The 71494-nt window shown below is 41.9% G+C and overlaps 4 protein-coding genes across 10 annotated transcripts; 3 read left to right on the top strand and 1 right to left on the bottom strand.

Annotated features, from left to right (window-relative positions):
- Positions 1-378: 378 nt before the first annotated feature.
- On the top strand, positions 379-5993 carry rx2 (retinal homeobox gene 2; the record flags this gene model as incomplete). Its single annotated transcript, XM_080836351.1, has 3 exons — positions 379-670; positions 5012-5277; positions 5511-5993. The coding sequence occupies 3 exons, from the start codon at positions 379-381 to the stop codon at positions 5991-5993; spliced, it is 1041 nt and encodes a 346-aa protein (XP_080692477.1).
- Positions 5994-25772: 19779 nt separating this feature from the next.
- Positions 25773-29396, top strand: calr3b (calreticulin 3b). Its single transcript, XM_080837815.1, has 9 exons — positions 25773-25944; positions 26880-26981; positions 27106-27309; positions 27556-27650; positions 27742-27951; positions 28114-28227; positions 28323-28466; positions 28567-28659; positions 28789-29396. The coding sequence occupies exons 1-9, from the start codon at positions 25854-25856 to the stop codon at positions 28984-28986; spliced, it is 1251 nt and encodes a 416-aa protein (XP_080693941.1). The 5' UTR covers positions 25773-25853; the 3' UTR covers positions 28987-29396.
- Positions 29397-31807: 2411 nt separating this feature from the next.
- Positions 31808-61433, top strand: eps15l1b (epidermal growth factor receptor pathway substrate 15-like 1b). Of its 7 annotated transcripts, none has more exons than XR_013968621.1 (25): positions 31808-31835; positions 32514-32555; positions 32697-32786; positions 33174-33221; positions 33826-33921; positions 34105-34173; positions 34427-34552; positions 34671-34730; positions 35428-35703; positions 38226-38383; positions 38868-39024; positions 40017-40079; positions 40912-41003; positions 41729-41801; positions 42141-42302; positions 42711-42908; positions 46204-46380; positions 47108-47222; positions 48224-48318; positions 48518-48578; positions 50887-50969; positions 51376-51466; positions 52722-52743; positions 56945-57039; positions 59577-59586. XR_013968621.1 is itself a non-coding variant. In XM_080837124.1 (25 exons), the coding sequence occupies exons 1-25, from the start codon at positions 31809-31811 to the stop codon at positions 59644-59646; spliced, it is 2541 nt and encodes an 846-aa protein (XP_080693250.1). In that variant the 5' UTR covers position 31808; the 3' UTR covers positions 59647-61433. The 7 variants fall into 7 exon arrangements, 6 of the variants coding, with proteins under 6 accessions (XP_080693250.1, XP_080693253.1, XP_080693251.1 ...); XM_080837124.1 differs by lacking the exon at positions 52722-52743 and adding an exon at positions 58366-58382 and having other exon boundaries at positions 59577-61433; XM_080837127.1 differs by having other exon boundaries at positions 56945-56988; positions 59577-59630.
- Positions 61434-64428: 2995 nt separating this feature from the next.
- Positions 64429-66754, bottom strand: klf2b (Kruppel like factor 2b). Its single transcript, XM_080836911.1, has 3 exons — positions 66496-66754; positions 65410-66352; positions 64429-65216 (listed from the first exon to the last, which is right to left on the bottom strand). The coding sequence occupies exons 1-3, from the start codon at positions 66571-66573 to the stop codon at positions 65041-65043; spliced, it is 1197 nt and encodes a 398-aa protein (XP_080693037.1). The 5' UTR covers positions 66574-66754; the 3' UTR covers positions 64429-65040.
- Positions 66755-71494: the final 4740 nt, after the last annotated feature.

The following is a 71494-nucleotide window of genomic DNA, read 5'->3' as shown; positions in this document are numbered from 1 at the left end:
GTTGAACATTAACTCTTTAGTTTGGTTTTTAGTATCAAATTTTAAGGAATAATTTATAGAAAGTCATATATATATATAAATATTAATCTGCCAATTACACTACAAAATAAGTCCTTTAAAATGTCCAGAGGTAATTCTTAGCCTTGAAAGTTAGTCCGACCATCATTAATGATAATAATCTAGAATCACATTCTTAATTTTCAGGTTGTCCAGGCAAAGTTTTGTAGTTTTCCATTTATTTTTTGCCACTTCGGGCCAAAATCTATCCGGGCCATCTGGACACATGTGAAGACGCCCAACTCTCTCAGCTGCCTTCCTCTGCTTGAGGTCCCACCGCCGGCACCACCGAGGAGGGGCCCCTGGACGCAAAGCGTTTGGATGCATCTCTCACTGGACGCCACAACGATCATGGTGGATGATGGTTGCCTCACGTCAGACAACTACCAGGACTTTGTGAAGGTTGGCGGCTCTAGCGTGGGAGGTCGAGTGCACAGTATTGACGTTATCCTGGGGTTCAGTAAAGATCAGGACCCCTTGCTCAACCCAGTCGGTGCCAACAGCGCCCAGAAAATGGACCCAGAGGCCATGCTGCAAGGCAAGCAGGTCCCCCCTGAGTCGTACGGACACCTGCCTGGACTAACGGAGGGCCAGCAGCACGCATCTTATCAGGGTGAGTCCTCAGCAGGCAACACTGTCTCACTACTCAAGTGTTGGATGTTATTAAGTTATTAATCGCTCACTTTTCTGATTAGTTATGAGTTGCTTTTTTCCTTGGTAAGGTTGAAGGTTAATCACAAAAGTATATTAACTATCCCACTCCCACGTTTTTCAGATATCAATTCCATGGCAGCGCTTACAGGTCCATTGTAATGCGTTGTAGTGTGCTTGTATGCAGCTAATTTATAGGTCACTGGTTTTGTTTTAATTGACGGTTTTAAGCAGGGATTAAAAACGAAATATTTTTCATTTCGTTTCGTTCTGACCAGAAACGTTATTTTTCTGTTCCGTTCCAGTGTTCCTATGCTTCTCTTCATGTTATTAACCGGTTAGAACCTTATAAAAGAACGGTTAATAACGTTCTTTTCAAAAATGTCATGGGGGGGTGCGCGTGCCTAATGTTTGTCATTATGCGGGGGGGGGGGGGGGGCGCGTGCTTAATGTTTGTCATTATTCGGGTGCGTGCGTGAAGCCTATAGGGCTATAATGGGCACTTTTCCAACGTTGTGGAAACGGAGTTTGCCTACAACTTATAATAAATAATGAAACAACATTATATCACCTTGCAGTTCAATTTTATTTGTTTCCAGTCGGCAACATGAAATTAGGCTGCAGGACCATTTAAACGCAAACATGTCTTTCGAACTGAAGTCCGTTAAAAAAAAAGAAAGCAAGAAATGCAGCAGCTTAGACCCATGGCTATTCAAAACAAAATGACAACAAACTCAGCCGGTCACATTTAGGCCTACATTCAAATTCGGAAAGCATCTCCAACAAAACGTTCTCCATTACGCGCAAAATAAACACAACTCATGTCCATAGCTAGAGGCCTATGCCTACTCTCTTCTATTAACTCGAGAGTTAGCCTATTTGAAATGGACCACAGATAGCTTACATACCAAATTGCTTATTCAGTTTAAGGAAAAGTATGTCCTCCAAAACATTCTCCTTCAGATTGCTGCGCAAAGGAGACAGGATATATTTGAGAGGCGAAAAGGCACGCTCTACACTGACCTAGGTAACGGGCACAGGCAGCACAATCATTGCAGATCTGTTAGGCTACTGGCAGCTCGCTAGTGTCAACAGTAGTTTCACTTCAGCCAGGCGGTCTGGGTAACATTTAGCGGGCAGGTAGCCAAGCCCATCACTTCCGGAATAAAACTTTATTTCAATATTTATTTTAACAATTATTTTATTCCCACAATATTTCAAGAAAGGTTATTTGGAACGAAAAATAACGTTATTAACCGGTTATTTAAAATTGAAAATATTGTTTTCACTCCGGAACAGCTGAAATTGTTTTTGTTCCGGTTTTCGATTACGTTCATCACAAAATTTCGTTCTTTACCGGTTTTCGTTTTCGTTCTTTGAACCGTTTCTAATCCCTGGTTTTAAGTGCTTATTTTCCCATTGAAAATGAACAGGGGCATGTTACATGGATTCACTGGTTTGCCGAGGTACTGCATTTTGTTGGATTCAATGTTCTTAGATTGCCACAGGGTGGTGGAACATGGCTGTCTTTTCATAAACATAAAATAGGCGTCCACTGAAGTCACGAGGTAACAACTCAGTAACTGCTAAAGTAAGCCAGTTGAATATATAGTAAGCCAGTTGAATATATAGCACAAGCTGAGGATTTGTTGACCCACCACTAGCAAAGAGAGCTATTCATATGATATGATATGGAAAATCAGTGGTCATTAGTGGGTCAGTAAGAGGTGCGAACACGCATTAAAAATGCCCAATGTGACTCCTATAAACAAAAGCACACATTTGGTTTGTTCACAATGACCATGGAGAAGACGGTACACTCACTCTTCTTGGCTGCTGACCTGCATTGCCCTGGTTGTAATGTAAACTTTTGTCTGATGAAAGTGTATGGACAGTGAGGAAGAACGTTGCCTTTTTGGACTTCAATTCAATCCAATTGAGCATGCTGTTTATGGCTAGTAAGTGTGATTGTTTCCTCACAAATGTTGCAGGAACAAGGTTTGATAGTGGCGGGTGCTATGCTGTTGATTGATCCATAGATAGGTTAGGCAAAGTAGATAGCTAATCTTGGCTCTGCAACTCATATGACACACAGGCTACACGCAGGCTAAAGTTAGAAAAACCTTTTTCACAGACCGATGGCAGAGGCTACAATCTAAGGTGCCAACCTGCACATTAGGAGCTGTTAGTGGTTCTGTGTCTTCCTCAAGGACACGTCAACACTTGGTGAGGTGCAGTCGGGATCAAACTAGCAACCTTCTGATTGCTGAACGATTCCTCTACATCCTGAACCACTATAGCCACAAAGGCCTTTTCCTTTCCTTTTCTTAAAATTCACAGTGACTTTGTGTAGGGGGCAGAGAGGTCCATGATGACATTCCAGATTGATGGCCCATTAACCAACGCCTCATACCCTATGCTGTAGGCTGATGCACACCTCCCCATTAATGACCACTACTGTGATTGGTATGCTTGCCCAATGATTGGGGGTGTGTTGATAAAACCTCTGCTAACCGAGATTGACAGGTCAACAACCAATCACACTGCTAAGAATTGCTGACCTCTGTTTACTATGAAACTATCTACTTTGGGGGATAGTTAGCTTGCTAACGTAAGCTAACAAGCTAACGGTAGATAGTTGGCTAGCAGATCCTGTAACTCTGTAAGCAAGAATCTAAGCAAAAAAAAACGTTTCTATACACAGCTGTTTACGGAGTTTGATCCGCCATCTTTGTTTTAGTTTTTTTTTCAACTAGCGTTACAAGAGAATGTGTTCATGTCTATAAGTATAAATGCGTATAAAACATATATAAAAAGGTCAAGGCATGTCAAACTACTTCAGAGGTGCCTTTAAATGTTACCATGCTTCCATGGCTGACACTTGATCAAATAGCTCCATGTAGGTCTTTCCACCACTGAGGTCCCACTAATGAAGAGTCCTGATCTTGTTTTGTTTGCATCCATGTAATTGCATTGGTTGCGGTTGGCAATGGTCGACTGCTGCTGAGGCTGAATCACATTTTCTTGGACGTGGAAGTGCATCTGAAGTTTACATAAGTAGCCTAGGATTAAAGCACTGAGGGCTCTTTCCTTGCAATACATAATGATCATCCAATCTGAATTGCATGGCAATTAAACATCAATATCGAGTTCATTTGAGTCCGCATGTTTTGTATGGAGACTTTGGTTGAAATCGTTGTGCACCCTGGTAGTTGTGTATATGACACCCAACAAAAGTATTACAATTGTTGTTGGTTGTTCTCCCCTATTTGATCAATCTGCCACTGAATATTTATATAAACCCAAATATTATGCAAAGCCCTGATTTAGCATGCTGAACAGCTCTAAGGATTCTCCATTTTTATTATCGATTCAGGCTATTTGGTACTATCGGGGTTATTTAAGTACCCCACTGGAAGCCTGAGGTAGGGGGAATCTATCAAATAGCACACCTCAAACTTTGTACAGTACTAATGCAATTAGTCAAATCAGTCACACTACGAGATGTTACCAATTAAACCATGCCAAACCACTCGCACACTCACTCACACCTGCAACAATCACACACACACACACACACACACACACAAACACACACACACACAAACACACACACACACAAACACACCCAAATGCAACAACAACCATGATTCTAATGTTTTGATCACCCTCTGTGCGCTGATTTAATGGCCATTAACTCTGCTCTAATTAGATCAATATAGCTCATTCATTCTGCCATAGCAACACTTGCAGATCAGAGGGCTTCTCTGTGTTTCTCAGAAAAGGGGATCTTTCCCTGCATCACCTGCTGTCAGGACAGGGACATCTCCATCTCTTTCCCTCTGTATCTGTATCTCTCTCTCTCTGTCTCTCTCTCTCTCTCCCTCCCTCTCTCTCTCTGCCTGAGACTCTTAGCAGGATTACAGTCAAGGGTGCCTGAGATTTATAGAAGACGGCACAGATCTGTGCAGGTTGCATCTGTTGCTCCGCTAAGCAACAGGGCTTTCAGCGTGACATGGCTGCTGCCATACAAATTCATGTCATTCCATACAATAACTTTCTGTCTGAAGCTGGCTTCACAGCTCAACACTATCTATTCTGTACAAGGAGATAACTGTGCTAAAATGCAGCATGAATATGATCCTCTGGTCTATGAAGTAAAAAACAGCGCAACATTTTAGGATTTGAGATCCTTGAAGTGGTCTTCCCTTTCCTTCTTTTGTTCTCTCTCACACACACACACACACACACACACACATACATATTCACATATGAATTTCTATGTTTTCCATTTTCACCAAAGACTCCGGACTCTTCTCCAGTAATGGCAGTAACAGTAAGTGCGATGCGGAGCTCGACGACCTTCAGAAAGGCGTGGACACCGACAGCAGGTCCCCAGAGCCACACGAGGAGGACACGCCCAAAAAGAAGCACCGCCGCAACCGTACCACCTTCACCACCTACCAGCTCCACGAGCTTGAGCGTGCCTTTGAGAAGTCCCACTACCCTGACGTGTACAGTCGTGAAGAGCTCGCCATGAAGGTCAACCTGCCTGAAGTCCGAGTTCAGGTCAGTGTTGGTGCAGCCAAGATGTTTTGGAAACTCTAGTACGGATCTGATGTTTACAGACTACTCTAGATATATCTGGATTCTCCTTTGATGCTCTTATTTAATGAAATTCTCTCTGTGTTTTGAAACATGTAGAACTATAATATCTAAATGTATTTGATGTATTTAAAATGTTTTTATTTACTGAAGTTCTCTCTCTCTCTCACACACACACACACACACGCACATATTAGGTTTGGTTCCAGAACCGCCGTGCAAAATGGCGACGCCAGGAGAAGATGGACACCAGCACCATGAAGCTGCACGACTCACCCATGCTCTCCTTCAACCGGCCACCCATGCCCACCAACATGGGGCCCATGACCAACTCCCTGCCCCTGGACCCGTGGCTCACCTCACCCCTGGCCAGCGCCACCCCCATGCACAGCATCTCAGGCTTCATGGGCCCCACGCAGAGCCTGCAGCCTGGGTACCCCTCGCACCCCGGCTACCTCAACACCTCCCCGGGCATGGTGCAGAGCATGCAGAGCATGCAGAACATGCAGACCATGCAGAGCATGCAGAGCATGCAGCCTCCGCCCTACCAGTGTTCTCCCTCGTTCAATGACAAGTATCCACTGGAGGACGTGAACCAGCGCAGTTCTAGTATTGCTGCACTCAGGATGAAGGCCAAGGAGCACATCCAGTCTATGGACAAAACCTGGATGCCCATGTGACTGGAATAGTGGAGGACAGGGAGACAGTAATGCATAAGAGTGCAGCTTCTGTGTAGCTGTTCAATTTGTGTTTTTTTTGGGTGATTTGTTTGTTTGTTTGTTTATTTTTTTATGTAAGTGTATGTACATTGTGGCAGCCCATGAAAATCTGTTTTCGATTTCTTTTGTCAGCACTGAATTGTTCTCTGTCAGTCTGGGAGAGTGGAGCTGCTGTGTAGTGCCAGTACAGTGGTTTTTTTCCTTCTTTTTTTTTTCTTTGAACATCTCAAGACTTTTATCTTTGGTGACTGTTAGGACTTTTCCGAGACTTTTGTGAAATTTCACAGTTTGATGACCAAAGCAAACCTCACAAGATGAGGTGTTTGTAGAACTGCTTGTGCAGATGAATGCCTGCAAGGACATTGTGTGACAGTTTTATAAGCTGCTAGGTTTTGATTGGTGACTGCAATATGAGGCATTATGACATCAGTGTTTCATGGAACAGTGGGCTCTTTTTCTTCTTCCCAGCCTTGAACTACATCAATGACAACACCACTGTCAAACCTGGATGCTTTCCAACCTTGAACTACATCAATGACAACACCACTGTCAAACCTGGATGCTTCCCAACCTTGCCCACTCTAACCTAATGTCTGCTTAAGGACTGGTCACAATAACTTTCTCACTTACACAAGTCACAAATAGAAAAGGATTTATCAGACCTCTGTTAAGGTGCAGAACTAGTTCCTAGGCAAGCAGGAGGAGGTTAATCTTAACACTCCTAACCTGCACACTACAAATGAAGAGCAGAGGCTTCAACTGATTTTTGAACAGAATTTTGTTTAGGTGCTGAACTAAGCCCTACGCAGACATGATGGAGGTAATTCTGAGCTCAATCCAAAGCCCTTTTAAAATCATCTTAGTTCTCCCTTTCAAGAAAAGGATCTTCTAGGAATCAGGTGTTGCAGTCTGTCCGTGGTTATTCAATTAGTGGAGACATGGAGCTCTAAGTATCCATCTAACTGCTTTTAGTTTGTAATCTTCATCCATACTTAGCGGACAGCTGGCCAACTGAGTCAGCAAACATGTGCTTGCACACACAGTCAGGGTAGGACAGGATAGCATCAAACCTACAAAAAGGTAAACTTTTCACAATGTGAAGTAATATATCATTTGGTGAGAGGTTTACTGAGCTCCTTCCTGTATGCAGGGAAAATGGTCCTTTTGGAAACTGAAAGTGCAGTACAAATACTGTATATATAAATACATATACATTGTATATACAGTATAAAACATGATTTCATTATTCGGTGCTCTGATATGATCTGTCTGAGGCAGCACGGATCATATGATCAGATCCAGGTTGATGTTTTGAAACACAAGTGCATCTTACCATAGTACTCTTTCTTGTGATTATGAACACATTGAAAAGGGCACTTTGTTGATCATTTATAAAAGTAGTGCAGTCCAGGAGCAATTGTTGTGTCATAAAGGATATTTGTTATTACTGAATGTAAGATTTTTACTGATTTTCTATCAATGGAAAACAAACATTTGCTACATGTTTTTAAGAACTCATACATATCATAGATTGTATCCATGTTGTATTTTGCTGAAATACTGTGATATAAGGAAATAATCACATTCTGACTGTCCCAGGTGTGTTGTGACAGTCACAATATTATAGAATGTTGGTGTAGTTTTAACATTTTACCTCACTCTCAATATGAAAGTCAGGGTAGCTCTCAGTCTAAGTACTGATATGCAAGTCACACATGGGGCTACACTTCCCTGGTTAAGTGAAAAAATAGTCAGTTGTAAATAGTTTTTAGAGTCTTTCTTTTTAAATAATGGATGTGAGCGTGAGTATAGTTATTTTCTATTTCATTCTTCATGTAACGGGTTAAAGGTCTGAATGGGTTTTGTCTAAACATGCTATTTTGGAACACTTTAATGTTATGTTAGTAATGATCCATGAAAAGCCAAAGAATATAGTTTTCTTACATATATATAATATATATATATATATATATATATATATATATATATATATATATATATATATATATATATATATATAATATAATTATGGGAAATATTGAGGAGATTTAGCAATGCACTATGAGAATGTTGTATGGTCAAGAACAGGATACAAACTAACAACAGTGTGGCATGTCTATGCAGTCTTTTGAGTACTTACCCCTTTCTCTTAAATGTGTTTTTGTTGAATGTGTTATCTGTAGAATATGAACAATGTACATGTGAATATTTTGCACTAACAATTGCAAGACAATAAAAAAAGTCAAATTATTTATACAGCTTTGATCTCATATGCTGTACCTGCTTACACAGCATTCATCATACCCCTTTTGTGGAAATATGTCCTTTATTATTCCAAATGATTTCAACAAACAACTAGTAAAAGCTGGCAATCTAAGGTTGTGTGGAAGAGATCAATTGTCACTCATGCAATCATTTCCATAGCACTGTACAACATGTTTTTACCTAAATGTCTGGGGTGGGTCTGAATCAATCAATTTCCCAGTCTTTAGCTGGATTGGCATGGAATGGCCCATTATTCCACAATGAGTTACAAAAAGCCATGCCATCATGAGCTATAGTGCTCTGACCTACCACCTAACAAAGAGGCACAAGACTGAGGCAATTCTCTTCTTACTGTGTAATGTTACTTAACTAAGACTCAGAAAACACAGGCGGTGGCATATAGTATTTTTGGAGAAGCAAGCTCTTGCTCATTCTTCAGTGTAATACATAATAGATTCCTCAATGTCTGTCAGATAAATCTACTATGGACTGTTTTCAACAGCCTCCTCATTATTTGTTCATTGGGAATATGAGCCACGTTCATTGATACAAATCTTGTTAACTGAAGGTAAACTTCCTTTGTTTCTAGTGAATGAACAATTATTACATATAAACCCTCCCCTGTGAAAAAACCCTCTTTTGGTTTTACTTCTGGGGTGCCCTTCCTGAGGGTCCAACACTAACTACTAACACAGTGTTTTTGTCTGCAGGAGCACAGTGGCTCACAGCCAGACTGTTAGAAAGATGAGGCTCCAATCAATCAAATCTCTTTTGGCTGGGCTTTCTTAGCACTTCCCTCCCATTACCCCTCCCACTGCTGATCCCCATTTTCCAGTACCGCTTAATTATCCCTGGAAGCAAATAATTCCTCAGTAGCAAACTGCTTGAGTCCCCAACAGGTGAAGCACAGCCTGCTTTCCCTCACAAGACAATATCCATCACAGGCACCACAGATTTCTCCCAATGAAATAAGTCCTGAATTAACCAGTATTGACAAATGAAAAATGTGTATCCTTGAGGAGGAGGGGAAAAAGATGCTGTATGATCCGCCTATGAAAAACTGGGCTAGTATTAATGTGCATGAACTCAAAGAGCATGCCTATCAGTCAGTGCTTGCTAAACCTGGTGTTGTGCCGTTAACTGCCTAATGTGCAACTGCAGCACAGGAAAAGTTCTGGAGTATGATGTCTATAACCCCTCAAACAATCACCCCATTTCCAGACCTCCCCTTCAGAGTTCATATCCTTCAGTGCATGGCGTGACATCTCCAACAGTACAATTCTAAGCACAACCTTTTGTAAGCTTTTCTGACCTTTTGCAGAACCAGAGTATAGAAACTGCTCTAGTAAGAGTTATAGGCTGCTGCTGCTCACAACTTTATATTTCTGATGACTAAGGAACAGCCCGTGTCTGAGTTGATCTCAATAGAATGGTCCAATTTAGTCACCATATATCACATTGAAAAACAACAGGAGTTGTACCAAAGTGTTTGCCAGTTGAGATGAATCATTGACAATACAAATAATCTAGATCAAAATTCCTCATAGTAAAGCGCATACTTTGACGGCCAATAGCATCTCCAAAACAGATGTTACACCAATGTTTTTAGTGGCATCTAGTGGTAAGGTTACTGTATTGCAACCAGTTGAATACCTTCCCAGTTACAAGCGTGTGCAAGTAGCCTACAGCTACTGCGTCCGCCAGAGGCCATTACAAAGCAAAAAGCCCTATCTCAAAGTTTTAGTTGGTCCGTTTTGGGCTAATGTAGAAACATGGCGATGCATCATGGCGGACTTCATGGAAGAGGACCCGACTGGGTAGATACTGTAGTATTTTATATCGGGTAAACATAGTAGATCAATTCAGTGTGAGAGGCGGTCACACTTGATGTTATACCAGAAGCCGAAAGTGAATCCAATTCTGATTGGCCACGGCAGCCCTCGCCACACACACAATTATAGGAGAAGTAGATGCCTTTAAAACAGATGGCTCTATGGACCACCTCCATCTACACATCCAGTCTCCTGACTCTTGTTTATAAGACTAGACATTTTAAAAAGACAGCTTGAAACCTATATTTTTTTTACAAAAGCATTAAATTATCTCTGTACTGGTAATACATCATTGCACTTAAGTGACTTACATTATTAATTTTACCTTGGGTCATCGAGGGGTCAAAACTTTAGGCATTTAGCCTTTATGTCTTTTCTTGATGAAAGTAGCTTGGCAAAGTCATTGTTCCACAACACAGTTGAGAGTGTCTTTAGTAACAGGTTAGTTTTGCTGGTGACTAACAAACATTAAACAGAAACTTTAAGTACCCATACAGTTTAATCAACACATGAATATGTCATATAATCTCACTGTGCGCGCTGTATTTGGAACAGTAACTGTTATTATTGCTGCTTCAAGCGATGAATCCAAAAATCCTGACAATACGCAACTATCATGTTTATTTCATTGTGCCTCAATTCAGGACATCACCTTTCTAAAATGTTTACCCTGCAGCAACGTAATGTGTCTGCAGCAACACCTGTTGTGTAGGAGAAGACTGCAGCGAATTAAACTCTAGCTAAAGTATAAAAGGTAATGGTGCTGCGATGACACCACAGTTTGCGTGCGACGCACTCATACGGCAAGCATACTGGTGCCTTTAGCCCCTCTGCAGGCAGGGGTTCCATGATGGCATAATTTTAATTTTGTAATTGGTGCGGCTTTGATTGCCACTCCGTGAACAGGCACAGTGTCCAGCCTGCTGGTTAGTTGCTTGATGAGGCAGCTCTGTCAATGACAATGAGGAAGAAAGACAGCGGAATTAATGGGGTGTGATTTGTCCAGGTCCATTCCCTTCCCTTCCCTTCCCTTCCCTTCACTTCCCCTCCCTTCCCCATCACATCACGGGAGGTCATCTGGGTTGCCGGCCCTTTGTGGCCTCATCAGGCAGATTAAGGAGGAAAAAGAACATGTCAGGCGTCGCTGGTCCTAAGTGGACAAGACCAGCAGGCAGGGTCAGAGACAGGCCTCAGTGACAGAGCCTATTCTCCAATTCCTGTGGATGCGGACGTGCACTTGCACTCCTACACCCAAGGACACCAGAAGTACAACATGAATCCTCTCAGAATTCCAAGAGGGAGTTTTATGGTTAACTGATAGTGAGTTGATTAAAGTTGTAATTGAATAATCTACCAAAAGACCTTGATTAAATTCCATTTGTGGGACATACAGAGATATTTGGATAAATACACTGATTTATTTCTTAAAAATAATATGAAATACTTTTTTTGTTTTTTTAAGTTTGGGGTTGTTAGATATTCTACTCAAAAGTTTCAAAATCAACATCAGTAGAATGTCATAGATTCAACATGCATCCGCTGACCACTTTAACAAGATATTCGATTATAGTATCAGAAGGGAATGGAACTTCAGAATGAAATGGTATAATGATTTGTAATGGAAACAATATTTATTTATATTAAGTCACTTGGCAGATGCTTCCATTCAAAGTAAATTACAAATGAGGTATAAAACAAGCAATAAGCTATATCAAGGAGAAGACATTGAAAACAAAGTGACATGTGAACATTTTTTTGTGGAACGTAAGTGTTGTAAGTGCTATGCACTGGAATGGTATAGAGAATGTTGTGTATATTTCATCATATATCATCTGTGTGCTCTGTGGTAGTTAGAGTGTCTTTGTTATGGAGAGAATAAACTTGTCTGCCGTTCTTTCTCTTTTGTGTTTCCTACTGAATGTGCTTCAAAATAAAGAAACAGCAGATCACCAACCCTGCTAGGACCCGGGATCGTTGCTGCAGCTCCTCCAGGACCGGGTGTACCTGTATGCCCACGGAGGAAGGGGGAATCACTGGTAGCTTTAAAACCAGCCTAATGTCATCACGGCTGAACCAGGAGCCGACTTCATGGTAGTCTCTTGGCGGTCTTGCTGTCTTCTGTCATAAAGCACTGGGTGCGCCAAGCCGACCTGAAGGAGAACGAAGAAGAGGATGTGTCTCCACAAGCCACCTCCACCACCACTGGCACCACTCCCAAGGGACTGAAGCAGGGACAATTAACACACAAGAGGTGTTATTGCCCTGGGGAAACAGGTCATGTCGCACACCAGTGCCTGCACCCCAAACACTGTTAAACTGAAGAGGGATGGCACAGTGGGGGGACTACCTCTTCCTCCCTCACACACAAACAGCTGGTGGTTCTGCTGGCTAGTTCGAGTGCATAGACTTGTATTCAGATCCTGATCTGGAGGACACCTCCTGCCAGGCCCTAGTGGACTCAGGGTCCACCATCTCCTTGGTCCATCCCAAATCCTGCCCAGAACATGTGAGCTGAGACCGCAGGGCTGGAAGGCAACCATGCTCCGCATAGCCACAGTCACAGGAGATGCAGGCGCAAGGGGAAGAAGATGCTGCAGGTGACGGTTGCTGGTAAAATGGTCAACCATCAACCATTCTGGCTGGCCAAAATCTAGGTCCCATATATCATTGAGCTGGATCTTTAGGCCAAAGGGAGGCCACGGTCACATGATTTTCCAGGAGCCAAGTTACTTCTGGCACTCCACGACGCTGGCAGACGAGAACCTACAGGGCATAGGCTTGTCACACCACCATCGGCCCACTGCATCCCCACAGTTGCCGCTGGAGTTGTTGCCAGCTGAGGGGAGCTGCTACACAACTGCGGCCAGACCAGGGGCCAACCACCCCGCCATTATTTTCAACAGGTAAGACCATACAAGCCTATGATGACCTATACCAATAGCTGCAGGAAATGGCATTACAAGCGCACTGTTGCACAAGCGGTAAAACAGGGCGGTTAAGGTGTGGTCAAAGGCACTAAGTTATAAGTTATGTGGCTTTTTTCCAGGGAGGTATTCTGGGAACAAACTAGGCTATTTTGTGCAGTCATTGCATCCAGAACCCCAGCAAAACTGAACAGGTGAGGTCACTAACAACTTCTTTTGTGTTAGCGTCAATAAGTAGTGTGGTAACAGTTTATAGTAAATGGGGTAACTAATATTTTGGGGGGTAAGGCCACCAACAGCACTACAGGATTTAAAGAACATAATAATGTCCGCCATTCTAAATAAAACCAGCATCAGGCGACTAGAAAAGACAGACTATAAATTGTTATTCTGCAGAAGCCTTCCAAACCAAATTATGTGACCAAAAATCTCACCATATTACCGCAAATATAACTATATGTTTACAATGTACATGCTGTATGCAGAAATGACTGATGTGACCCAAGCCAGAGCCTGTCTGGCCTATGCATTGCTAAGCTTAGAGTTAGGATTGGTATTTCTATCAAGCGCACCTCATTGAACAATTATTTTTCAATATGCAACAGTTTGCCACTTTTTTAGGAGTGTTACATCCCTCAACATTTTCTTTGGCCTGTGTATACTATCATGTGTGTTTTGCAGACAGCCCAGCAGGCGGCTTAATCGACTTAAAAAGTCACCGGCGTAACTCATGCTTGGTCCTGGAAGTCTGAAACTCCATGATGGCAGGAATTCAATAGGCCGAACCTCTGCTTGGCCAAACTGGTTACCCAGGTAGGTAACATCGGCCTTGCCAAACTCACATTTGGCCAAGTTTAAGGTCAGAGAGGCATCACAGAGCTGATTAAACACGGTGTCAAGTGATTCAAAGTGACTGGGCCAGGATGACGAATGAAGAACAATGTCATCCAGGTAAACCTTACAGTTCTTTACACCAGCCAAAACTTTACTCACCAGGCGTTGGAAGCTGGCAGGAACATAACGAAGCCCAAACGTCATGACTGAATACTGCATAATGGAGTCTGAAGGTCATAGACAAATTGACCGGAATATGCATGTTGATACATGCACTATGACTGTTTCTAAGCTCTAAAACCTTTACTTTTCGAGATATTCAAGAAAAAACTGTTATTTTTTATTCGCGGAGGGCGCAAAAAGTATTCCACTAGCAGGCTCAAGTTGATTATGTATTATGAGCGGCACAACTTTTCTCAAGGGTTTCTGGCTAATTTGACCCTGAGGAACAAAACTAGGGTGCTGTCGCACATACTTCATACTCAACCTATGGGCTGCTACTGGAGTATAAAGCAGTCAGGGGTAACAAATGCAGACTTCAGCTGCACGAGGTGTCAGCGGGTCTTGTCAGTAGCCCTTAAGCAAGTCAAGCTTAGTGACAAAACGTGCTGTCCTGACTCTATCCACACAGTCTTCCTCGCAAGGAAGTGGGAAAGAGTCTGGCTTGGTCACAGCATTAACCTTACGGTAATCGGTACAGAAACAAAATGTTCCATCTGGCTTCGGAATCAAAATACAAGGGAAGCTCCAGGTACTGGAACTCGGCTCAGCTAAGCAGTGATCCACAAGGTACTCCACTTCCGTGGCAGCCATAACGGCTCTTTTTGTCGGATTAAGCCGGTAGGCATTGGATGTCTGCAAAACACGGTGACACATGATAGTATACTCAGGCCACAGAAAAAGTTCAGGGTTGAATCAACAACCTCTTTAATGATATCTTCAAATTCATTTTTATGGAATGTGGTCATGTGAAAGACAGATAAACACACCTGTTGTCCCACTAGCCATCCAGACTATGCACTGTGATTTCTGTGGTTCGGGTCGGAACACCCCGCAAAAATGTAAGACAAGCCTTCACAGCCAACAATCTCCCCAAAAGATTCACTTCACATGTCAACAAGCTTTTATCAGTCCCAACTGGACTGTTGGTAGTGTTTGCAAGGTGTATGCACCCCAGATAGCTTTCCAGTTTTAGACCAGAACTTCATAATGCTTCTTTACCATCCAGTTATTATGCAAACTATGGGAGTGATGTAAAATCACACCTCACACACTCTAAGACCCTGTAGCACCCCATAGGAATGTCATTTTTCCAATCTTTGGCTCCACCTCCTGGTAACACACAGACAGCAGAGGTCTCAAATTTAACAAACAAGTTTATTTTCATCCAATGTTTAATTTATATTTGCTGTATGTTCATTTATTTGAAAATAACTGAAATTACCCCTACCAAAGCCTGACCCATTCAATTCATGGACCCAAACCTAAGATTAGATTAAGGGTTAGCATTTCTAGTAAGCACAGCTCATAGAACAATGATATTTGGCATAAAACATCCAATTATGATGTATGAAGTAAATGAAGAATGGGAACAATGAGAAATCATGCCTGTAGTGGCTCCTAGGTTTATTTACATTACAACAAGTTTGGGACAAGGCATATCTGTTATCAAAAGCTTTGACATATCCAACTTCCTTCAGTTGAAACCAATACGTTCAATAGGGCTGTACTTCAATATATCTTCAATGATAGCGTCTTGGTTTACCATTGACCATGTATACTATGTCTACATATAAGTGTGTTCGTGTCCTTGTTCAAGGAGTAATGCTTGACTTGCGTCGCCTCAATATGGTTTGGCAATTAAAAAACCTACAAGTATTACAAACTTCTAATGACTTTCTTGTTCAATGTGTAGCCATAATATCACACTGTATACCCCATATACATTTAAAGTATACTCATTGAGCATTTTGGCAATCCTCATGCTTTTGAACATAAAAAATAATCATCTGGGCCGAGAAGTGCTTTTTTATTATCTTTCATATCGCTGTGTGGGGAATTGGCAAATTGGCGCCCCCTGCAGCTGCAGGCACCCCTGCTTGCTAAGAAGGTGCCTGCACAGATCCTGGGTGAAGGGGAAGGGGAGAGGGCGCGGCAGACAGTTCACTTCTCGGTCTTCCAAATGGAACGGACAGGGGGGGGGGGCTCCACTGTGTAGAGTAATACTCTAATGCAACTAGTGGGCTAAAGTCAGTCACACATTGTCTGGGAATTCCCTGCCCCTTCACTGCATTCCATTTGTTCAGTTGGTCTGGCCAACTCTCAACGGCGCTCCACTTCAGCCACCTGATTGGACAGTCCTTTAACCAATCAGACCAACGATACTATACAACGATACAACGATCGGTAATAAAACAAACACATATTTTTTCTGTATGAATTGTTCCAGGGCAAGTTTCTGTTCTGTTTTCAAAGAAAACTTGCCTTATCGAAGTTTTGCGGTGCTTCAGCGGCCACCATGTCCAATGTTTAAAAACTCTCCGTGCAGTAGATTTTGTAACATAGCCGTGGTAAGTTTAAATCCGCCAATGGCGCGCCAGGAAGCCAAAAGCCAGTTTGTGATTGGCTCCAAGGATTCTGGAAATCTTGAAATGAACGGGTATGCAAACTTGGCCAGACCCAGTTCTGAGGCAAAATCAATTTGGCCGGAAGAAGTGGGGCGGGACTTCCCAGACTAAGTCACACATCGACTTTCTTCCAAATAACGCACATTCATAACATTATCGTTACAGGCCTATAATTCCTACATGTCCTACAGGTTCTACAGGTTTTTCTCGCCCGTGGCGTAATTCCATGTAGAACCGCCACTGGCCAAAAGTGCTGTACCCATACATTGTGATGTAGCCAACCCACAACTCTAGTTTTGTTAAATTAATTGCTCACAATATGAGATCAGCCAGATTAATTAAAATGAAAATTAAGAAGGGAGATTATTGATGAGAGTGGAAACAAGACATCCAATCCTTAAAGTCCTTTGTATCAATGCTACAATTGGATTCATTTCATGAGAATTTGAGTGGATGAATGTAAGGTGGGCCTTTCCTGAATGTTAAAGGCACCCAGTGCAACTTTATATAAACATTCAATGAAAAATAAACATTCAATTTCTAGTCTTTTTTACACGTAGTAAGTTTCAATAACTCCATACCATTACATATTGACATTCAAGGAGCAAAGATGAGACGTCGTTGTGTGGTGAGAACTGATAGAAAATTGTAAACAACAACAATCGCCGGTGGGGAGAGGCCATTTTCCCATTGACTGGAATCCTGCTTTATTTATTGTAGGTTACAAAAAATAAAGAAAATGGCGGCAATTGTTGTTGTTATCGATTTTCTATCAGTTCTCACCACACAACGAAGTCTAATCTTTGCTCCTTGAATGTCGATATGTAATGGTATGGAGTTATTGAAACTTACTACGTGTAAAAAAGACTAGAAATTGAATGTTTATTTTTAAGCCTCGAGAGTTGCACTGGGTGCCTTTAACATATCTCAACTGGTCAGACTGGCTTGATGCCAGACCTATCTTGTGTGTTCACTTTGGGGTGCAAACGTAGTACAACCTAGTTGAATCACTTTCAACGCCATTTTAACCATTGCTTATTAGCATTTTGAGTAATTATGGAAGATGTACAGACCACAGGGAATGCTGTTATATATACAGTATATATACATATACACACATGTACATATAGGCTATTGCCATGGTAAAACAAGCGACTCTTAGATTGAAATGCAAAATGGTTGGCCTATGTAATGGCATCAAATGGATGATGAACGCATGATGTATGGACACAATATTGACTCGGGCCTCCTAGCACATAACACTATCTGTTTGATTTGGTTTATTTTCTGTTTAGTCAAAACATTTAGATCATATAAACTTTGCTGTGTGACATCTAATAATCTGATATTTTTGGAACAATTATAATCAGATTCACCATGAACTCCATCAAGGTAGGTTTACATGTACATGTATCTGGAAAAAAAGAGAAAGGTGGCAGCGGTATTGAGTCCCTTTCAGTATGCTAATCTTGGTATTATTGATCTTTACTGTGTTGGATGACCCCCAAATAATAATAATTATTATTATTGGAATAATGATAATACCATCAACTATTTAATTTGTTGTTATGATTTGTTTACTTGTCTATTTGTCACAGTTCCATTCCACAGCCTACCAAAAGTTGAGATTAGTTATATGATGAACAACAGTAAATATATACTATTGCTCCACAAGAACTTCTTTTTGTTTAAAGAACTCAGGACTATATTTTTCCCAGTTTCAAATGGGCTTTTCCTTAATGCATTGATTTTTTAAGCTAAAATTGATTAAAAAGGTAACTTGAGTTAAAATAAGGTGTGTATCTAGGACATCTGATTAACCCTCCCATTGGGTGTAACCCTATTGTGACTCGAAAGTACTTTCAAATACTGCAAAATGATAGAAATCGGTGATTTAATTATCACTTTTTGTGTACCTGCTATAAAAAAGGAACTTTTAGTGTTGAACATATGCTACATACATGAGCAGCTCTATGTCACTCAGGGTGCTGTTAACTAGTCAGCACTTTTTCTCATACTTGCTAGAATGTCCATTACAAGAAAGCTAAATTAAAATGCTAGTTTATATACAATACACCATATCTATTTCTGACTAATCTTTTGATGTTTTTTATATGATGAGACCTCAACCCTTCGCATTTGGACCTAGCCTTTGGTCATGGTGACTGCACAAAATTATAGTGCAAAGGGAGACCCTCTCCTTTGAGTGCCCACTTCAACACCACACGGAAGCCCTATCAACTACGGGGACTAAATGGGTTGCTACGTCACTGCCCGGAAGAACAGAAAGCTAAAACACTGACTGTACAAACAGTAATTTTCTACAGTTTCTTCACAATTATTGAGGTAAACATTTGCAGGTGTATCTCTGTAGGGATCCTTTCCATGTTGTCAGACCCTTATGATAACATTTATGGATTCCACTGTATAATTGCAATGCATGTGGCCTTCTGGGGGTGCTACAGAGAGAAAAGTTTAGCAAATACATATTTGGTTGAATTCTAAACAAGTAATTGTAACCCTGTGCCAAATTTTAAAGATGTACATACTTAAATATTAAGGTTAGTTAAGATTAATTGAATCCCGGGCCATGATGACCTAAGGATAATAGATGTTACATTTTCCTAATCAAAATAGACCTCAGAGGATGTGTCGTCACTATGTAGTCTATTATGAACTTCTGTGTCAAGGCAATTTTCCTTTATGGGAAAATAAAAGGGGGCACCAACCAAACTCTGGTGGTGACGAAGTACTCTGAAATGCTCCCGTTTTGCTCTACATACCTTTTCCCTTTGACTTTGAGTGGCTCCTGTGATCTTCTTCTTCACTTAGTATGTTACAGTTCTAGAGAAAATCCAGTAGGGGCTAGCTTTTGAAGTGGCATGTGGCGTCAGGAAGTACATGCCACTGGCACAAGGAGGGAGATGCCAATGCAATCCAGTAACAAGCACTACAGAACGCATAAACATGAACAGAGTAAGCAGAAGAGTTACAGACAGTGGATTACACAAAGTTGAAAACAGCGCATTGTAGGCGTATACAAATTAAATATTAAACATTATGTAACAATTTGACCCTAAAATAACAGCTTCAAAATCATTTAGTACACTGACTTGTAATACAGAGAATGGCAGATGTGCCACTGCCACAGCACGCCTTGTTTTTTCCCAGATACCAAAAGTCGACCTGTCCTGTCTCAGGCTAGCATTCAAATAAATGTGTCTAGCTTGTAATAAATGACACTGTCCAATGTTTATTAAGCATGTCTCCAACATAATTTTATGAGATAACACATACTCCACATTCAAACACTTTGAAAACAACAAAATGGGCTGAAAACACAAACAGTATTTCAGCAAATTATGTTTGCGTTCATTTGTAATGTCACAATAAGTGTATCACTTATTATGGTATTTGTGTAAACTGTCTATTTGTCTGTCAACCTTAAGGGGAGCTCAATATCAAGAAGTACCAATTCTCCCGAATGGGGCTTAAAGTGCAGAATAAAGTTTTTTTGTTTTAAGTTCTTGTATCCAATATGCTTATTATTCCATATGAAATATTTGTATGGTGAAAAAAATAAGATTGCACATAAGAGACCAACAACATAAGATGTGTTTATGAAAATTCTCTAAATCCAAAGGGAGTTTGGATGTATTGTAATTACAATGAAGAAGAATTTAAAAACCTGCTCCACATTCTTTGGACACACACCACATTTTGTGACATTTTGTCCATAGGGAGCACTGCAGCTGACACATTTTAAAAGAAAGACCTAAAACCTAAAAGCTCATGGCTACATTGGCTTACAACTGTTGAAGTTCCACTTGGCTTGCTCAACCCAGTGGTTGACAATGGTCAATCAAAATTCAGCAGCCAATAGGCTACATGACTGTGATATAAAGGTTCGAACTTAATGAAATTCTGCTTGGATCTAGATCACATCAAATGATTAGCTTTTGACCTTCCCCCAAAAAATGCCCAAACGAGAGGTGGACTTTGATAACGGGTTGTAAGAGAGGTGGGAGGCAGAATATTTGCTTATTGATGTAAAGGGCAAACCTGTTTGTCTTGTGTGCGGAGCTGATGTGGCTGTAATGAAAGAATTTAATTTTAGACGGCACTATGAAACGAAACACCAAGACAAGTACAAATCTGGAAATCATGAAGTGGGGCTTCTGTGAAGGCATGCTTTATTGTAGTATCGGAGATCGCTAAAGCCCGACCCTTTACAGAAGGAGAATTTGTCAATGATAAAAGTTTGCGACATCGTGTGCCCTGATAAAAGGCAAGCATTTTACTTTTAAATGCCTGAGCAGAAACACAGTTGCTAATTGTGTATACCGATCTAAAACAACAGCTGATGGGAAAGGGAAATCATTTCATCCCATGCTCCCTTGCTGTGGATGAGAGCAGCAACACATCTTATAGGCCTACTGCCCATGCTGTCAATCTTCATCCGTGGAGTGGACTCGACTCTCTGAGTTTCAGAGGAACATTTCGGATTTAAATCAATGCATGGCACAACTACGGGGAAAGATCTCTATCCAAATGTGTACATGAAATGGGGCGGCCTTGATATGTGGACTTGTGGGACTGACCACAGATGGAGCGCCTGCCATGTGCAGAAAAGACAGGCAAAAGAAACGAATGCCAGTGATGTTTATTACAGTGCATGAAATGCCCTGTATTGTTATTCCTAGGCTTCTTCTTCTTCTTCTTCTTCTTCTTCTTCTTCTTATTCTTGTTACCTTTTTCTGCGATTAATTCAGCCCGAACCGCTTAACGTAGAAACTTCATTCAAACTTTGTCGCGTAGGTCTTGTAAAGGACACTTATGCTATGTATTTTTCACTTTTCTAAACTTTATACTTTTTAAGATATTAAAGAAAAACGAATATAAATTTCTCCCATTGACTTACATTGGGCCATTATGACATCATAATAGGGTCTTTAAACTGGCTTGCACCTGTGCTTTACTCTGCCGTGCTAAGGCAAAAGACCGTAACTTCAAGTTTGGTCAAAAATGAGTTTTTGACGTATTTGTAAAATATCAGCAGTAATTAAACAAATGTACTGATATTAAATGTACTACTAACATGCCATTATCAAATTAAAGCCAGTGACATCAGTATTTTGGTTGATTTCACGATGTATAGGCTACCGACAGTTAGCATACCAAGCTAGGTAGCATTACCATTAGAATTGCATGGCAGATATGCTAAGCTATCGGGCTATTCCCCCACCCAGTGCCTGTGGCTAGTCCGAAAAAGGTGCATCTAAATCGGGTAACTTCGCTTGGCGAGCGGGGGCATGTGGAGGGGGAAAATGGGCCTCATTCTCTATCGTTCTCTCTCTCTCTCTCTCTCTCTCTCTCACACACACACACACACACACGCACACACACACACACACCCCAATGGACTGACATAGATGTTTTATGTGTTTCATGAGACAATTCAAGTTCATTGTTTTATGTGCTTAATGTGATAATTCAATGGTGTGTGTGTGTGTGTGTGTGTGTGTGTGTGTGTGTGTGATAATCATTGTAGCTATTGGTAATTGTGATAAATTAAATAGTATTACTACTGATTAATTAATAGGGTCATTATTCCATTGTTATCATACCACTGAGCTTTAACATAGAAGTTACTGCCTTCTGCCTTAGTATGCTTCACTGACACCTGTGCCAAATCCAAAGAACCTCTTCTCTCTCTGTCCCTATCAATTTAACTGTAACTAGGAACATTAAGACACCATCCATTCTCTATTTTTTTTCTCTCCATCTCTCCATCTTTCTCTCTGTCAACTTTCTCTCACACTCAATCTCTCTTCTTCACTCCATTTTTATCTCCTTTTTTCAATATTTTCACTCTCTCTTTATCTCTTCATCCAGAGCCACTCTTGTTCACTCTTCTTTCCTTCTTCCACTCTTCTTTCCTTTCTTATTTTCTTCTTCCATTTTTCTTTCCTTCTTCCACTCTTCTTGCCTTTCTTTTTTCCTTCATCCACTCTTCTTTCCTTCTTCCACTTTTCTTTCCTTTCTTCACTCTTCTTTCCTTCTTACACTCTTCTTTCCTTTCTTCTTTCCTTCTTTCACTCTTCTTTCTTTCCTTATTTCCTTCTTCCACTCTTCTTTCCTTCCTTCACTCTTCTTTCCTTTCTTCTTTCATTATTTCACTCTTCCTTCTTTTCTTCTTTCCTTCTTCCACTCTTCTTTCCTTTCTTCACTCTTCTTTCTTTTCTTCTTTCCTTCTTTCACTCTTCTTTCCTTTCTTCTTTCCCTCTTCCACTCTTCTCTCCTTTCTTCACTCTTCTTTCCTTTTGTCTTTCCTTCTTCCACTCTTCTTGCCTTTCTTTTTTCCTTTATCCACTCTTCTTTCCTTCTTCCACTTTTCTTTCCTTTCTTCACTCTTCTTTCCTTCTTACACTCTTCTTTCCTTTCTTCTTTCCTTCTTTCACTCTTCTTTCTTTTCTTCTTCCTTTCTTAACCTTTGCATTTCATGCACTGGTATTTCCTTCAGGAAATGCATTTTCTAGTTTTATTTTGTAATTTGATCTCTGTGTTTATAGGCAATAACTACTGGGCCTAAGCTTCAGGCTGCTTGTCCCAGATTTAATAGGCCTATGTTAAACTTAAGTTCATGTTTACATATATTTTGTTCTTCAATAAATATTGAATATGTCTTGACTTGAATATGTCCGGCCTGATCTAGATGATCGCTGCTTGTGGCTTTATTTAAATCTATTATTTGGATAGTGTATACCCCTGTCCTGTTATAAATGTTGATAGGCCTACTCTAAATTTAGCATTGTTTTCAAAAATAGTTCTGCATTCAACTTATATTTCTACATTATATACATACATGCATGTTTCTTAAAACTTTGTGTGACTTGGAGGACCCATGACCTTTGTGTCCATCCATACATTGTCTCACTTTGTGCAGCGGTCATATTACACACCACAGTGATTCTTGAGATAAGGGACAAAACAGGTTTTGATTTTCCCAAAAAATATTTGGATAACTTCCAAAATATATGATTACATTTATGTCAAATGAAGTTTTGTCTATCCAAACATGTTTTGGTTCAACCTCCCAGTTGTAGATTTTTTATGTTAATTGAATGTTTGCTGGGTCAGCACTTGATTTTTGTCAACACCATCATAAACATAAATATACTTATGGAAATTATTTTAAATGATCTTATCAGAAATATTTTCACTCATTAGTGTTCCCAGTTCCCCTTATAATGTACACAGGTCTTTAAATCATTAAAAACTAAAGTTTAGAGCCAAAGAAGTCAATGTTTAATGAGTAGAATTTAAATCATATCACAAATTACATTTGTCTTTAACCTTCAGATATAACAGAGACATTTTTAAGCATTAAAAATACACATCTACATTGGAAATGTGTTAGTCTTTGAACAAATATCCTTCAAGGAATGAAACAGATACCATTTTCCCAAAAAAACTATAAAAATATATCTGAAGGAGTTGACACTCTATATCTAAACTAGATTTAATTCGACACATTAAACCGAAATAGCAATAAAAATGCATAGGAAGTGATATTTTTGGCATAAACAGCATTAAAATGATTAAAATGGACACTAAAATGGCCTTAGTCAACACCATCAGAGAAAGTCAACACCATCAGACACAAATTTTGATGGTGTTTGATGGTGTTTTGATGGTGTTGACGTCTGATGGTGTTGACAAAAAAAGTAAATTTCTCCTTATATCACACAAGATTCTCACAGGAGCCATCTTGTTTATCATCTGTTTATCATGGTCCAGCCAATCTATATAAATAAACACTACATTGCAGAACATTTTACTCTAATGTTGACTCTTTAGCCATTTTGGAGTTGATACGCTATGGTTGTGACATGTGCATATTAGTAAATAGATATGAAAAACAAAGTATTATTAAAAACTTCCCAGAGCTCAAATTTTCTCATGTCACCAGGAAGAACAAGGAGGAAGGAAAGGGGTCCTTTGAGTTAAAACTGTCCTAAATTATTCCTGATTTTTTTTCTCAATTTAAAAAAGTCTGATGGTGTTGACGAAAACTCTGGACACAACTGACCAGAAAGTACATTCAAAATGTTTCAAATTTTTTTTTTTTAATGTTTGTGAAATAAATACTATGTTATTTATATATGATATAGATAAAGTTCAATTTTATATCACTTTTCAGACTTTTTAAAGCATTGCAGTGTGATGTGACCTGCTTTCGGACATTTTCTTCCTTCTTTCGGGTTTTTGTGGGTACTGGTCACATATCATATCATTAAGAATAAAAACAAAATGTTAGACAACAACAAAACACACTTTGTTGTGCTACCCTTGTCCTGTTGATGAGGCTGGTGAGGCTTTTAAAATATATTACGTACTTCTTAAGATAAAAAAACTGTGATTTATGTCCCGGACATGTTTTGTCCCAGGTCTCAAGAATCACTGACCACTATGTAGGCTACATCTATGTCTCATCTCCTCTGAATATCCAGTGGCACATCTAACACCATTGCAGGGTAAATTACTGTTTTTGAAAGTAGCATTATACCAGAGATTGATAGGTCCTGCTGTAACTAGGAATTATTTGAATATTAACCATTAAGGGCTCCCAAATTTACTGAGGTCCTCCTTTTCTGATCTTTGCAAATTACAATGTGAATCTTAAAGCACTCCAATTCTGATTTCACTTGAAGAACCATCTGGGGAAGATCTTAAAGGAAGAAGTGTGCATTTAAGGATGTTGACAGAAATATCTGATATCTGACTTTAATGCTATGGTTTGGTTCCTTATGTTTCAAGTGTTCTGTCCTCTAGTTGACTAATCAATTAGGATTGTTCTGCAATAGTTTCCATTTTTTTTAAGTGAGTGGCTAAAAGCTGCATCAGCATGGTATTAATAATGTGTTGGACAAAGCAAAAAATGCTTAAGGCTCGAATGTTTTTTTTTTTTTTATCAAGAAAAAGTACATAACTATTATATGATATTAAATGTGAGTAATCCACTACATCAATCATGTAGTTCAGTAATTTTAGAGTCCAGGACACTCTTGTTTCGTTTAAATGAGACGGAGCCAATCCTTATTTACTAGGAAACTATGCTGTAAAATCATCTTCCGGCGAGGGCGAGTCATGCACTTCGTGGTCTCCGCTGATTGGTCATGGGTGTCAGTTTTTCCACCAATGAACGACAGACATCTGTTCACCCATGCTTCTCTGAAATTGCCAGATTACCCTCTGAAGATTTGGTATAGGTGGGTAGTAGAGGACTGGCAGCACTGCAAGTGAAGAACTTTGGAGAGGTGTACAGAAGAGGCAAAAATGAAAATAGCCGTCGCTTTCTGCACGATTGCTGTGGTAGCATTATCAGTAAACGCTACCGTCTTCTTCCAGGAGCAGTTTCTGGATGGAGGTAAATTTTGTGTAGCTAATGGTCACGTTTACTGCTCGCGAATCAAACCTCAACGCGGTGGTTCTTCTTTCTACTTTGATGCTTAACATGTTATTTGGATAGCTAGAGAGAACATTTAAGCGAATTATCAAAAGTTTAAAAACTGTATATACAATGAAAGTTATCTTTGTTGTTACATACTTTGCTTATCTATCAACCAAGTCCGTGTTTTTATCATAACGCTGGCTAAGTTTCATTCGAGTAGAAATTCAGCTGGCTGCTAGCTACAACTTTAGCTCTTAGCTACCATCTAAAGTTATCTAATAAAACCGGGTATAAAGTTCCTTGAAGTCTCAATTTGATGAGACCGCTTGGTTGAGACAAAATGCTTTCTCTTCTGTCAAGGTTCAATACTGTCTTAACAGTGATGTATATTAATGCATTGAAAGGCGTCTGGTACTCCAAATGAGAGATTAGCCTGGTACTGTTAACATTTTTCGTTGTCAAATACCCTAAAAAGCGAATAGTTACTGAAAATATTTAAAAATCAAGCGTTGGTTATGTGATCACATGACCTGATTAAAGTGTCTTAAACGAAAGTAACTTGCAAGTGGTAACCCCGTCAGTTGGTGAGTAGTAAGGTCCCTGTATTACTGGACTTGGAACAGGAAGTGTATGACACTGACGATAGGTGTTTCCATTTTTGCTTATAAGTGGTAAGCGACTATAAGATGTTTACCTAGTTAAATAATTGTGTACGATTCAGCTTTATTGACAAAACTAATAGCAGTCTATGAGACTGCCCGTCCCTAATCTCTCAAACGTCATTACTACTTCTTCCTTGCCTTTCATAGTCCCAAATATCCATGGTGTTGTTGATTACTCTCTGAGGACTAGCCCCTACCATAGGGATATATGTAAATCACAATTACAGTCTTCTATATTTCCCCATACAGATGCATGGAAGAGTCGCTGGATGACCTCTGAGCACAAGTCTGACTATGGCCAGTTAAAACACACTGCTGGAAATTTCTACGGTGATGCAGAGAAGGACAAAGGTGACTGTGCATCTCGTTTTTCTATTTATGGTGCCTGTGCTTCATGTACATACTCTTGCCATCTCTGAGTCAAGTTGATCATTTGGTCACAAAACTGATGTTTTTTTTTAATGCCAATTTGTAGGCCTTCAGACCAGCCAAGACGCCCGTTTCTATGCACTCTCTGCCAGGTTTGAGCCTTTCAGTAACGAGGGTAAGACTCTAGTGATCCAATTCTCTGTGAAGCATGAGCAGAAGATTGACTGTGGCGGTGGCTATGTGAAGGTGTTCCCCTCCACCCTTGATCAGGCTGACATGCATGGAGAATCCCAGTATTACATCATGTTCGGTGAGTTTGCTATACATCCTGTGCTCAAATCATGCAACGCACACACGGAGACCGAAGTGCCACTGACTTATTAATATAGCAATAAAATACAGTCACCCTCTTGCCTGTTTTGACAACGCTGCTTTGGATACAATTAATTAAGTTAAATTAAATTAAGTTTTTACATTCACATATATTCACAAGAGTGCAAAGTGGCAAGAATTCTTCAACTGATATATTAAATGCTGGCATCTTGACTCCTGGCAGGTCCTGATATATGTGGTTACAGCACCAAGAAGGTTCACGTCATCTTCAACTACAAGGGCAAGAATCACCTTATCAAGAAGGAGGTCAAGTGCAAGGCAAGTCAATCTTTAGGAGGCGTAAAGCTTGAGACAAAAAAACTCTTCACTGTTGACATATTGGCGCCAGAAGTAACTTTTCTGCTTGCAGGACGATGAACTTACGCACGTGTACACGTTGATCCTCAACCCAGACCAGACCTACGAAGTGAAGATCGACAATGAGAAGGTGGAGTCAGGGTCTCTGGAGGAGGACTGGGACCTCCTTCCCCCTAAAAAGATCAAGGACCCCGAGGCCAAGAAACCAGAAGACTGGGATGACAGTCCCAAGATCGACGATGCTACAGACACCAAGCCCGAGGTATTCCCCACTACCTTTCACGTCTTCGCACACATGACTGCTCCCTTGTTTTGTATGCTTATTGAATGGGACATGTTGATAAAGTACACTGCTTGCCTGGTTGTAGACTGGTTGATTTGAATCTTATTACAAACTACATTTTAAATCAATTTCTTTCATAAGGATTGGGACAAGGCCGAGAACATCCCAGATCCCGATGCCAAGAAGCCTGAAGACTGGGATGAAGACATGGATGGCGAGTGGGAGCCCCCTATGATCCCTAACCCAGAATACAAGGTAGGTGCTTCACCTTGGAATTGTCTGTTGCTGTGAGGCATAAAAGACACTATCCCTAAACACTAATAAGGTTGTGATCACTGCTTTGTTCACAGGGAGAATGGAAACCCAAACAGATTGACAATCCTGACTACAAGGGGGTGTGGGTCCACCCTGAAATTGACAACCCTGAATATACCCAGGATGCTGAGATCTACAAGTTTGACAGCATTGGTGTCCTGGGCCTAGACCTGTGGCAGGTAGGCACTACAGGTTACTTGTCAGTGATGCATGAGTTTAATGAGGAATCATTTCAAATAGGTTTTGGAGACTAATTTACATTTTTTTTGTTATTACCAGGTTAAGTCCGGCACCATTTTTGATAACTTCCTCATCACAGATGACGTGAAGGAGGCTGAAGATTTTGCCAAAGAGACTTGGGGAGTTACAAAGGTAAAGAAGGCTGGATATTGTGGGAAGTGTTTAATGCAATACTAAAGGAGTTATTCAGCCAATAAACCTACAGCATGTGGAAGAAAAACACTTATCTTGTTTCAAATCCCATTTTGTTCTCTGCGGCAGGACCCAGAAAAGGCAATGAAGGAGGAGCAAGACGAGAAGAAGAGGAAAGAGGAGGACGAGAAAAACAAAGAACAGGACGCAGACCGGGATGAAGACGGCGAGGAAGAGGAAGACGATGGTGAGGAAGATGATGATGAGCCAGATGAGCCCGACGCAACGGAAACAGAAGAGAACGACCTACCGAAGGACGAGCTCTGAGTGATCAGAAGGACCTTTCTCCGGCACGCATCCGCTGCGCTCTTTTGGTTGCCAGGGAAATCACCAAAGCGCATTCCTTCCTGATTTGCGTAGTGCCATTATGGGATGTGACTTGCTCCCAGTCATACCTACTTTGTGCAGGGACTGAGGGAGAGTGACTCATATCAGATGTGATCATTTTTTTTTCTTCAATATTTTTAATTTTAAATATATTTTTTTTTTATGCCCATTTCCCCTACCGTTCACTCAACGATACATTTGCACACACAAGCTGGCCCAGCTAAAATGCCCCCTTACAGTTTCAGTTTTACAGATCATTCACTCAACCATTTATTCTCACTGCACAAGATAGGATGATCGAGCAATACACAAATATGGTGTGATAATCAATAAAAGAAACTTAAAGTGGCTAGATTTTGAACATTATTTCATTTGTAGGCTTTAATACGTGCACTGAGCTTTCTTCATAGTGTTTTTAAAAAAATGTTTTTTAAGTTTGTCTGAGTTTTTAATGATATTTAACTTAATTTCCAAAGCTCTAGTGAAACACAAAATTGTTACTGACCAAAATGTCCACTCAGTGCTGTATCTCCCAAACTACAGAAAAATGCTTCTGTAAAATAGATGTGTAAGATATCTACTTGGACTTCACTGAGGATGTTAGGCTTACCTGTTGAATGTCACTAATTGAAAGTATGACTTGTGTGAACAGGCTTTCTTTAATTGCAGTTCAAATACAATTGAGAATTTACATCCTTTTTGGCACTGATATTTTTTTATTTGCTGTAGCACACTGCTTTTCTACATCTATTAGAATTGTGTCCAATGAGATTTTGTGTGTTGTTCCAACTGTTAAACAAATTATGAGCAGTGGGAGCTCTTTTGCATAAAATTTCACAGCAAAAACTGTGACCCCATCTTTGTATAACAAGTCAATTATGATCTCAGTTATGAACAACTCAGCCTAAATTCTGAGAGAGTTATAGTAGAGAGAGAGATAGTTTTTTACTTGGTATTAATGTTTTGTGTGGGGCTTGGCATTGAAACTGTCCCAAGTCCGTGCATTCCACATTTGCCCTGCGATCTGTCCGCAGTTGTAGACAATTAATCCACATTCTGGATTCTGTCAACATGATGTCCTTTTACCATCAGAATGTCATAATTGATGCCAAAGTTTAAATAAAATATGTTAATATTACACTGTGGTTTATTCAGGAAACTGGTCTTAACATTTGAGCTCTAGACATCACGCCATGCTTTTAGTGCCATGAAGTGCCTCGAAACATTTGTGTCCAATCTGCACTATAACACGAGTAGTCATTAGGCTATTTCACCATTTTAAGTATAGTTCCTGAATTTCATGAAAAACCTGTCTTTGACACTGAATGAAAGTTCAGAAAACACGATGGGCTGAGTTACTGAGGAACATCTTGTTTGGCCCCTTGAATTTCGCCGCGCACGAAATGAAGAACAACGAAAGTAAAACAGCGTACATCCACGTCAGCTCACAGATGTTGACAGACGGAAAGAACTTGCACGCAGTAGTGATGGGAAGTTCGGATCATTTTACCGACTCGAATCTTTGAATCTCGTTCAGTAAAATGAACGAATCTTTTTTCGAGTCACTCGTTCATTTTAACGGGGGGGGGTTGTGCTACTCAACATTTTTAAATTTTATAGCCAATTCACTGGCGTAAATACGTCCACTACAAATACGTATCATATTTTCATGGAGGTTACTACATGTAAACCAGCAGATACTAATTCCTGCATTCAAATAATATTATATGAAAGTTTGGATGAAATGGTCATTTATTATCACATAAGCATTTAATGATCACGGCAAACAATTACGCTGCACTGAACTGTAAGTAAAGTTTTAAAAAGTTAAAATAACTAAACCTGTAATTATTTCTTGTGAACGAATATCATTCACGTCTTACTAACCATAGACACTCGGAAGTGAACTAGGTTAATAAGTCCTTTCTGTTTCCTCTTCTGAGCCTATGCAGGTTACGTGAAAAAATATCCAGAGCCCAGTCAAAATGAACGAAACATTTCGGTTTTCTCTAGCTTCCCATGCTGAGCCTATGCAGATCACGTGAAAAATGATCCAAATACTTGTATCCGGCAGATGACCTAATCGTTCACCTCCCGACCGTCTTTGGATCAACGTTTCGTTCATCTGCCGGATATCGTTCAATGATTCGTTCTTTTGCCGGATATCAGTCTTTCGTTCAATGATTCGTTCTTTCGCCAACCGTGTCTTTGGATCTATGATTCGTTCATCTGCCGGATATGGGTATTTCGTTCAATGATTCGTTCTTTTGCCGGATCGTTCAATGATTCGTTCTTTTGCCGGATCGTTCAATGTTTCGTTCTTTTGCCAAACGTGTCTGTTTCGTTCAATGATTCGTTCTTTTGACAACCGTGTCTTTGGATCTATGATTCGTTCATCTGCCGGATATGGATCGTTGGATCCTTTTCCACGTGACCTGCATAGGCTCAGTACAGTCAGCTAGAGGAAACAGAAATGATTCGTTCTTTTTCCGACTGGGTCTCTTGGATACGGGTCTTTGGATCATTTTTACGTGACCTGCATTCAACAAATCATTTCTGTTTCCTTGGCTTAGCCAATGCAACAGTCCCAGTTGTCCCGATGCGCGGTCATGAACGAGAAAAAGAACGAATCTTTTTTTGAGAGGACTCGTTACTCTCGAGTCGTTGTAAGGATTCGTTCAAAATGAACGAATCGTTCACGAACGACACATCACTAGCACGCAGGGTGGTCGGGAGCGCGCACGTTAAGCAAAGAAGGAAATATGGCGGCCCACATGACACTAGCCCAGGTAATAAATAATACATTTGGTCAGCATGTAATAAACAAAAATGAAAATAAGGTACATCAAACAAAGGCAGTGTGATGACGTTAATGGGAGTCTTTTGAGAGATATATTTTGAAGTTTAGAGAGAAGGTTGACAGGTCTGAATGACGCTAACTTGTCAAGATGTATTCAGGGCAGTGGGACGTCTATGTTTTCGTGACTGATAAGCTAGCCATTTAGCACAACCGGCAAATTGTAAGCAACAGTGTTTGGGTGTGTTAAAGCAAAGGCGAAAGAGCGAATTACAGGAAATGTTCCATCCCAGCTTAGTTCAGAGAATTCGTTAAAATAATAACTGCAGAGATCAGACGTGTTACTTTTTGTGAAGTTTACTGGTTAGTCTTAGCAGCATCATATTTCATAGATTTATGGTTGGCTTGTTGATGGTAATGTTTTTTTATTCGGTAAACCAACGTCCCCCTTACAAACATTAGACGTGTTGCAATAAAGCTAATTTCAACCGAACAACTATTGAAACATTGATCTTAACGTTAAATCAGAATCCGGACATAACCTTCTGTAATGGGTCGAATGACTGGCTTGGCACCATGTTTACAGTGACGTCAAAAGGGCTGTTATGCAGGAGATGGAAACAAATGTAATGTTACGTGTGTGTGATATTTTGTTCATGCTCTGGTCTAGATATCAAATGGAAACCCAGCTTATGACAATTTCTACCGACAAGTAAGTGTGCTGTTCACAGCTTTACTGTGAAGGTCTCATATAGCGTTTACTTTATTTTCAGTTTTAGTAATTCATTCATTTCATCCAGTTTAACTAGCAACATAGTTTACAAGCATCCATGAAGTTACACTGTCCCCACAGGTGGATCCTGCAAACACTGGAAAAGTGGGAGCTGCAGAGGCGGCCCAGTTCCTAAAAAGATCTGGCCTCTCAGACAGCACTTTGGGAAAGGTAGGAGAAGCACAGTTATCTCATTCAAGCGTAGGCTCATTTACTGACTCATTCACCACTCATTAATTAGCGATACAAACATACACAGCACAAAAAACATATCCAAAGAGTACAAATAAGCAGGACCTGTAAAATAAGCAGAACTGTACAATAATTCCCATTGCCTGAAGCAAAATGATGTGTGACTTCCTTATCAAAATAATCCGGGGCTGACTTGTTGAAGTGGTTCACAACATCTGCGGTTGAGACTTCTTGTGAAGTATGCACAAACAGTGCCATCTTACAACAGAACAGCACATACATCAGACATTTACAACATAAATGATTTGCTGGATTACCCTCTTGTTCCACTCTGCTTTAATCTTATTGTTGTTGTTGATTTTTTAGATTTGGGAATTGTCTGACACAGACCGTAAGGGCTATTTGGACAAACGGGTAAAGTTGGCCTTCCCAAACTTTTCTAAAGCTAAATCTTTTAGTGTTTGTTTGGGTATAGAGATTTTTTTTAAAGCTTAACAGACCTCAATAACTGCTTTAGGATCATTAATAGAGATACTAGTCATACAAACTTTTATAACGTTGCTTTTCTCATATTGGTACAGCAGAAGGCATTACCATGAAACAATCACAAGAGGGTGCTGTTATGAAATGTGGGGTGTACATATGTGTGCGTCTGTGGTCTCTAGGGGCTCCGTTGCAGGGATACATTGTAGTATGTGTCTGTGGAGGACTGCCTCCTTATGAATCAAGGCACCCTCTTAGCAGGGACTGCCACAAACACTTTTTCCCCTAAAGACTTTTGGCCTTTGGCTTTTCTCTGCATTGTGCTGAACACTGTGGTGTTGTAGAAACACAAGATGTGCAAGTTTGAGTGTAGCGTGTGGTTTAACCGTCCTTTATGCACGCATGCTGGTTATGGCACTTAGGCAAGTCTATATAAGAGAAGTCAAAGAAAAAATAATGTAACCATGACATAAAAAGTAATTCCTATACTACCAGTTCGTTGTCATTGCTGACCCTGTTCTGTTTTGCTCTCCAGGGATTTTTTGTTGCTCTGAGGTTGGTGGCCTCTGCCCAGAGTGGTAATGATGTCAGCCATAACAGCCTAAACCAGGCTGTGCCGGCTCCAAAGTTTGTGAGTAGCACAACCACACTGACTCTTTCTCTGTCTGTCTCTCTTGTCTGACTTCAGAGGTTTCTAGATTGGCCATCACCTAAACATACCACATAAATATCTCTCATATGCTTTATATTACATTCCAGTGAAATGCACGCATGAAAATGAAAAGCTGTTTCTCTGGGTTTGTTGTTCTGACAGAGGGACACAGGCAGTCCATCCCTGAGTTCAGTCTCTCCTCTGTCCACTGACTCCAGCTGGACTGTTAGGGTGAGTCCGTATGTGCTGTGGTTCTGAGTCCCTACCCTTTTAATGTTAGTCAAGCGCAGAGGGAAAAAAGTACCCTTCCAGCTATCAGTCTGGTTACGCAGGATGGAAATGTAATAATAATATCAAGGACCTTCTTTAACAATAATATTGCCTGCTTATACGCCGATAATCAGTAGGTTGTGGCTGACTGGTTTTACATGGAATTGTATCCCTCTTTTGTTTTATCCCTCGTCACCCTGTCCCTGTCTCGCAGTCTGATGAGCGAGCCAAGTTTGATGGGATCTTCGAGAGCTTGAGCCCTGTGAAGGGCCTTCTCTCAGGGGACAAAGTGAAGCCGGTCCTTATCAACTCTAAACTCCCCCTGGATGTGCTTGGCAGAGTGAGCAGCTGATGCACCACATCATTGTTATTGTTATTGCTGCTGTAGCAGTAGTAGTATAATTCATTGTCATTTTTTATGTTTTCACATATTTCATTAACACATTTTATATATTCAGATTTGGGACCTCAGTGATGTTGACAAAGATGGACATTTGGACAAAGATGAGTTCATAGTGGTGAGTTGGATGCTTATAGCTGGTAGCACATTTCTCCCTGATGTATTTTAACCTGCCCTTGCTTTAACTAGCACAAAACCTTGAGTATCACTGTGATGACCTTTATCTCTCTCTTCAGAGAGATATCAGGAAGGTAACTGTGCTAAAGACGCGGCCATAGTTTTTAGTGCCTTCATGACGAAGGACTTCCAAAGTGTGAAAATGTTTTGACAAAAGTAAAAGGTCAAAATTGTTTGATATGAAGGCTAAAGTACTTTTACTCATTTACCTGTTTTGAATATTGGTGATTGAGGTATGAGCTCAATGTCTAGACATTGTACATCGGCTGTCAATAGGTGTGAGTTGTCTCAACACAGGAAAAGAGTCCTGTTGTGTCCACCAACCAGACTGTGTTAGCCAGTTACCAGCTTACTGTCCCAAGTAAAACCTGGAACTTCAATTCCATTTCCAACAGGGATTTCTTTTTTTACCAATGCTGTTTTGGGTTCTTTCAGTGCCGTCTACACAGGGCACCAGTGTGAGTGGGCTGTGTGTGTGCTGTGTGTGTGCTGTGTGTGTGCTGTGTGTGTGCTGTGTGTGTGCTGTATGGGAGAATACAACAATACACAACACAGTGCTAGCATATGAGTACTGTTTCACAGAAGTCAGCCCCCTCACCATGCATATTTTGTTTACACCTTGATCTCCCTCTCTTCAGGCTATGCACCTGGTGTACCGCGCCATGGAGAAGGAAGTGGTACCCGCTACCCTCCCCTCCTCCCTCATCCCTCCATCCAAGCGGAAGAAGATCGCAGGGTTGCTGCCGGGCTCGGTGGCCGTGCTGCCTTCCAGCCCCTTCATGCTGAAGGAGGGCCTGGGCCTGCGCCCCACCACCTCCACCCAGGGCAGGCAGAGCCCACTTGGCAGCAGTGGTGGCGGTGGCCCCAGCAGCCTGTCCCCTACACACTCCTTTAAGACCAGCCAGCCCCCACAGGTAAAGTGTACACACACACACACACACACACACACACACACACACACACTCAGATCCGCAGACAGACACAGCTGATAACTACACACACATGCAAACCAATCTACAGACACAGTTGTGTAAGTACACACTCACACAAAAAGCACACACTCACACAAAAAAAGGCACGGGTATGTACACACACACGGACACACACACACATCAACAGACACAGATATGTAAATACATACAGAGTACAGACACACACACACACACACACACACACACACACACACACAAAGGCACAGGTGTACAGATAAACAAGCTCACACATCCCCAGACAGACGCAGGTGTGCGTTCAAACATCCAATGACAGACAGACACATATACGCACTTTTAAGACAGGTGTGTATACCCACCCAACCTCCGTGCACTCAGCTCATCTTCTGTGTGAGAACCAGAGCATTGGTAACTGCTAATACATCTACATCCAGTACAACTCTATACAGTAAACCACATTAACCTGTTGTAATCTTTGGCACAGTTTATCCACAAGGAAACTCATTCTTTTCTCTGACACAAATCACAAAAGCACACACACACACACACACAAACACACCGCCCACAGTGGTTCCAACCCACAGAAGCAAACAAACCGGTGCACCTGGGTAAGCTGCTGTCTATCCCAACCTTATTATGCCTTCCCAGAAGAGATAATACACACAAACACCCACACCTCACATACAAATGCACTCAGACATAAGAAGATGTACACACATACACACACACACACACACACACACACACACACACTCACACACATATGGGGCTATGTAAACATGGTTACATACACACAGATACACATGTAAGTACTCACATACACACACACACACAATAAGACTCACACACTAGCTCAAGACACCCTTAACAAAGAGTAAAGCCTGGAGCAGTCTTAACCCTCAGGAGTTATCCTGCATGAACTAAGAGCCTCTTCTCAGGTGCTGCTCAGTGAACTCTAATCCATTCAAAGCTCACTAACAATGCAGAAGCCTGCTACATATCAACACACTCACTGGTTTACATCATATTGAGTTCAAAAGCAGCTAAAGGAACCAGAAACCCTCTAGAACACAGAGCTAACCAACACAAAAGATAGGCAAAAGTTAGATTTGTTAGAACCTCTACAAAAAGTCAAACAGGTGTACAAGTAAAGAACGCCACAAAGAAGACTGATCCATCTGTGATAGGATAGTGTTTGGACAACCTATCAGAAATTGAAACATTTTTTCAGGGTAAAAAAGCAGGTTGCATTTGCTCATAGTACTTACAGCATCCAGTAGATATATATTACAAATGATTGTAAACACTTAAGAACTGACCTACAGCTTGTGCACAAACGGAAATGACAGACATTTTCTGGTTTTGATTTTCCTCTACTTTGAGCCCCATACGTGTGCCGTGTTCACAATCAAATCAAATCAAGGGGCGGGGGGGGGGGGGGGGGGGTTACAAACACTTGTAAAAACACACAGATTTTCCAGAGATAAATAAACAGGCAATATCGTACTAACATTGCAGTCCTCAGGTGGGATTTTAGGATTGTTAGGCTTGGCTTGTTCTTGGCCAACACCTGTTTTATATTATCCTTTTATCCTTGGCTGGATCTTTTCCCTACTCTTTCTGACGTGGCTGTAGAGGAACTGGTCCCGCGCAAACCTGATTTTCAGTCCTCTGATCAGGTTGCCCAGCATTCTCCACTTAATGACGAGCCTGTATCTGTTCCCTGATCCCTCCTCCACCGGCACCACCACCGCATGAAAACCATGTTAAACAATAGCACTTTTGCTTTTGGTATGCGTCCCGTATATCTTCTTCTAAGAGCTGGACAAAGGGGAACAGCATTCCAGCCGGTTTACATGCTAAACAGACGGCTCCCAGCAGTTTCATTTCTAAAGTGAGTTAGAGTGAGTGTGTGTTGGGGGTTTGTCTTTGGACACTTCTTTAGGTAGAGAACCGGTTTGGCAAGCTGAGGAATGGGGATAGAGGTCTGGTAAGAGGATAGTACACTCCTCAATACCTCTGGCCGACACACACACCACTTGCGCTCTCTGGTGCAAGGAAACCATGACTACACAGCAGTTTGGCTAGAATGTCTCTAAGAATGAAAAGACTAGTCAATGCAGAGAAATACAGAAAGCAAAACTGTTCAAGCCAGCGGTGTGAGAGGAATTGAAAGAGAAAGAACTAAGGTAAATTAGGTCAAAATTTATATTTTACAAGAAGTGATGTTGACAAACAGTTTCACCCACTAAAAATCATCAAAGAATTCCAGGGTTGACCAAATTATTATGGCCTTCAGAAGCAGGTTTATCAAACACAAAATGAATCTCACCACTGCCGGTTGACTTAAAGTGCATCACAGTCATGCCATCTAAGCAAAACAATAAACTCATTCATTGATTAATGATCAAAAACGGATATGTTTTCATGTGTCTTCTCCTCTCTGCCCATGTGTGTGTGTGTGTGTGTGTGTGTGTGATTTCTAGCCTGCAGTGAGCTGGGTGGTCCCACTGGCCGACAGAGGGCGCTATGACGACATTTTTGCGAAAGCCGACTCTGATATGGATGGCCTGCTTGGGGGCGCTGAGGTCAAAGACATCTTCATGAACTCAGGACTGTCTCAGAGCATGCTAGCACGCATCTGGTGAGAGAGAGACAGGAGATATAGAACATTAGAGACAGAATGGAATTCAGTAATAAAGAGAGAAAGACGTCATTACCAGCTAAGTGCTTATTATGTAAGACTGCTTTTGCCTTGGCCTGAGGGACACTTTCTCTTTTTGGGTTTATAGGTAAGCCCTCATCTATCAGTAATGATTCTTAGCTGCTGTTAGTCAGATGCTGGACTGATGTGGGTGAACATCAAGATGATTTCAGCTTTTAAGTACTCCCCCCCCCCCCCTCCCTTCTCAGCTTTCTAAAGCAGCTCTCATCCTGGCAAGGAGAGAACACTCAGTCAAAGTAATAACAAAAAGCAGACACTCATTTGTGGTCCAACATGAATGTGTTCTCTGACTGCACATTCCAAAACTTCGGACCAACCTTTGCTATCTATCTTTGAGAACAAGGTCTGGCCAGGTCTTGGTCGTTAACCACAGGCCTCTCCTCTCCTGCGCTGCTTGTTGCAGGTCTCTGTCCGACACCAAACAGATGGGGAAGTTGTCCAGGGAGCAGTTCTCTCTGGCCATGTACCTCATCCAGCAGAAGGTCACCAGAGACCTGGACCCTCCTCAGGCCCTCAAACCAGACATGATCCCCCCGTCAGAGAGGGGAACACCGGGACCCGTGAGTAACATAGTCAACACACACACACACACACACACACACACACACACACACACACAAACACACACACACACACACACACACACCTCTTTACACACACCTCTATACACACACAGACACACACAATTATACACCCATACACAAACAGTTATACACACACACACACACACACACACACCCATTTAGAACACAAATACAAATATCCACAGAAATGTATGTATGTGTGCCTATATGCACACACGTATACAAGTACAAAGATCCACTACCTTCTCACCAACACATTAGCCGGAGGCCAAATTCACCATCAGCCATCGGCAACTGTGCATTTGAGTGACATGTTGCTGATGTTCTCAGAACGGTCCATTCAAAGCTCTAGATCATTTCTATCTGTTAATGAGAGCCAAGTTTTGACTGAAATGCTGAAGGGGAACGTTCATGATGCACAATCCTGCATGAGGCCGGAGCTTAAATCAGCGTCTGCTGGCTCACCATGCTGACAGCGGTAGCCCTTCTGACACCTTCTCAATCATCGAAAATGTTAAACTCTGTTTAAAACTCATGTTGCATGCACCTGAATTCTATCTGCTATTGAGCTGAATTGATTAACTGTTACTGGCTTTATAGACTGGCAATTAATCTAGCCTGTGCTGGTGTGGCTTGATGAATGTGTGATTTGGGTCTTTGCTCTCTGGGGCCTAGTGCATTTTGATGGCTGGGAAGTTTCTTCATATCTCTCTGTTTCATGCTCATACTTTGCCCCTACCTCTTGAAGCAGGATGACTAATTCTGAAGGGCATTTCATACATCCCAATCAAATTCCCTATTTTTTTCTGTTTGTGGTTCACATCTCTGTTTCCCCTTCTTCATGGCTGTGTGTGTGCGTGCGTGTGCGCGAGTGTGTGTGTGCGCGAGTGTGTGTGTGTGTGTGTGTGTGTGTGTGTGTGTGTGTGTGTGTGTGTGTCTCCATGTTGTCTTAATCCTCTTTCCTGCAGGGTTGCTATGGCTTTATGGCTCCTCTTCTTACCCCACAAAGAGCTGCGTTTAACATTGGCCGCGTGAGTAATGTCCTCTCGCGTTAGCTAGAGTAGAATAACATAGAGTAGAATACAATAATACATTCCTATGATCGCCACCCACTTGTGTACCTGTTGGCGATCCTCATATTGGTTGGTTTACATAAATCTCTAGCACCAGTTCTACTATGTTCCTGTTACAGGTTTCTCAACTCTGTCTCTCTGAGCTGTCTCATATCTAAGCACATACTGCCCTCTAGTGTTGCAATTGCACATTTCTATACCTCTTAAACTGTCATGACTTCGTTCAAGGGATATCAATAGCATTCTGATATTTTTCCATTCTGGCACTTACTATGTGTTTCTTCTTCTTTGGTGGTTTAAAGAAATATCACCCCTACCTTATGTTATAAAGAATTACCCAGTTCACTTTACTTTACTTGACTTCACTTTACTTTACTTCTCTTCACTTCACATGAAAGTGAAAGGTTGGATAAGAGAGTGTGTGTGTATGTAGTGGTGTGTGCTGTGAACTGGTGCAACTTGTGAACGCTGTGGTTACACCTTGGTGAGTGACTTTGCCGCACATCCACTCTGCCTTACCACAGGTGCAGCCAGTGTGTGTGTGTGTGTGTGTGTGTGTGTGTGTGTGTGTGCTTTTTTGGTACTTCTAGTAATGGGCTCATTTTGTACACTCTTCTGTCAATATACAGTACATCACTTACACATTCTCTCCCTATCTTTGTCTCCATCTCCAAGTGTCTCTGTTCTCACCCCCCCCCCCTTCCTCTGTGTTTAATATCCACATTCTCTCTCTCTCTCTCTCTCTCTCTCTCTCTCTTTCCATGTCTGACTCTGTGTCTCTCCTCTGCAGGACACCATCAGCAGCAGCTCAGTGGTGGCCCTGGAACTCACTGGGACCAAAGAGCTGGATGACATCATCCAGGAGATCAACCAGCTGCAGAGGTGAGGGGGCTCAGTGTCCCAAACACCTCCAGTTGGGTCTGATCTTGTCATCGCGGTTAGGCTTCTCACCCCTAACGTTTTTTATAGAATTTGACTAACACAGAATGCACAACCAGAGGGCCGTGCAGAGCAATTAGCTGAATTTGACAGAATTGCGTATTTAAATCATTGACATCACAGAAACAATATGACATGGGTTTTCAAGGTCAACCCTATCAGTATAGTTAACTAAAACCCCCTAAAGAACTTATTGGAGAACTAACAGGTTGTTCAAAAAATTACGTTCTTCGCTCACACTCTGTCTCAGTAATTATGTGTATCACTGTCAATGGTAACTTGATGATGAACTTTAAGATTTGGGGAATTTTTCCCTTGGGTTTCTACGTCCCAGATACTGTTACCTGAATGTATGCACTTGCACTATGCATGCACTTTTACCGCTTTCACTACATCTAAAATAGTCCCATTACATTTGGACTAACACATATCTGACTTCTTCACTTGATTATAACTACTACCACCTCCATTAGTTAACAAGCCATCTTAAGGTTCTTGTATAGCTACACACTGGACATAGAATTGTGGGAGTGACACCTGCTGCCTTGAATGGATACGATGTCCATAACTAAAATTATTTTACAACAATGTCCCAGAATCATTTGTTTTTATCTAAGATAGTTTCCAATAATTACCCTGAGACTTAAAAGTGTTTAATGTCCTCACAGGGAGAAAGTTACAGTGGAGCAGGAGATCAGGGAGAAAGAGGGGACCCTGCGACACAAGAGCAGCGAGCTTCAGGTAAGACGCGGAGCACAACTGTGTTTCCCGAAAGCATCGTTAAAACAACGACCGTGGTAACTGTGAAAAGGGAGAGTGTTCAAAGACATGCAGTAGTGTGGTTAACATCTAACCATTCGGCCTCAGCTGATACTCCACAGCAGCCTCTCTTTATGTGCCTAGATGCATGTTGACTGATGAAACAGCGGGCTAGGTGACACTGTCTTTCACTCATGCCAGAGCTGGAGAGTTGAGTCCCCCTTCTGAGCTGGAGCGCCTATGCTAATTAGAAACATTGGAAAGCTGCTGTGTGGGATTTATTGTGTTATTGGGTCTGAGTGGTGGGTGCTGCCTCCCTAGGACATGCAAGGGGAGCTGGAGAGGGAGACCAGCGGGGTGCAGGACCTGGAGGCCCAGCGTCAGGTGGCCCAGGACAGGCTTCAGGAGATGGACCAGCAGAGGGCCAAGCTGGAGGACAAGCTCAACGATATAAAGAGCAAGTTCCAGATGGAGAGCCAGAAGGTGAGACCTGCACACACATAACATTCCTGGAAAACTGGGCCTGCCCTGTGTGTCTGTGTGTGTGTTTGCACCAGGCTACTAAAGGAGCTCCCCTCCCCCCAGGCAATCAGACTTTTGAACGCACTGTGTTCACAACAACTCTGTGTGTTTGGGTGTGTGAGTCCCGCACTTTTTTTCTATTTCTTATGTAAAATAGTATTTATTGTTACACAAGGTCTCTATTGCTCGTAGCTTGTCTCCCTTGTACGTCTGCTAAATTACTCAATGTGTGTGTGTGTGTGTGTGTGTGTGTGTGTGTGTGTGTGTGTGTGTGTGTGTGTGTGTGTGTGTGTGTGTGTGTGTGTGTGTGTGTGTGTGTGTGTGTGTGTGTGTGTGTGTGTGTGTGTGTGTGTGTGTGTGTGTGTCCAGGTCTCATCGATGCAGCTGGAGATCAGCTCTCAAGAGCAGGAGGTGCAGAGCCAGGAGAAGGATCTGAGTCGCACGCGCACAGACCTGTACTGCCTGCAGCAGGAGGAGAGTCAGCTGGAAGAGCGCATACACGCCGGCCAGGCCAAGCTCCAGAGCATCCTCAACCTACTCAAGACCTCTAAGGACGAGATGGAGGAGGTGACAAACACACACACACACACACACACACACACACACACAAACCTGCAGAGCATCCTCAACCTGCTCAAGACCTCTCAGGATGAGATGGAGGAGGTGACAAACACAAGCACACACATCCTCACCCATCACACACGGACCTACACATAACCCTTAAACCCTATTCCTAGCTTTTTATGTTGAAAAAATAGTTTTTTCCCCTCTCTACTTTTCAGTCGTCTCAGCTCAGCTTCTGAAAGGTATATAAAAAGTGCAAAATTGGCTTTGTGTATACATCCCAAAAATAGAAACAACATGTTTAAAACTGATAACGACAACAGTGCAGTTTTGGATGTTGAGGTGAGTGATTCTTAGGTCATGATGTCTTTTGACTTTGTTGTTGTATGTCTGTTGTGCCCTTTTCACTTGCTGCCTTCATATTATCATATCATTTTACCACATAATGTTAAAGGATACACTTCTAGTTACACACACATACACACACACACACACACACACACACACACACACGCACACGCACACTTACTCTCACACACACAAACACACACACACACACAAACACACACACAAACACACTTACTCTCTCACACACACACACACACACACACACACACACACACACACACATAGTTGTTGTGAACACAGTGCGTTCAAAAGTGTGATTGCCTGGGGGAGGGGAGCTCTTAGTAGCCTGATAGCTCTTATGTGGTCCTGTACCTTTGTCCAGACTTCATGAGGGGATCACTGCTGTGGGAACGGTGGGAGGGATGCCTGGTGCGATGGAGCCTGTGCCAATGCAGTGTTGGTGGTTTAACTCCAGTAAAGATGAAAGTGCTAGTGCTTCAGTCTCCTTTAGACTGGACAGGCAGTCATTTGTCAGAAACACAACATTCTTACACAAGTCCACCGCTCTCAGATATAAAAATACAATGAAAGACTAACCTGACATTATAAAGCAATTAAAACCACTTGTGGACAACAAGGCCTCTAGAACTTGTGGTTCTTGAGCAGTGCAGATAGCAGGCGTGTGTGTGTGTGTGTGTCTGTGTGTGTGTGTCTGTGTGTGTGTGTCTGTGTGTGTGTGTGTGTGTCTGTGTGTTTGTGTCTGTGTGTGTCTGTGTGTGTCTGTGTGTGTCTGTGTGTGTCTGTGTGTGTCTGTGTGTGTCTGTGTGTGTCTGTGTGTGTGTGTGTGTGTGTGTGTGTGTGTGTATGTGGGAATGTGGCCCAAACCTCAGAAGTGAGTTTATCAAGCCCAGATTCAGCACACTAGTGTTGTGCAGCTTTTGAAGTGACTTTCTTAACTCTTCACACGCTTGATTCCATCGCATCGATGTTTTTTCCTATCTTGTACCTGTAACGTCTATCCATCTGTATGCATATATTGATCAAAAATAAAGTCGCAACTAAAACAATCTCAATTAATTTAATTTCATTTAATTTTGAGTTATATATATTATATATATATATATATATATATATATATATATATATATATATATATATATATACAGTGGGGCAAAAAAGTATTTAGTCAGCCACCAATTGTGTAAGTTCTCTCACTTAAAAAGTTGAGAGATGCCTGTAATTTTTATCATAGGTACACCTCAACTATGAGAGACAAAATGAGAAAAAAAAAATCCAGAAAATCACATTGTCTGATTTTTAAAGAATTTATTTGTAAATTATGGTGGAAAATAAGTATTTGGTCACCTATAAACATGCAAGATTTCTGGCTTTCACAGACCTGTTACTTCTTCTTTAAGAGGCTCCTCTGTCCTCAACTCGTTACCTGCATTAATGGTACCCGTTTGAACTTGTTATCAGTATAAAAGACACCTGTTCACAACCTAAAACTGTCACAATCCAAACTCCACTATGGCCAAGACCAAAGAGCTGTCAAAGGACACCAGAAACTAAATTGTAGACCTGCACCAGGCTGGGAAGACTGAATCTGCAATAGGTAAGCAGCTTGGTGTAAAGAAATCAACTGTGGGAGCAATTATTAGAAAATGGAAGACATAAAGACCACTGATAATCTCCCTAGATCTAGGGTTCCCCGCAAGATCTCACCCCGCGGGGCCAAAATGATCACAAGAACGGTGAACAAAAATCCCAGAACCACACGGGGGGACCTAGTGAATGACCTACAGGGAGCTGGGACCAAAGTAACAAAGGCTACCATCAGTAACACACTATGCCGCCAGCGACTCAAATCCTGCAGTGCCAGACGTGTCCCCCTGCTTAAGCCAGTTCCTGTCCAGGCCCGTCTGAAGCTTGCTAGAGAGCATTTGGATGATCCAGAAGAGGACTGGGAGAATGTCAGATAGTCAGATGAAACCAAATTATAATTTTTTGGTAAAATCTCAACTTGTCATGTTTTGAGGACAAAGAATGCAGAGTTGCATCCAATGAACACCATACCTACTTTGAAGCAAGGGGTTAGAAACATCATGCTTTGGGGCTGTTTTTCTGCAAGGGGACCAGGACGACTAATCTGTGTAAAGGAGGGAATGAATGGGGCCATGTATCGTGAGATTTTGAGTGAAATCCTCTTTCCATCAGCAAGGGCATCGAAGATGAAACGTGGCTGGGTCTTTCAGCATGACAATGATCCCAAACACACCGCCTGGGCAATGCAACAGTGGCTTCGTAAGAAGCATTTCAAGGTCCTGGAGTGGCCTAGCCTGTCTCCAGATCTCAACCCCATAGAAAATCTGTGGAGGGAGTTGAAAGTCCGTGTTGCCCAGGGACAGCCCCAAAACATCGCTGCTCTAGAGGAGATTTGCATGGAGGAATGGGCCAAAATACCAGCAACAGTGTGTGAAAAGCTTGTGAAGACTTACAGAAAACGTTTCACGTCTGTCATTGGCAACAAAGGGTATATAACAAAGTATTAAGATGAACTTAAGTTATTGACCAAATACTTATTTTCCACCATAATTTGCAAATCAATTCTTTAAAAATCAGACAATGTGATTTTCTGGATTTTTCCCCCTCATTTTGTCTCTCATAGTTGAGGTTAACCTATGATAAAAATTACAGGCATCTCCTATCTTTTTAAGTGAGAGAACTTGCACAATTGGTGGCTGACTAAATACTTTTTTGCCCCACTGTATATATATATATATATATATATATATATACTCAGACACACATACTCACCATGTATAATAAACCATATAGACATGATTGCATTGTTTGTTTTGATGTGAAACATGAAAGAGCCAGCATGCCAGTTTTTTTCTTGTAGTGTTTAAACTTCTCCCCCTTGCCCCCCCCCCCCCCCCCCCCCCAGGCAAAGAGTGAGCTGACCCAGATCAACAGCAGCCAGCATGAGCTTACTAAGACCATTGAGGAGTACAGCAAGGCCCTGAACGGCAGCCTTAGTGACCTGACCCGCTTCCCTGAGCTCGATGACCCCCTGCCCAACAATAAGCCTCTGGAGCGCCTTAATGGGGGCCACGACGGCATGGTGCGTGTGTTTAGATAGTGGGTTTGTTTGTAAATGTTCGTTTGAGTGTGTGTGTAAGTGTGTGTGTATGTTTGCTTGTGTGAGTGTGTATTGTTTGTGTGTAAGTGTTTGTTTCTGTGTGTGTGTTTGCTTTAGTTTGTGTATTGCGCGTGTGTGTTTGTTTGTGGACATTTGTACTTGTTTGCTTATGTGTGTATGTACATGGAGGTGTGGTTTTAATCTCTGGCTCTACTGTGTGTTTGACAGACATCTTTGTGCCGTCTGAAAAAATATGTCTGACAGGCTCATCTAGTTGAACTCTTAAAGTAGCTGAAACCTTCTTATGCCATTTTTCCATATGAATGCTGTCGATCGGTGCGGCTTGGCTCAGCTTAGTTTGTTATAGTCTTTATTCAAACTTTCCAGATTCAACCTTTTAAACCGGATCTGCTTTATACGTGTCTTGATATACAAAAATACAGAAAACACTACGGCAAGCACTGAATGATGACTGAGCCCATCACAAAAGAGATGGTATCCTTGGTGTCACTCGGCACGTCTCAGGAGAGGGTACAAAATGTAAAAAAATGCACCCTTGTTGTTGAAGCCCCACGTTCCTCTGACTGAGACGTTTTGACAGCTGTCCCTTACCTGACCTCCATTTAGCTGATTGCTTTTTCTATGGGGTGTTTGAATGGGGAGCGAGGCCTGACTGTGTGTGTGTGTGTGTGTGTTTCTTTCATGGCAGGAGAGCAGCTCCAGCTCCTTCCGGTCTAGAGTAGCCATGTTCAACAGCACTGCCAAAGACATTCCAGCAGATCCCTTCAAGTCTGAGGATCCCTTTAAATCAGACCTCTTTCAAGGTAAACCCATTTCTCTGCCGCCTTTTTGAGTCTCTCGCTCAACACATACACACCTTGCTTTGCATCCATTTCAGCCTTTACTGGGCTCTTTGATCACATTTTGTCTGCTTGCCTGGCCCGCCTCTCTGTGTGTGTCTTTCTCGCCCTCCATTCCTTCTTCGCACCTTCTTAGGGTGTCAAACACAAAAAGAATATTTCACCTTTTATAACGCTGGCTAATGTGTGCACCGTGTGTGTAGTCTGATTTGCCCATTACTAAACCAGTGGGTGTCCTTAAGACCTGTAGACATTGCGTAGGGCATTGGATATCCATATAGAAGAAACTGCCACCTCTTAGGCAGTGGATGCTCTTAAGGCATGTGATCATTCATAAGTCCATGTGGTATCTTTATGGGCAAGGGGCATTCAAATGTAGGGCTGCTAGTGTAGGGCTGTTAGATTATGGTTTTGGTTTTTGGTTATGGCATGATTATAAGTTTGGTCAACATTGAGATCACAATTATGTAGCACGATTACTCTTTCAGTGTTTCCCCTAGGATTTTTTTCAGCAGCAATGTGGTTCTGCACTGGATCCCTAGTGCATTTATTTAATATCATTTTTTAAAACTTTATTAGTAGTAGTATTCTGTATATCATGTTTATATTATTGTATTATAATAATATATTAACCTATATTTTGTCTTGTTCACGTTTTAGTTAATAGACCATTACATACAGACAAGTGTTATCTCAAATCATCTTTAGTTCATTTGTGTACTGTTTAATGTTTTCTTCATATAAAACAATATTTAACTGTAGCTGAGAGTGAGTCTGGGTACTTATTCAGTGACTGAGAGTGAGTCTGGGTACTTATTCAGTGGCTGAGAGTGAGTCTGGGTACTTATTCAGTGGCTGAGAGTGAGTCTGGGTACTTATTCAGTAGCTGAGAGTGAGTCTGGGCAGAGGGAGGGGCGTTACTTGAATGTTAAGACTCCCACCATCTGGTGTCTCTTTTCCCTCAGATCCCTTCGGAGGAGATCCTTTCAAAGAGAGTGACCCTTTCAAAGCTGCCGATCCGTTTGCGTCCGCAGACCCCTTCGGGAAGGGTTCCTCAAAGGTAATGTGTGTGTTTCTCCTTCTCAGAACTTTTGCCAAAAGTGTTTCTATTCTGCACATGATTCCCACACCTTTTTGAAAAAAATGTCCACACCTTTTCTTAAATTACTGTGTTACTGCGCTATTTCTATACTTTGTTTTGACACTATTCTAACTATTGCTCTTTAAACTGACCGCTCCTCTCTCTCTCCCACACCCAGCCCAACTTGTCTCGAGGCGGCAGCCCTTTTGCCCAGTCCAGCACCAAGCCCAAAGACTCAGGTAGCCCATCCATCCATTTGTCTGTCCGTCAGTCAGTCAGTCAGCGCCCTGTTATTAAGCATCGCCTCTCTCTCTCTCCACATGTGTGTGTATATATATATATACACAAAAACACTAACCACAGTTGTCTCTGTGCATTGTCACCACTATTGCGATACACACACCCGCCTCACTGAAAATGGCAGCCCTCCTCTGCCTGTGTGTCTGTGTCTGTCAAAGAGGACAAATGCAGTTCGACACAAGGCCTTTTATTTAGATCTGTCTGCCGTAGACCCAGTGTGTGTTTGTTTGTCTTGGGCCGGGGCCTTGTGTTGTCTGCCATGGGAGTAGAAGAAAACAAGGGAGGGAGACAGAAAGTGGCTCAGCTCCCGCAGATGTCTTTTTCCAAATCTGTTCTAAGAAGTCCCAAGAAGTTCTAAAGTAAAAGACCACCAAACCTACACTGTAAACTCATGTCAATACTAATTTGCAGTGCGAGTCTGATGTACATTTTGCGGCTCAGCCCTTCGTCTTTGTCGCATTTGACTAGAGCAGGTTTCTGCTTTTGTCATAAGTGAAGGTGCATGTATTATACCCTACATTTATCCTTTTAGCAATCACTTTTACCCATAGCAACTTACAGTACATGTGAAGTATACATATCATCAGTTTTTTGTCTCAGTGACGACAAAAAAAAACATGACTTAAGTGTCTTCAGCATCTTGTTGACACCTTTGCTGTTGTTGAGTGACAGGAACACAAGACCAAAATGTTAGAAATACAGGCCACCAGTCGTGCTCCTTCCAGCTCCGGGCTTGCAAGCGTTAGTGGGAAGGGGAAGTGTCACCCCCCTCCAATGCCCCGTAATTTAAAGTGAAGCTAACATGAGGTTGGATAAGGCCTGAGTCGTTCCACTGAGAAATCTACCTGTGAACACGTTCATAAAACAATGTATACAATAACCATGAAAATGAGTAATGTGTGTTTCCCTCTCTGAACACTTCACACTTGTCATTTACCTTGTCGGAGAAGAAAATAGGAAAATTGCTATAAAGCAGCACATCCTTGACAAGGTCGTCAGTCATCATCCCTTTTTTGTTTTTCTTGTAGTCATTTATAGTTTTTTTTTTATTGTTATTATTATTTTAAGCAGAGGTTTTAGTGAAATATGTGTGTAGCCTCACATTTTCCTGTGGTTGAAGTCTATATTTAGGAGTCCTACCTACGCATTTAACGGCTGTCCGACTGAAAATAGTGGAGAGGAACAAGCATTGCTTTGTGGCCAAGCATAACAGAAAAGCTCAGGCTCTCTATTCAGCAGCACAGGCATACCTGAGAGAGAAAGAGGGAGAGAGAGAGAGACTCTTTCAATTCCCCATTTAACCACAGCAGCTCAAGCGGGGGAGCTGTTTTTACACTTTCTCTTTTCACTCTTGCCTTTGTCACACACACATACATGCGCATATAACATGCACAGACATACACATATACCCATACATACACCCAGGCACGCACACACAGCCACACTAACAGATACACAAATGCACATACAAGCGTGCACTCCCCCACACACACACGTAAACATTCACACACAACTCATTTGTGTCCCTTGTTTTTCTTGCTTCACTCTCTCTCCTGAAGGAAGTTGTTTTAGTTTATGAGAAACACACAGGCTGTGGATGCACATACATGTGCGTAAAACACACACAGCTCAGCTTGTTCAACACACTCCACACGTAACACCCTCCGAGGTGAAAAAGGAATGAGAGAGGAAAAAACACACACCGCGCATACCAGCATCTTGGAGAATAATAACTGGATTCATACCCTCATGAATGTCACCCTTGAAACCTCAAGCTCACAACAAACAGATTCTGTTACAAAGTTTTGTTTTGTTTCTCTTTTTTCCCCTGCTTTTTTTTTTGCCTTCGTCGACCCGCATTTGTCAATTTATTCATTAGGCCAGACGCATGCCCCAGTGTTGCAAACAGAGGCCCTGTCGTTGAGAAGGCAACAGAGGGGCCACTTACTGGCCCTAATGAGTTAATTAGAGACATACGTCAGGCCCAACAAAAAGGCGTTTTTTGCTGCCGTGGTAAGTCATGGAAAACCAAACGGTCGTGCCACATACCCCTCACTCTTAAAATAGTACCTGGCCGTTTGAATAAACTGAGATTGTTGGGGGAGGGGTGAGTTGGGGGTTGGGAGTGTGTGGTTTTTCAGGAATTTTGCATTACTAGATGTTTCCATTAAGTTGTGTGTGTGTGTGTTCTTTTTTCCCCTTTCTACTTCCCCCCACGTCTCCTCCATCTTGCTCCCTCACTCCTAGATCCGTTTGGCAAAGAGGACCCCTTTGCGAACAGCGCCTTTGGAAGTGGGGGTGGCTTTGCTGACTTTGGGCAAATGTCAAAGGTAGGGCGGAGGACAGGAGCGGAGTGTGACGCAGGTTCTGCCGTCCGCTCGGTACCATGCTGCAGATGTTTGTCATCACACTGCGTTTCCAATACACATGCACACACACACACACACACACACACACACACACACACAGACACACACACACTCACACGCGCGCTACCAAACAAGCACCTCTCAAGATGGAATCCTTCACTGCTACTACTGCTCCTAACATCTACATCTACTTGACCTTGTTTTGGACACTCATTCTACATCCATGATCACATTTGTATTCATTGTAGCAGAGGCTCTTATCCAGAGCAGCTCACAGCACTGTGTAATACTACTATAGCCTCTAAACAGCTCTGTAATAATTGTAATTTACAATGCATTGTCTTTCTATGTCCGGCTCTGTGAACAGGGTTTCTCTGGGTCGGCTTTTGAGAGGAAGCCTTCCAATCCTCCTAAGAAGAACGTTCCTCCCAGGCCAGCTCCTCCTCCCTATAGCTCCGGTAAGAACACCCCCCCACCCCCCACCCCCCCCCCCCCCCCTTATACCGTCACTAGGAATTACCAGGTACCAAGGTCATGAGTGTCTAATACTCTATCCACAGGTGCAATGTGTATTGTTTTAGGTTTTTGTTTTCAAAATGAAAATGATTTTACACATGCAATGATGTTTGTGTTGGACAATATGTGTGTTAGGTGTTTTTGCATTTATTTGTATTTGTTAGTGTACAGAATCCTTTAAAGAATACCCCCTAAAGTCTGAAACAGTCAAACTAGATGGTCTTGGGTGTTTGAATTAGGCCTTCAGTATTACATTGTTATTGTGCGTCTATTGTGCATCATTGTCCACTCCATATTACTCCAAATGATCATTTTGGTCATGCATTCCTCTGTTGGAAGCTAAAATTGTATCTGAAACATTTCTGTTTTCAGCCACTTTCAAGCAACTAAGTGAGAAATACATAGTTTTGTTCTTGTTCTTTGTTCTTGTTTTTGTGACATCATACTGTCAAATCTGAAACAGGACTGTGAGTCACTGTCATTCTAGGTTGATGGAATTATCTGACAGTCTGTAGCTGAGTTCAGCCTTTGAGATGCTGATAGGATCATGTGTCTGGACTTCTTCTTCTTCTTTTTTAATTCTCTCCTAATTATAAGCCTGCCTTTTAGCCTTGGACCTTTGTCACAGGAAAAATTGGATTATGCACGGTTCCATTAGTTAGGAAGTAGCACCACGCCATTACCAGTCTTTATGGGTGACTAGGGTGTGAATTTAGGGCAGTGTACATTCAGTCCTGTTATATTATGTGTTATGGCAGATACTCTAGTTTGTAATTAGTTGTCATGAAAGACGGTGTCCAATGATATAACCGGGTCATGTTGCCATTGTTGATAAAAGGAGGATAAGGTGTGGATGGGGGGCAGGGGGAAGGGAACTGAGGAAGGCAGATAATGAATATCTACATAGGTGAGGGAAAATCTGACAGATAGCAGACCGTGAGGGGATATCCGCTGAATTTGACAAAAAGTGTACTGGATTAGAATCGCTGACCTTTTGAACAGATGTGTGAGCCTGAGAATCATGCCAGTGATGGGACTCGTCAATGAAGTTGCGATGACCAAGAATTTGGTCGTTCATTTCTCAATGTACAATGGCATTGTGATTTGTGATTGGATCAGATTGTTTGGCCCTATGAAAATGACATTTTTACCTAGAAACTGTCACTGCCTCATTACACCTCTCCACTCCTCTCCTAGATGACACTGTCTATAAGTGAAGGTAGGTGAAACTAAGTCTGACATCAGGTCAGGTCTGTTTCAGTTCCAAGTCTATTGATGTGAACTGAAATTAATTAACTGAACCTGGCACGTGTGTTGAACTCACCTAATTACAATGACAGGGGGCAGCCAGCCACAACTGGATGGCAGTTTAAAAAAAAAAATGGTGTGTTCAGATGAAGTGAGGCCTGCTGCATGCCTCAATCGTGTACGTATGGCTGAAATAACTTCCTCTTTTTGTGAGTTTGTGACTTGTTTTTGAGCTTATCAACAGGAAACCGTGTGGGCATGGAACCGCTTGGTTTTCACCAGAGTGAAGTGTGATCCCCCCCCTCCCCCCTACCCCACCACCACTACTGGGTAGTTGGGGGTTGTGTTGTGGAGTGTGTGATGAAATGTGAACACATCTAAAAACTGTTTTTGAATTAACAAGTCAGCCAGTAAATTCACAAAAGTTAATTCACAGACAATAGAGAACACTTAAAGAATTATTGAAGAGACGAACAGTCTAGTATAGATAAAGCATTTTGTCAGGTTCTAATCAAGACACGCTATTTTTAAGTTAATCTTCATGGACATCCAAATATGTAAAAAAAAAATATATATATATATATATATATATATATATATGTTTATGACCGTCTAGACTAGAGGCCATACAATTTAAAGTGTGGAAAGAAAAGAGACAGGCTGATAGGCCAAATGTAGTGAGAAGGGCGCACAGAAGGATTAGACAAAGACGGTCAGTACAGGGCTGCACTCTGGAGCTCCACAAACCCTTGGGAGCACTGAGAAGTGTGCATGTGTGGTTGTATTATATATGTATTATACATATTTTGGATGTGTCGATGTGAGTGTGAGAGAGTGAGTGTGTGTGTATGTGTGTGTGTGTGTGTGTGTGTCTATATATATATATGATAGTGTGCAGTGGCGTGCACACATAGACACTAGGTGGTGCTAACGCACCAGGACTTTTGCCCTTTATCAACGAAAATGCCCTTTTGAAACTTTTTTTTTTTTATATTATTAACATTTTACTGAGGCTGGTTTTGAAATGATCTTTTAAAAACCTAAGCGATTAAAAACGACTGAAACAATGCCCAAAAATGAGCCACGTCCCCCTTGCACAGACCAGACTCAATTCTCTTCCTTTGTCACGTGCACTCGCGCTGGCACGCGCAGGGCACCACATGCGCTTCAGTAAACAGAAGCGTCTCCAGCATAGCAGGCACGGTCGTAGACAGGCATCTTCTCCCGTGTTCCCACCAGCCAGGTAACATACAGATCAAGTAAAATCGTATAGTTTGCCCTCTAAGCCCAACGTGTAGCCTAATCATTTTGTTGTGCAGTAAAATGTCTCATACAGCAACAAACAACTAAGCATTTTTAGCCTTAAAGTTTTACGCTGTATAGCCCAATGACAGATAACGCAAGGACGACCATAGGCTTATTAGGCTACAAATTATTTCGGTAGAGTTTGCAATTGCAAATCTGCAAATGTGTTAGGACGAACGTTTTCTGTTGTATAGGTTTTGTCAGGCAACATAAATTAACACATTTATTTGTGGCAGAAAAAAAACGGGAAGTTCCTCATGTGAAAAATGCCCATCTGTAGGCCTATTCAATGACAACAGTTAGCAGCTAACTCCTTCTTCTCGTACTTTTTGGTCTCTTTGTTAATTGTAAATTATAAAGTTTTACGCTGTATAGCCCAATGACAGATAACGCAAGGACGACCATAGGCTTATTAGGCTACTTTTTTTTCTATAGGAAACTCACGTTTAGAGAATGATACAAATAAAAGTAAAATTTCATTCAACATGTGCGTGTAACTTTTTTATAATAAGGTGTTCCGCGTGCGCTAAAAAGTGCCCTTCCCTTCCCCCCGAGCACCTGCCCCCCAAAATGTCTGTGCACGCCACTGATAGTGTGTGTGAGTGTGTTGGTAAATGTGTAAATTGGTTAGTGTGGTCTATGACTATGTTTATGTTTTCATTGGCTTGACTTTTATCTGACCTGGGGCCTGTCTTTGACCCCAAAATGAAATGATCTGTGAAAAATGATAAAGTTATCATTTCTTTACGTAGATTGTAGCTAAGTTAAAAACACAATGTAGGTTGTTCCAGTTTTTAGCATGCTTTTTTTTAAAGAAACTTTTGCTTTAGTCATTGCAAGCCAAGTATGTTGGCTATTTGGTACTAGTTTCAGAAGGAAAAGTTTGCAGTGTCTCTTTACCTCTGGATATAAGTCAGTGTGTGCTAAATAAATTAGTGTAAAGGAAAATGTACTTAATCAGTTCCACACTGCCTGTGATACTTTCATTTTATGGTGCATAACAAGGCTTAGGTTGTTTGAGGTTAACCATGTAGCAGAGACGAATATGAACTGATACCAACGTGAAAACCTCAAACTGGAAGGCATACATTCTCTCTAAGAGAGTTTTCATCAGTCTTCAGTGTCTGTGCAGAAAGAAAGATAGTGAGTGCTGAGAATATCAGGTAAGCTAGATTTCCATCAACAGAGGTTTCAAGCAAATTGTTTGCAAACAGAAAACCATTGATGGAAAATGCATTGAACAGTGCGTAAAACAGCTGATTGTTACATTGCCAGCAGCATAACTTATTACAAAGGAAACCCTTTCAATTGTGGCCATGAAAGGCCACACTTGTGGATGTGGATGTTCTCAATCTGATATCTCACACAGCGGCCTTCTTAGATTGTCTGCTGATTGTGGACATGCCCCGCAGCGGGACTTTGGCCAGCATCCGTCCTCTGGAATGTATAAAATGGAACCATTAGCTAAAGCAGAGAAGCAATGAGAAACCTTTTCAGCTGTGTTGATAGAGTCTTCGGGTTCTCCTAGCTGTACTGACAAGCATGGTTATGGGCATGGTTTTATTTGCCTCAGCAAAACCTCAACCTCAATCTCAAGCGCATAGATTTGTCTTCCTCCAGACCTGGCTGTATTTGAATGTAGATGGAAATCTAGCTGCTGAGAGTTTGAGATAACACTGAGATGCCTGGCTCTATGGATCTCCATTGTGGGTCCCTCTTCACCTGTGGATGGGTCACCTTGTCAGTGCTGTTCACACTTGCATTAGCAAGTGTAAAAGATGAGGAATTCAACTGTGTGTGTGTTGTTGGTGTTGTGCGTGTGTTTATTTTACATAAATGCCTGCGTTTCTGTTGTTATCATAGTATTACACACCAGGGTGTGGCATCTGGATGCTTGAGCCCAGAGAAATGACAGATCCTTTGTTGAGGCTGGAAGATGATCATTCTCTCTTTGTGTTTGTTTATCTTGCATAATCTTTGCATGTTCTGTCTCACTCTTTCTCTCTTGCTCGTCCATTTCTCACTGGTGAGTCATCTTCAGTAGTATGGTTAACACCTCCTCAGAGAGCCAAATAAGTGTGACATTCCCACAGTCCCAGAGTGATGCCTGCTGATGTTGGCCATAGAGTTATTGCTGCTGCTGCACTTTATTGCAACATTGGGCCCAGGACCTATTCAAAACTTGTATTAAGCTGGCAGTGTGGCATCTGCATCTGAATGAGGGTCAGTCTTTTCTCTACGTAATGTCCTCTTTAACGCCTATTTTCCCCCTTCTTTTTCGTGGATGTTGGGTGATGTCTGAAAATGTTCTAAAGGACCTGGATGTAGATGAAATGGGTTTTGTTTTTTAGCTGTGTAAATTGTGTTGGTGTGGGGAGCATTGGGTCTTGCCTGGTTTTGGTGAAGTCTTGAGTGAATGCAGAAATGAAACCTGCTCTGTGGTCTTTGGTGCACCGCGAGGAGCAGAGGCTCTCCATCAAAGCCGAGCACCCCAACCCTCAACCCCCCACCAAAAAAAAAACAACCACGAAAAACCACCATACCATACCATACCAACTACCATAGTGTGAGTACTCTCACGTAATGTGCAATGAGTGGGAGGTCATGAGAATGATGGTTAAGCCAGAATCGTATCACAGTTAAAGCAGAGTTGGGTGAATGCCTCATTCAGTAGAATCAAAATGGAATATACAAACAAACGAAACACATTGTAAGTCTGGAACATACACACTACCGGGTGATCTCAACAAAGGCAGGCATAAATCTCTCCGGCAGTTTTGTGTTACTTGAGGTTGCACGATTGTCCATGTGATGTGTTTCTGTGTTGTGAAGAAAAGAATGGTCTTTCTCCCGCAAACTGTTCCCAGGTCAGGGTACACCGGGACACTCCATGGGGCCAGCCGGTCATGTTGTGAGTAGGGGCCATAGAGGCATGCCCGCTTCTTTGGCTGGAATTGCTGCTGTAAGTTCAGTGAGGATCCCGTGTATATGCTTGTGTGTTTGTGTCGCCCTTGTGCCATTTCGCCTCTGTGACGTGTCGCCGTGTCAGTGCCAAGCTTCTCAGCGACCCCCCCCCCCCCCCACACACACACACACACACACACAGATGACACTAATTCAGCTATCCGACTAATTTAGCAGTTTGTTGTCATCCATGCTTTTCCTTTTCATCCTCTCCATCCAAACCCATTTGCTCCATTGACAGTGCTCCCTCTTGTCATCTGAAACCCTCTGTGGAAGACAGATGGTCACAGATTCTCACACTCAAGAAACACACACCCTCTGACCTTCACTTACTTATGACTTCATTCTGAGATTTGCATTAAAGCGTGAAAGTAGTAGTGAACTCCTGGAGCACTACACAGTTCTAGGTAGTACAGCTCTATCAAGTCATTTAACCATTTTGTGTAATACAATAAATGGTTTCCCCATTTACAAACACTGTTCTGTTTGAAACCAAGAGTGGCACAACACAAGGGATCCCCTTGAAACTCATTCTGCTGTTCCGTATTGTCAGTGGACATTTGTTATTCCCCAATAGTGTAGCACTGTCTGATGCTTCTTCGGTGATGTGGAGAAAGCTCCGGAGCATGATGGGGAGTTGTGTGCGCACTCGCTGGAGCTGGGCTTAGCAGATGCCACTGTGGCTTTGGTGTTCCCTTTGCCTCCTAGTGCTGACCTTCTGCTCAGGAAGCCAGAGGGGTAGAGGTCAAACCACACGTGTTGCTTACCCTTCTAATGCCTACACTACATGTGCTTTCTCCCTCCCTTTGAAATCGCTCGTCATTTTTAGCATTTATATGTATTTCCATTTTCTAATTTGTTGTTTGACCGCCAGGTCGAATCGCGGAATCACTTAGATTCCAGGCAGTGCACATTTAACAGAAGATGCAATACTATGAATTTTAAAATACTTTTTAAGAGAAGAGAAGAGACTAAGCTGTCAACGGATGCCTCCTAATCATATAACAAAATACACCCTTGCATCATTTTTAACCCCCATGAGTCCAATCCACTCACCCACCAGGAAATGCGTGCTTGTACGTGCGTGTGTGTGTCATCTCAGGTAGTCTTGCATGACCTCCTGACCTCTCAGCACCAGCTGCATGGTCCTGCCCTGCTTTGTTTAACTTTTTAGAGCACTAACTGCTCTAGTTGTTGTTTTGGTTTGTGTTTCATCATCTTAGTGCTAGAGCTGGGTGTGTCTGCTGCCGCTGCTGCTGATGTTGTTGTTGTCGTCTTCGTCTTTGATTTGGCTTGTGTGTTTCTAATCTGTCTTCCTACCCAGGTGCAGGAAGTGGCAAGGTAAGGTTACTCAAAGGTTTGGTGACCACAACTGGAGTCTTGCATGCATTAAGAGAAACCTCTGCATGCTCTCTCTCATACACACAAACACCAGTTCCCACGCTCCACCCTGTGGGCCCACCGCTCTGTGAGGGCCGTGATTAAATCAGACGCACAAGAGATCTGCTATCTACCCCTCTCTTATAGTCTCTCTCTCTCTCTTTCTCTCTCTCAATGACTATGTCTCTCTATGTCTCTTTCTCTCCCTCTCTCTCCTGAGGACCATGAGAGGTGGATAGACACAGCACGACAGAGCAAATACAACACCAGTACCCCCAACCAAAGCATTGTGGCAAAAAGGGCTCATTTAGTAGACCTTTATCGCCTCATAAAAGGAAGAAAAATACAAATGGAAAATACTGCAGTGCAAACTCTTCATCACTAAACAGTGTAGTTTTTGCATTGCTCCCCTGTCATTTTGCTGTGGATGTGGGTACATGGTATATATGTCACATCACGCTCTTGTGTCTGATTGCACTGGTTTGGAAAAAACACTCTCAAAACATAAAACATAATCCAACCAAATCAGAGTACATTAGTTTGGCAGTCACTCACTTCTCAAATTAAATTCTAAAGACAAATTGTCGTTTGAATCATGTCCTGAATCAAAATGAACACTGATAGGCCAATCAGAAACTATGGCACAATGAGGCCCCTAAGGCTTCAGCCGTGTGGCTTACAGCACGGTGGTGAATGCAGTGATTCGTAAGGGAATCAGTTGCTGGTCACGGTGGGACTCTCTGATTCAGTATGTTATACTGTGTAATGTTCTAGTCGTGTGTGTGTGTGTGTGCAATATCTGAGTGTGTGTGCTTGTGTTTGCAGTGTTTATGTTTGTGTGTTTGTTTGTGTGTGTGTGTGTAATGTCTGAGTATGTGTGTGCTTGTGTTTGCAGTGTGTGTGTATGTGTGTACGGTGCCTGTGTGTTTGCGTATGTGTATGTGAGCGTATGCATGCGTGTGCGTATTGGTGCGTGTGTGTTTGTGTGTGCGTGCGTGCGTGCGTGTGGGTTAGCATGCATGTGCGTGTGTGTGCGTATTCGTGCGCGTGTGTGCGTATGCGTGCGTGTGTTTGCGCGTATAGGTGTGTGTGTATGTGTGTGTGTGTGTGTGCATGCATGCGCTGTGTAAAGCCCCGGTGTCTATGCTGTCTTAGTTTGGAAGTGAGGCGGAGCAGCTGGAGTGGGCCAAGCGGGAGAGCGAGCGGGCGGAGCAGGAGAGGATGAGACGACTCCGTCAGCAGGAGCAGGAGGACCTGGAGCTGGCCATTGCCCTCAGCAAAACACTCACCTGAATCCTCTCCTGATGCCTTCTCCTGAACACATACAGTACACACCTGAACCTTCTCCTGGAGGCCTTCTCCTGAACATATCCAGTACACACCTGAACCTTAACCTGGGGTGCTTCTCCTGGACATCTCTGTGGTCACAACATTGACTTTGCACTACTTTCCCAACCCTGACCCCGACGTCCCTCTGCAACACATTTAGACTGCTGATCTAAATGAATGATCACTCCAGGCTTCTCACACCCTCCCTCGATGCTTCCCTTTGGCACATTTAAAACGCTTACATGATGCCACACTGCTAACATATTGCAATATGCTCCCCTTAAACCTGTCCTGGCCATAATGCTCACCTGAAGATTCTTCTGGAATTTTTCAGCATAGTCATGTGAAACCTCACCTGAAGACACTCAGAACACCCTCTTGACCTGATCCCTCTCTCCAAAGCACGCTTAAAATGCTCTGCCTCAACACCCTACAAGTCAGTGTGAACACCATTCTCTAAATAACTCCATGTCCCAAAACTCCAAAACACACTCAAAGGCTGTCCCCATCTTCATCAGAAAATTGTCTATTGAAAACGAAAATCTTCCTCTAATCTTGTAAGAGACTCTTCTGGACTCTTCTCCTCAACTCTCTGGTCACCTGAAGCTGTCGTTGCCTCTGCTTAGTTTAAGCCTTTAATAGCCTCAAAGTTCTCTGTTATGTATGTATATATGGACTATGGAGTATATGAAGTAATTATGAATGCACTGTAGAAAAGTAGACTAATGATTGTTCCCTGCCACTTTAGTCTGTCAGGGCATCTTTAATTGTATGCATTAAAGCATTGGGGCTTCTCTTGTAGACTGTCGATAGCGACTTTCTAAATGTTTGTAAGGCTTTTCAGTTTCCTAAAGCAAAAAAGTATCCAGTACCTCTATAGTGTTCTATTTATCTACAAAATATTCACATGTAGCCTCTCAAACCAAAAAGGTTGCCTGTGTGGGTGTGTGTGCCTAGAAAGTGTCCTTTCAAAACTTTGTACTAGTTCTTCTTTTCCCTATGACAATAACGTGCTAGTCTGTTCTGAAATGACTTGCATCTGCTGTGCCTGTCATTTCATTTTAATTGTTTGGCCTTAAAGGGAAAAAATGGAAAAATTAAAATGTGAGAACTCCTCTACCTAACAATTGAGGTACAAAGGGATGTATAACCAAAATTATAGGAAACCACTGTAAGCATTACTAGTGTTTGTGTCAGACTGCATGGTTATGTAACGGCAGGTCCTTTAAAACAGTAGAGCTTTTCCGCTCCAATGTTTTTGCACTGTGGAATAGAACTGTAATACTAATAAGCCTTAATCTGTCACTCATTTGGAGGGCATCAGAAGATGTGATGTTATGAGATGTGATGCGTGCGTTGCTGTTCACTTTGTTCAATTTGTTAAATGTAGGTTTTTAAAGTTTTTTTTATTATTTTGGCTTGTAACAACCAAAGACTTTGAACTGCCAATGAAGTTTGAAGTTTTTCAAAACGAATCTGAATGAAGTCTAAATAAGAGATCAGGGACATGAGATGACATTTGCTCTATTTGCTCTGTTTGCTTCGGAAGGTTTTTTTTGTTTTTTGTTGCTTGGTGTACAACTCCTTTTTTGGTCTGTTACCTTATGATTTTTTGTTTTGTTTTTGGAGGTGTTGGTTAATACTACTATACTGTACTATAAATTACTAGATTATATATATATATATACATTTCTTTTGTCTTCTGTGTCAGCCTTTTGTGTTTTTAATGTTGTTGTTATAGCTAGGTGCTTTTTAGTACATCTAGACCTGCACTGTACTGTAAGGGGTAAAGAAATAGAGTAGATGTCTGTCTTTGATTAGGGACAATATTTCACCGGCCATGCCTATCTTAAATTATGCTGTTTGCAATTATTACCATTGTTATGTAACTCTCAATAGATCAGAAATTATGTGTTGCAAAACATGCCTTGTGGGATACGCTTTAACATTTGTAGCCTCAGAGACTCGTAATTTGGCCATTGCCTTTATAACTTACATTTTCATCTGCTGAGTGATGTCTGTTCCCAGGCTAGGATGCAGATGGATGTAATGCTGTCAGGCCTGTACAAAGGTAGTCCCACCTTTTGTAAAACACTCATTAATACTAATAATAATGTCTTGTCACTACACTCTTTGAGTAGAGCGCCCTCTATCAGATGTAACCATGTACTATAGGCTGGGAGTGGTGAAGGAAAGTCCCTCTGTTAATAATAACAGTCACTCTGAACAAAAACAAACATGTGCATGTGTCTGATGGTTTTGTGTGCAAGTGATTAGAATATGCAATAGGTAAACAACATACAGTTCAGCACAATACAATACAATAAATACTCAGCTAAACATTAGTGTGCTGTCCTCACATTTCTTCATGTGGTTAAAATGTTGTTGCTACTTAGTCCATGGCACTTACACGTGTCAACATCTCTTCTGTGAAAGAGAGAGGGAGAAAGAAAGCAAGACAAGAGGCCCTGTGTGGAACTGTGAGTCTGTCAGTTTGTCAGTCAACAGTGTCAGGGCTATTACACCTGTAGAATAAGGTGTGTGTTTGGTTGAGGGTAAAACTAAAACACTACCCGAGTCAGGAATGTGTGTGCAGTCAACTACAGTCAACAAGAAGTGATTGAATGAGGGGTTGGTAAACAGATGGTGTGGAGATAGATGTGGTGTTATGTGTAGTGTTATTTTCAAACTTATGTGAGAACTATTGCGGCAATTGCAAGTTGTTCCCGTTAGTGCTTTCTAAAGACTGCTTGTCCTAAAATGTCAGTGAAGTCCACAAGGGCAGTGACTGCACAAGGGTTTAATACCATGTCCTCATTGCCCATATGAAGCTATAATATATTCAAGTGGTTAATTTATTATACTGGATCTTAGAATCAGAACATGTTTCTGTTCTTTGTTTCTGTCATCTCAGTTTCAATAGGATTAATAATCGATAAGCGATAATCTTTTCAACACTGAATTTCAGCTCTGGCATCTTATTTATTTCCATTTGAAATAACGGAAGAATGTTGTTCTAAATGTCTATTTACGGAACACTACATGAAAGGACTGAAGATCAGATGGTTACTTTTTCTTCGAGTTTCTGAGAATATCCAGCCCAAGTTTCACTACTCGGGCATGACATTCCTCGGTTCAGAAAGTATATCCCCCATCACCACATTGTTGAAAAAACTGCCCCTCCTCTTCTTGCCAGTCAGTTATACCGATGTCAAAGAGTTCCATTGGCCTCTCATTGGTCTATGCCTCACCTTCAGACGACTTCATCTTTGTGAGATGGCAAAGCACACCAACTTATGCCGGCAGGGCTGGCATCAAAGGGTAAACAGCTTAACACTTGGGGAAGACGTTTTGTGGGCAATTGTGTCAGTATGACATGCCTTGTCACAAGCACACATGTTTTACAGAAAAATATCATGGTGGTGTTTTTTTGTGTTCTACCAAATACAACGGTTTGAAAAAAAGGAGAACATGATATTGTTATTGAAGTGTGTCAAGACTTGTAGTAAAAGTTACTACGATGAGAACTAAAAAAGTGAAATGAGAGTGCTACTTTTGCACTTCACTGAATCGTCTATTTATAGATGTGCCCGGAGCATGTATTTCTTCTTTTTGACAGAAATGGAGTGATGTTGTGAAAGAGAAATGGAGATGAACGCCACAGCCATAACTTCACACATCTAACATGTAATGGATTGAGAAGTATTGTATTTATTGTGCTATTTCACTTGTTGCCACTTGCCTTCTAGTAATAGGACTTAAAATTGCCGTTCTCTGATTTACCTCTGTGTAGGACCATACTTTCCTAGCGGCCTGCCTAAGACATTTGCTATGAGGTACACTTAGCTGAGCTCAAACCTTATTTTTAAATGGGCTCCCTTGCCAGTTTTGTGACTGCGCACGGCGGTGAGAAAGTCCTCAGCACTGCCAAGCATCTGTTGGACATGGATGGTTTTGGCAGTCTTGAAATGTTGTGCGCAAAGATCTTGCCACCTGTAAGAGACAATGCATCTTTCTCTCCCTCCCTCTAAATGTGCACCCACTAGCTCATCCTATGAATCTCTCCATGAATGTGGGGCACATGTGTTCAATTTTAGGATTTTAGAGGCCTTTGATGTCATCCATGTCTCCTCCCCTTCCATGCCCCCACTGCTCGTGGTCGTATTGCTGCTGTTGCTGCTGCTGCTGTGCCGAGCGCTGTGGCCCCTCTGTCCAGACGTATCTAAATTCACTCTCTGTAATTATGTAAATGTAATGTTTGTATTTATAGGGCGAAAGCCACATGCCACTGGCCTCAGCCCCTTTGCAGCTGGAAAGCATCACCCATGCGAAGTGGAATACCAAGTCCCCAATGGTTGAGTGGGGGCTCAGAATAGTAGTGTTCCCTTGATTTCTCTGAATGCCTTGTTATGGTCCCTAGTCCCCATAAGCTGCGGCCTGGTGCAGCTCAAATGCCTAAGGCATCATTTTCCAGTTTAGTTCAAAGCAGACCATAATAAGAGGCTGTAGTTTAGGGTGAGCTTTAATATTTAAGCAGGTTTTTTTTATTTCCTTTGCCTAACTTTCTCTTTCTATCACTTGACTGATTTTTTTTTTTTTAATGTTAAAGGGATCATTGACAAACTGGAGTCAGTGCATATATTCAAATTTAGTTTAATATTTACAATAAATACCCTACTTACAATATAAAATTTATATACATATTTCATAAAAAAAACAGGACATCAAGCCCTGATTTGGTATTGTACATTGGGGCTTGAGATTACAGTTATTGTACCTAGATAATACAACATGTTTGAATAGAAAAACATTTAAACCAAATCCATCATGACTTCAGATCTGACTTGCAAAAATTGCACAGAGCTGGAGTCACTGAAACTTTTAAGGCAGTTTCTAAACCAAAACATTGTCATATCACTGCGCTCATGTTGTCAATCCAGATATTACTTTTTTTCTGAACATTGCTAGTCAATAGGCTTGCCCTCATACAGTAGTTTGTACTCGTAAATAAAAAGGCACTGCTATACACTGTTCCAGTTGAATACACACATGTCAAAAGCCAACTTTACAAGTTGGTGGTTTGACCCCAATGCACTAAAAAAAAGAGCCATTTTCTTGCTCTTGCAATCGTAGTACCAGCTACATTTGTTTCAAAAATTATAACATTATAAGTCTTTATAAACGACAGAAAATGCCTTTGAGTCGTATGAAAATTAAATAAAAAACAATAATATAAGGCAATTGGCATAAGTCATGTTCTTCAAAACTGTTGTCTCAGTCCTGCATCCTTTTACAGGTGACGCTTCATGTGCAGTGCCAGGTGATCCGACCTGGAGAAGGCACGCTCGCAGAGATGACACTGAAAGGGACGGTGACCGGTGTGCTTGCGAAAGTGGCGTGTCAGCTCGTCGGAACGAGCGAATTTCCATCCGCAGCCCTCCCAGTTGCAGTGATATGGCTTTTCACCTGTTAGAAGAGGAGGGTAAGGAAAAATGCTTAGGGGTTGTTGACTTCACACATTTAGCAAGACTTTGTTTTTCACCTCAGTGAATGGTTGCGCGTTAAAAACCATAGGCGTTAACAATGTAATTGTAGCTAAACTGTTCTTTGTGCGATACAAAAGCATTACACATATAAAGCAATTACAATCATTTCTTACCTGTGTGTGTTCGGTGATGAGCCTTGAGGTGTGAGCTCTTGGTGTAGGTTTTGCCACAGCCAGCGAAGGTACAGGTGTGCGTGGCAGTGCGCTTCCTTGGCCAGGTACGACGTCCTCTCTTGGGCTTGGCATCCAGAAGCTCGAGTGGCGATGACGGAGGTGTGAGCAGGGCTCTCTGTGAGCCCGGTTGCATACCAAGACCGTCTTCGAAAATGCCAAACTGGTGCGCCCCCCGGTATGGATGTGGCATCTGCTGAGGCGGTGGATGAGCTGGGTGGTGTGCGAATGAGGGAATAGCGGAGTAGGTCTGTGGGAAGATGCTGTGACAGACCTGAGGCTGGCACTCAGAGTTCACTTGGTCATCCGGACTGAGCGGCGGAGTCATGTTGGCAGCCGCACGCGGGGAAATTGCAATTCGTGGCTGCTCGAAAGACATCATGCATGATACATTGCCCTCTTGCTTGATTTTCTGACAGGTCTGAGGTACCATGCCCATCACAGGTCCGTAACTGTCCATGTTCGGCTCGACTTTGATGTCAACAAAGTCCTGTCTAGGAAATGGTGCTGAGTTAATGATAAATCTTCCTTGAATGGTGCCACTGCTCGCCATGCCATAACTGTCAACGTCGCCTCTCAAAAGTTCTGCCATGAGGCTGTTGTAGGGTGGAGGAGGCGGGCTGGCATCGTTTGAGTGGAAAGAGCTCATGCCGTTAACCATTTGGTAGAGACTGCACGGTTCCGTGGCTGCCATGGAATACTCCACACCTGTGTTGAGCGCCCCGATGCTGTCGGCGCCGGTCGTGTTGGCGAGAATAAACTCCAGATCCAAGTACTTGCTCAGATCCTCGTCGTCCTTTCTTCCACGGCAACTGTCCATGGTTTGGACCATATTGAGATCAGTGCAGTTGGAAGACACGGGCTTGTCCCCTTCGTTTTTCCACCTCTGTGAAAATAGAAGATGCGTTTGTTAGGGGAATGTTAGCCAACAAAATAAAGAAAAGGCAGAAGTACTGTTAATATAATTAAGATTAAGAATCGCTGAAAATTACACTATCAGAAAGGTAATACAAATGTTTGCATACTTACTTGTTCCCAAAGTTTGTCCTTTTGGTTTGAGAATGTTGCTATTGATGGTAAAATGGTCCCAGATAAGGCCATCTCCATAAGTCCAAAGTTCTTCTCTTGAGTTTAAACTGTGTGCCTTGCGTATACTTTGCTTTTCACAAGTATTAAGAACTGACTAAGACGGACCACTCAAGTATACAAGTTTGTACGGCAGGAGATCCTCCTACCTTATAAATATTGCAGCTGAATAGCTGGACCAATTGAGCGAGTGGAGGAAACACGTTCAGGATGGACGTAGCCCTAAATTTAGCCCCGGTATATAAAGTGCAGCTCTCGCTTCTCTCTGAGCAGTCTGTCTCCTTGCGCTCATGCAAACCTATAAAGCTCTGTGGAGCCGCTCGGGTAGAGATGACGCACAGTGGCCCGGCCCCTTTATGGGCTGGCGGGGGCGGGAGTGAAGGAGTAGTAGTGGAAAAAAGAGAAACACTATGGGTGAAAGGCAACAGGCTACGCCACCATGTACTAGGCTACTGTAAATCGCCCAAACAAGAAAAAAGTACCAGAAATAACCATTTTAAAGACAGCAGAGGCAGAAATAAATGATGCTCCATACTCGTCAGACTGCCTTCGTAAATCTTGCAAGGATTTGTTACATTTGTGAAGTCAATGCGTAGTCTAAGGGATTTTCCTAAATAAGTCAGCACATGTAAAAATAAACAATGACAGAATACATTCTCTCAGGCCACAATCTATAGCCTACACTATGCTAGAAAGCAGGCAGACAGCACCCAGCCGATTTTTTCGGAGATGAGTTGCTTTGTAAACCCATAATAAAGTTTAAAGCTACTTGAACTGAACTGAATTAATATAATTATACTGGGTTGTTGATGGATCACTGCTTTTGTATTATTCATTTACAAAGGTTCTTCACCAAGTTTTATATTGGTATCTGCGACTTTTGTTTTTGCAATCGATAGGAGCAGAAGCTTATACGCTACATATTTTCCGTATAGCAGGACTTTTTGCCATCCAAGTATCAATGAGAGAGGGATAGAGTATCTGCAAGGAACGCATTCAGTGGAGTTTTAAATACACATATTGCGTAATTGTTATTCATCCTGACCGTTTGACATAGAAGAGCAAAGACGTGCCATTTTCCCATTGATACCATCTGAAAGAGCCGAGGAGTCGTGGCCATTATCATCAGTACGAGCGCACCTTTATGTGTTCACAGCAGGTTTGTCTAAACGCGGGCACCAGGCGCCACTGTGATCATCAGTGCCTTTGACGGCCCCTCTCGTTCCCAGGGGCGGCCCATGTTAACCTTTATTTTGAACTGCATTCAGGTGCTAATCGGGAGATGGGGGCTTAAGCTTTTCGCACGCCGATTTGGGGCGATTCTGGCTTTGTTTTGAGGGCTCATTAGTTTCGGTGATGATTGTTCGAAGAGGTGCGACATGATGTCGCTATCTTTCCAAGGGGGTCAACTACATTCTTGCTTCGTCATTGTGTATAATGTATCATATGGCAGGATGTAGGTTACATTTCTGTAGTCTAATCGCGTATTATGTAATCATTATCATAAAACAGCAAACATAAAATAGTCTGCTCTTAACCCTCTGTACCCCGTAACGGCCGTGAACGGCCGCTCTCTATTCTCCTGTAGCGGCCGTGGCCGGCCAGCATGTTATAATGACCAAACACAAGCGAACAAGTTATTTCTGAATGTTACCTTCAAGCCTAATACACACTTTTGACTCTTGACAACATATATTCATGATTTTAACCATATGTTTGTATTGAGCGATTTTGGGATAATTTCGTTTTCTTATGAGTTATGTCAGTGTCCACCACGGAGGGAGCCGGAGTTCGCCTGAAGTCACTGGCTATCTTATATCTACCTACCCAATGAAAGTAATTTGTTCCAGCTAATTCTTTGAAACACGAGCTATATTATTTGTTACATATGACTCACTTTCCCGCTGCAAAGAATGTAACTTTGTAGCCTCTGATATCATTACCTCAGCTCAAGACTTCATCACATAATAAGTCATTTAGTCAATATGTCAGCACCAAAAAGATCGCGAATTTTCAGCCTTGAAGAAACCATAATGATGTGTACCACCAACGATAACTCACATGAGTTAGGACATGGATTGGATGACATAGATGTAAGTGCCTGGTAAACTAATCATTTTCAATAAATACACACTGAACAAATACATCGCTGTTCTCAGAGGCTGTCACCAACGAAAGTTGATAGGTTTAGCTATTTGTGCTAACTATCGAGCACAGCTTATAATTTTCAAGCAGTAGGCTACGATGGGGTGGGCTACAGCTAGCGGTGTATCGTACCTGTTCGCAATTGATGACTCAAAGATAACTTGTTAACTGTATTTATACTGTAATCACATCCTCTGTTATCCATATACGATATTGGAATGAGTGTAGGGGCATTTGTCCAGGTGTATAGCCAACTTGTAGCACTGGGTTATCCAGTTGGGGCGACTAGCTCATAAAAAAATGCGACGGTCTCACGATAACTCGGATTTGTTTAAACTTTTATTGGTCAACCGATGGGTACAGAAATATAAACTTTACATTTTTGGTCAACAACCTGACAGTCATACAGGCCTTGGCTATATTATCAACGGGTTACCTGATATCCTCCATCCGTCTGCCTGAATCACTGCGAGTCAACTAATGAGGGGTGAGGGAGGGACCTGACATTTTGTACCTAACGTCATGTGATCCCACGGGCACATTATATTGGATGCGTGGATGGATGTGTAGATATGAATACATCTATAGATTCATGCTCCCTGTTATTGTAGGCCTACACTAAGTGATTTACAAGACTACAAGCCCATGTTGGATGCCACACCTTTTTTTGTTTTGTTTACTAAGTGTTGTGAATTATCATTAAGAAAATCTAAGCAATTATCACTGATATCTGCCCCTAGTTTTAACAATAGGCCACTTTCACTTCTCTCACATCTGCCTTATTAGCAATAGTAGCCTACCCTCCTTTTTATCATGTATTGCCATAATGTTTATACTATTTTGGTGAGGCTATCATTTCCTCATATTTCTATATTTTTTGTTCTTAGATTAATCTATCTGAAGTGTCAGATAGCTCAGGAGATGAGAGTGAAGTGGAAGGAGCGGAAATTAATGAGGAGGAAGAGGAGGTAGAGATGTTGGAAGTGGTAGGAGAGGTGGAGGAGGTTGAAGAGGAAATGGTGGAAATGACAGGGAGAGTTAGGAGGGGAAGAGGACAATGGCAAGGGAGGAGAGGGAGAAGAGGGGCAAGAGCAAGAGGGGGTGCATGGGCAAGAGGTGGAGTGGGCAGGGGGAGGAGAGGAAGAGGACCAAGAGCAGTGCAAGGAGAACTGGATGAAGAACTTTGGTCGCAAACTCTGACATCTCCCTCCATCGAGCCATGTATTGTCCAACCTGGCCCAAAATCTGTTGTGACGAATGTCCTGGACATTTTGCTGCAGCTTGTTGGAATGTGTTTCCTCACAAATTTGTGTATGTGTACCAATATGTGTGCATCTCTCAATCCCTCCGCCACATGGTACGATGTGACGGAGGAGGAGATGAAAGCGTTTATTGGCCTAAATATTTTAATGGGCATCCACCGCGTGCCATGTCTGGCGGATTATTGGAGCACGGATCTTGCTGTCCGTGTGCCTTTTGTTGCTGACAGAATGTCCCGCAACCGTTTTGAGGCCATCTGCCAATATTTTCAGTGCAGTGGTGTGTCAGACACCACTGACAAATTGACAAAGGTCCGGCCATTTATTGAAATCCTACAAAGCAACTTCCCCAAAATGTTCAGTCCCTGGCCATCCTTATCTGTAGATGAGGCAATGATAAAATTTGATGGCAGGCTTCGCTGGAAGCAGTATATGCCCAAAAAACCAGTAAAGTGGGGAATTAAAATATGGTGCCTGTGCGACTCTCTGACAGGGTACTGTCTTTCCTTCCAAATTTACACAGGCAAGGATGGCACAAGCGGGAAAGGGTTGGCCCACAGGGTTGTCATGGATTTGTTGCAGGGTTACCTGGGGGCAAATTATCATGTCTATGCAGACAATTTTTTTTCTTCACTTCCCTTGGTGACAGAGCTTCTGGATAATAAAACATATTACTGTGGCACTATCCGAAAAACATCGAAGGGCTTTCCAAAGCACATCTTGGAAGCCAAACTGGCGATAGGGGAGAGCATTAAAGAAATGAAAGCAGGTATGATGGTTTGTCGCTGGATGGACAAGAGGGATGTTTATCTCATCAGCACAAACAGTTCCGGGCAAGATACATTGAAGCCTCGCAGTAGATTTAGCACCGATATTATTACTGTACCTGATGTAGTCTCAGACTACAACAGGAAAATGGGAGGGGTTGACCACTTGGACCAGTTCAGAAGCTACTATAATGTTGGCCGTACTGGTAAAAAATGGTGGAAGTACATCTTTTGGGGTATGTTAAACATTTCAATAATTAATTCCTACATAATCTGGATGCTGCAGCAGAAGCCACTGCCCAAAAACAGAAGGTCATGGTCCCTAAAGGCCTTTAAATTACAACTTGTTCATGCAATGTGTGACGAATTCTCTGGGAGGAAGCGGGGTGTCCAGGGAATGCACACAGGAGGGGTGGACTTTGTTGTGTCACGAAATTTAAAAGAGGGGCACTCATTGGCTCATTTTGAGGGGAGGAAGAAAGGGTGCTCAAGCTGCATCAGAGCGGGACGGCGCACTAAGAGTGGGAGATGCATAGAAACATCTTTTGGCTGCTCCACATGTTTAGTGCCCTTGTGCAAAATGGGACCATGTTTCCAGAAGTTCCATGGCATGTTGTAGTGAACTCGGTGGCTACGGCCGAACACCACCCTTACCTATTTATTATCCCTTACCTACCCCACTCCCACTCGTGCTATATTGCTTAAATATAATGTATAAATAAATGATTGTTATTATTATTTCAATTACAGTTATAGTTGTTGTTACTTTTT

The sequence above is a fragment of the Sprattus sprattus genome (genome assembly GCF_963457725.1).
Source record: "Sprattus sprattus genome assembly, chromosome: 4".
Taxonomy (NCBI): domain Eukaryota; kingdom Metazoa; phylum Chordata; class Actinopteri; order Clupeiformes; family Clupeidae; genus Sprattus; species Sprattus sprattus.
Note: the sequence above shows the minus strand (reverse complement) of the source record. Positions and strands in the feature narration are given on the sequence as shown.

What these genes read in the sequence shown, in the direction of transcription:
- eps15l1b (XM_080837122.1), top strand. Translation starts at nt 31,809, where the DNA reads ATGGCGGCCCACATGACACTAGCCCAG. An exon ending in AGGGCTATTTGGACAAACGG is followed by an intron (nt 33,222 to 33,825) that starts GTAAAGTTGGCC and finishes TTTGCTCTCCAG; the next exon opens with GGATTTTTTGTTGCTCTGAG. An exon ending in ACAAAGATGAGTTCATAGTG is followed by an intron (nt 34,731 to 35,427) that starts GTGAGTTGGATG and finishes CCCTCTCTTCAG; the next exon opens with GCTATGCACCTGGTGTACCG.
- klf2b (XM_080836911.1), bottom strand. Translation starts at nt 66,573, where the DNA reads ATGGAGATGGCCTTATCTGGGACCATTTTACCATCAATAGCAACATTC. An exon ending in AGGACAAACTTTGGGAACAA is followed by an intron (nt 66,353 to 66,495) that starts GTAAGTATGCAA and finishes CTATTTTCACAG; the next exon opens with AGGTGGAAAAACGAAGGGGA. An exon ending in TCATCACCGAACACACACAG is followed by an intron (nt 65,217 to 65,409) that starts GTAAGAAATGAT and finishes CTCTTCTAACAG; the next exon opens with GTGAAAAGCCATATCACTGC.
- calr3b (XM_080837815.1), top strand. Translation starts at nt 25,854, where the DNA reads ATGAAAATAGCCGTCGCTTTCTGCACGATTGCTGTGGTAGCATTATCA. An exon ending in TGATGCAGAGAAGGACAAAG is followed by an intron (nt 26,982 to 27,105) that starts GTGACTGTGCAT and finishes GCCAATTTGTAG; the next exon opens with GCCTTCAGACCAGCCAAGAC. An exon ending in TCCCTAACCCAGAATACAAG is followed by an intron (nt 28,228 to 28,322) that starts GTAGGTGCTTCA and finishes CTTTGTTCACAG; the next exon opens with GGAGAATGGAAACCCAAACA.